Source organism: Aythya marila (assembly GCF_965140915.1).
Source record: "Aythya marila genome assembly, chromosome: 30".
In the NCBI taxonomy this organism is placed as follows: Eukaryota; Metazoa; Chordata; class Aves; order Anseriformes; family Anatidae; genus Aythya; species Aythya marila.
In genome coordinates this window covers 1,252,146-1,317,875 of record NC_139071.1, presented here as the reverse complement: position 1 = coordinate 1,317,875, position 65,730 = coordinate 1,252,146, and the positions used below count along the sequence as shown (strand labels likewise).

The following is a 65,730-nucleotide window of genomic DNA, read 5'->3' as shown; positions in this document are numbered from 1 at the left end:
GCCATGTTTGCAGAATTAATGCAAAATGGAAGTCCAATATTTTCTTCTCGGTACTGGCCATTTTAAAAAGGGCTCTATAGACCCGGGCTTTGAGGCAGCCAAAAGAAGGACCAAGCAGAACCTAAAAACCCGTCCAAAATAAGTACCTGCCAAGCAGAGAGTCAATACCACAAACAAACCAGCGAGCACAAATCTAATTCATCAGAGAGTGACTCAGAGCAGAGAAAAGCTCGGCAGCCACTGGGCTGCCTCAAACTCCAGCCAAGGGAGCGCTGTACTCGAGAGGAGATGTCCGAGACAGCCTCCGACAGCAGCCTGTGAATCGATGCCTCTTGTCTTTTGAGGAGCTTATTTAGCATAAACATAGACAGCAGCAAACGTGTCAGCATCCCAGCAGCTCCCACACAGTCGCCCTGTGTGTAGGGCAGCAAACACACGTCGTGGAGCTCCTCTGCAGGCTGGCGGCAGGTCCGACACGCTGGCAGATCTTCTTCCAGAGCTCTTCACCTGGGTTTCCCTTCCAGTACTGACCTGAGGCTTCCCTACCATGGCAGGAGAGATCGAGAGCGCTTTGGAGGAGAGGCAAAGTGGGGCAGGTGAGCCCAGTGGCCCCGATCTTCTCCGGTCATGTCCAAGAATGGGGGAAGAGGGGAGGTAGCCACGGGCAAAGCCACAGCGCAGCCAGCTCTGAGATGGTTTGATAGGATGTGACTCGAGCAGGGAACACAAGCAGGAGCAGCCAGCTGTGTCAGGGGGATGTCAAATGCCTTCTGGAAGCCTTCAGCAGAGGAAGAGGAGCCCCACTGCCAGCCCCATTCCTGCTTCTAGAACTGGAGAACAAGGAAAGCTCGCGGGTACTGCTCCATCTCCTCTGCCCAATGAAGCTGCCACCAGATTGGCCTAACTGACACCCCCTGGAAGAACAGAAGCAGAGTGGTTTTGGTTTTCCTCAAACACCTCTTGGCTAAGAGCTCTGCCTCTCTGAAGACATTTAGAAACTCTCCAAGACAACGCACAAAGCGTGCCCAGGTAACTGCCATGCTTTATCCCTTGCGGATATGAACGCCTTAAACCATTTCCCTTACTGGGAAGTACAGAAAGGGGGGGCTCAAGAGGGGCACCAACACAAAGTTTGGCTTGAGGGAGCCCAAGGAGACCCCGTTGGTGGGCTCAGGATGTTCCTCGGGGCCATAATGGAGCCCCCAGCACCGGCTGCTGCTGCCAGTAGGCGACATTCAGCTCTGTAGACACCCTTCGTTCATCTCAGTTACCAAAAGGACCAAGAAGATCTACAGAAACCATCTCCTTCGCATCTGGCATCTTCTTGGAACAGTTTGAGGACTCTTCTCGCTGCTGTGGCTGCGATCAGACAGCTTGGAAAGGAGAAGCAGAGGATTCGATGCTGCTGGCTCGAGCGGAGGGGTCAAGAGAGCACCTGGCATGGCAAGAGGCGGGTTTGGCCGGCAGCGCGTGGAGACGTGCCATGTCCCAGCAATCTGATCCACAAAGGCTTGGCTAAAAAGCATCTTGCCATTGGTAAACTCCAAAAAGAGATGGGAGAAGGGGGCGAAGCGACCTGCAGACAAGCCCAGAAGATGCGCGGTGCCGCCCCAGTGCCTATCAGGGGACATTCGGCATCGCAACTCCAAATAAGCCAAAGGAATAAAGAAAACTTCAGGCAAGGCAGAGAAAAGCTCCCCCAGACCTGGGCGACAGAGGACAGACAGTGACCTCTGAAGACTTGAAGCACCCAAGGACAGGCCCCTGCCAAATTTAACGCCACTGCTGTGAAACATGCGGGTCCTCGAGGGTCGGGGGCTGCTATCTGCTCAGCGACCCCGACTCTCCTGGGCTGCAGACCCCAAACACCCAGGGGCTGCTGAACGAGGCGCAAGAAACGGCAGCAGAACCACGCAGCAGGCTCTGAACACGGAGCCAGCCCCTTTCCAGCGATCGCATCTCTAGGAAACAGCCAGAAATAGGCTTTGCTGGGTGTTAAAGTGCCGAGGAAGGGAGCCTCCCTTCTGGCAATCCCCCGAGACCAGATCGGGTCCAGACAAGCGTTTTCTATCAGCCTTCATTAGCCGGACACACGCTCCGAGCCCAGTTTCCCAGCACAGGGGCTGCTGGCTGCCAGCAGCTGCTGTAATTGCTCTCGGGAAGCTCCCTGCTCGGCTGCTTTGACTCCGCTGCAGCTTGGACAAGACAACCTCAGCGGGGGGCAAATCCCACAACAGAGCAACTTCCATTGAGAGCGAGATGTCCCCGCATCTCCTCTCCAAAAAAATCCCTAACGGATGGAGGAGAAACTCCTCACAACTTGTCCAAACGAAGGCTGAGCTGACTGTCCGCACCGCGATACGAGCACGGTGCAAACAGCAATTAATTAACAGCCTCGTTTCAGCAGCCACGAACAAAAAGCCTGGCAATTACGGCCTGCCACAGAACCCACTCGAGTTCCCAGCTGAAAAAGGAGCAGTGCAGCACGGCCTGCTCCGCTTGCAGGTGGCAAACAGGGAGCGAAGCTGCGTGGATAAATAGAGGGATGCTTTGTAAAAGGAACAGGGACGAGCCACCACGCGATGCTGCAGCTCTGTGCACACGGAGAAGGGGTGGGTGCAAGCACAAGACCCAGTCTGGCAGCAGGAAGAAACCTGTGAGGTTTGAGCTGAGCTCCAGCATCTGCAGCTTTACCTGCAGCTAGCACAAGCCACAGCTCCAACACTGACAGGCACGCAGCAGCCAGGACTTTGAGTTCTCTAGAAGAGCAAGGAAAGAACTCGCTAGGCACAGCTCACGCCAGTCGTGACCAGGAGCAATCTCCAGCAATCTAGCGAGCACCACGTGCACGGTGTGAGAAATACAGTCCTGGTCCTGCCTAGGTGACACACTGAATGATTTTTTAAGGAGAAACGGGAAAAAAATGCCTTCACTTCCAACCGCGAGACAGCTTCAGGAGGTGGAACTTAATTGTGCCAGGCCAACTTTGTCAGGATCTCAAGAACAGAAGTTTGACACTGTTTTAAACATGATTACTTGCCAAATCAGAAACCCACATGCCTGACACCCCCCATCCAACACTGAGGGCTTTTAAATCTCATTTTCCTAAATCTGGAAGTGGATTTTTGCCCTCCGCAGCTCACACACACAGAAACCTGAGCAGGTGCCTCGAGGAACTGTTGAAACCAACAGCACACTGCTAAATGCCTGAGAGCCTTGAAGCAAAGGGCATGCGAAGGTAAGCACTTGGAGGGCTGCTGCGAGCAGCAGATAAGATTTCACAGGCACCATCAGCGTTGTGTGCCCCATCCCCTAAGCCTTCCTCCAGCCCTGGTCCACCAGAACCAAGCTTTTAGCAAACTGACAGGTTTATATCTGCTCCAAAACACACACCCAGTGGAGATGGGATGCCAAGCACCACGTTCGCAAGGAGAAACCCCCACAAAGCAGGGCCAATTTTCCTCAAAATCCTCTCCAGGTCTCCCAACCGAGCCGTGTGAAAGCCCAGACACTAAACAAAGCGCAGCAGCCAGGCCAGCTACCAGCCTACAAACATCTGCGGTCCCTGTCACGCCCAACGGCCATTGTATTTCATCAGATTCCCTCCTCGTAAGACGTGGGCTAATTACAGACACTCACCACCTTTAGGAAGCTCTAAAGATTGAAAGCATGAAAGGGTCACTAACCATGAATAGGACCTCCGTCCCTTCTTCCCGGTGTGATCCTCCCACTGCATTCAACCAATAAAAGCCTCCTAAAAGGAAACAGAGGGAAAACAATTATGTCCAGGGCAACAGTGACCTGAAATCCCGGGTCTCTACCACTCAGCCTGCACCTCGTGTCCTCTGGAGCTCTCTACAACCAACCTGGGGACCTGCTTCCTCATCCCAGACCCCTCAATGAGCTACGGACGGGACTCCTGGGTCCCCCGCTCACCTCCCAGGTGCTTCACCTCACCAGACGTCCCTGCTTTCTTCCTCGGAACCACAGAAATTCAGGCTGAAAGGAGCCGATTTCACCCAGACCATCCCTGCCCCAAGGCAGGCCAGCTCTGCTCACACCATCCTCCGAGAAACTTTGCACGCAGAGGCAGCACAAGCAACGCAGCGAAGCCGAGACAGCTCTGAGCCGTTTCTAAAGATGTCACACATTTCCTTTCCGTGTCCTCCCTTTCAACCGACACCACAGCACCGTGGAAAAGGGGAAAACGGCTCCTTGAGCAGTTATTTAAATCAGCCCAGCATGCACAGAGCACCTGAACTGGAAAAGGCGCTAAGCAGACTGGAAATGATTAAGCGGCATTTGTCTCCTGTCTGCCTTCATCATCGTTAACATTCCTCGACTGCATGAGTGGCACCGCGGCCGACGGCCTCAGCCTCGCGCCACGAGGCTCGGGATCAGGTTCCCAAAATCAGCGCCGGAGCAGAGCCGAGACGAGAAACAGAACCGAAGGACGACCCCGGGGTCAGCAACGCGGGCTCGCGACTGCGTCTCGTTAAGTCGCTCTGGAATCCGATCGGTATCAGCCCTACGTGACGAGGAGCTTTCGGGAAGAGGTGTTTCCTCCTCCTCCCCTGGGAGACGGGGCTCGTTTTTATCGCATTCCTGGAGCTCCTTCCAAACGTGGGACAAGAGAGCGTCAAGCTGGCTGGTTCTAGACAAGGCAGGCGTACTCATCTCTTCGACGTGAGGTCAGGAGGGCCTGCGGACAGCTCCACTCCCACAGCAAAGCTCAGGAGGGTGAAAGCAAAACTTCTCTGCGGCTTGAACCCAGGAAGAACGGCTTTCACCAGCTCCCTTTGGAGGCTCTGTGTGCCCTGCGAAGTCCTGGTGGAGCTCAGTATGAAGAGACCTGGGCAAAGCTTCATCCATGTCCTGATGCGACTCTCCCGCACCCTGCAGGTGCTCCCGTGCTCTCCAGAAACTCCTCCTGTTCCTCACCACAAACAGGAAAAGCCTTCGTGGCCAGGAGACGCCGCTCCTCCAAGCAGCTGCAGGACAATCAAGGGACCCCTGGTCCTCGGGGTCTGAGAGGCTGCTTTCCTTCCAAAGATGATGCCCAGCAAGGCTGGGAAAGCTCCAAGTCTTTAACAGAGCGGGTCTGAAACCTGCTTATACCTACGAAGGTAACACCAGCCTCACTACGGGATCCTCTGGGAGGAGGAGGCTGGACAGGACTCTCCTGCAGACCAAATTTGCACTGTGTGAGCAGTGGGTGGTGAAATAAAGCCAGGATGTTCCCCCGACTGCCCCTCTCGGGGCCCACGGAGGGGCTGGGCTGCTCCCACCACAGGGTTGTCGCTTTGCGACCAGAGCAGAGCAAGAAGCCGTCTGATTTTTGAAGGGGCACAGCTCAAACAAGCGTTACTCACAACAGGATCCTGCAGGCTTCGCTGTTTATTCCACCCATGGAGTCATAGTAGGTGATGGTTTTCTTCCTGAAGTCTACGACCTACACAAAGAGAGATTCGTTAGGGAGGCAGGAGGCAAGGAGCTCGTCTCCTCGCCCAGACGCACGCTCTGCCAAGCTCAGCCTTGCTAAAAGGCAGATCAGAGATTGCTGAGGGCTTCGACCTTCCTTGGCACACCACAGCCCTCCCAAACTCCCCTCCCTTGCTGCCGTGTTATTTAAGCACTCCAATCTCTACATCAGGCTCTCCTCAGAGCACCCCGGTGAAACACAAGAGCGCCGTTATCTGCATTGTTAAAGCCAGAGACGCAGGGATACGTTTACAGCAGGCTTTGCTCCACCTGACGTCTGCACCCTGGGCTGTTCTTTGGGGCCCCTCGCTCCCTTTTCACATCCTCGCCCACCTCTCTGCCTCGCTGGGCAGCTCACCAACGCTCCCAGGGCTGAACCAGAGCGGGCTGAAAGGCCACGCGGGATCTGGTCCTGCTCGGGGGCCAGGAGAAGGGACGCAGGAGGTGGAGAAAGCCGCGCGGTATCATTCGCCTGAATCTTTCTGAAACGATCCCGTGGCAGCGTCTCTAAAGGCGAGCTTGTGGGAATGTGGAAATGAGATCTTTCTCCAGAGAATAAGCTAGCCTAACGTGAACTTCACAGTTACCTGTTTTTTTTCTAAGACTGTTTAAAGACTGAAAGACACCAGAAAGCTACAGCTAGCTTTTCACTCACTTCAAATCTTGTTTTTAGCCACCAACGTGCATTTCTCCCCCCACGCACAAACACCTGACAGCTGCCTCTCTCAATAGCCAGGACATTTTTGATTCAATCACAGGTGAGTTTATAGCAAGGTCTGCTCCAGCTACGGGCTGTCAGGAATAACAAAAGCACTCACTGCGAGGCACCAGTGCACTCCCAGATGAATAGGCACCAGGAGGAGATCCACGGAGAAGATATCTACTTTCTTAGTCCACCTTTTCACGGCCTGGTACCCCGCTGTTTTTAATTTGGTAAAGAAGAAAGTATTGAACGCGTGAACTGTCGGCAAGCCCTTTTCTTTGCTCCGCTCCATCAGCAAATTCATGTAGAAGTTAATTATCTGGGAAAGAAAAAGCAAGAGTTGCTAAGAAATTACTTTTGCCTCCACCGTCACTCTGCAGACCTGTCTCTGGGGGGATTTACAATAGCTCAAAAGCCCTGAAACCTACAAAAAATCCAGAAATGTTTAAGTGCACAGACCCCAACTCTAAAATTTACATTTTATCCCCTGATCACATCCACTGGCAGTCCCATGCATCCCAATATTATTTTTTCAAGTGCCTGTTCCACACAGGGATTTCCTCCACAGATCAATAACTCCAGAGCATGAAGCACAGCCCACGTGTCCTGCTCTGACTTCCTCAGGCAAGGAGGAGGCAGACATTTGCTCTCTTGAACTTACTTCTAATTGCCAAAGGACAATGCCTCGATGGCACAGGACAGGCTCCTCACCTCGTCGTTGAGCCAGTTCAGATTATTGAGGGTCTGAATGTCCTTCCGAGTGATTGTTAACCGAAAAGCTTCGCTGAGGACCTCGTCCTGGTTCCCTCCTCGGAACACGTTCTTGATTTCCTTCTCCATTTCCTACAGGGAGGACACAAACAGCATTGGAAGGGAGAACTCCTGCTATTCCCATCACAAAGGCTACACGCAAACCCACATTTGCTCTTTGCTCCTTATAAACTGGCTAGAAAACACAGGAGAAAAGGGAACAGCCGTCTGTGCCTACACACAGACCTCAAGAAATGGTATTTGTATTAACAACTGTTACACACACAAGTGTCTGATTCCATCCACCAGACCCCTGCAGATTTACCTCGGTGATTTCAGGGAATTCCTCTTCGCCATCAGCTGATTTCGCATCCTCTTTCTCTTCTGGGACCACAGTGACGGGGATTTCCTTCTCGAGGGGTACTCGAAGGTTCAAATCCACCAGATCCTGCACCGAGTGTTCCTGCAGCCGCTGCGGATGAAACCTTCAGATTAGACAGCACCCAAGGGAGCCACCTCTCCGGGGCTTGTGAGGAAGCTATGGCAGCATTTATCCTGGCCACAGGACTACTGAGAGCCTTGCCACAGCAAGGAGAAGCAACAAAGACACCGGAGCTGCAGGAGCAGATTTTTGCCATTTTTCTCTTCTCAATCTGCCTTCTGCTCCGTGCTTTGACGCTCTGACTCAGGCTGTTTGTTCAGTAACTGTTTTCTTACCTGGCTCTGCAGCTGTAGGGCCAGTGCCTTCTGTTCTTCAATTTGCCGCCACCTCTCCCGAGCTCGTGAATCATAGACACTAGTCCTGAGAAGCAGAGTTTACGTGAGCAAATCGGTATTGATTTCTACACGTCCACACTCACGACAGAAAAAAAAAAGCAGAAAACATCTACTTACAATTCTTTGATCCACAGTTCTGCCTGGAAGAACGGGGGGCTAGAAAGGGGGAGAAGGACACGTGTAAGTGCTCTCCTGTACATGGAAAGCAATTACCTGAAAACTGATTTGTAATATCCCAGGATATCCTTATTCCAAGAGTGATAAGAGCTAGAGACAGATCTGACAGTCATCTGCAGCCAGGTTTCCAGAAGGAGGTTAAGGCATCACCCTACAGCTCCTCTATGGCAAACTGCTCTGTCTTGGTAAAACATCCAGTCACCTTCTTTCTACTCTGCAATCTCACCTCTCAGTGAAACCAAAAAATTTGGAGTGAATTCCCCCCCCTGCTTCCTCTGGATGCCATCTCCAGCCTCTTACCTTGGAGCTGGGGTTCTGGAATCCTTGACCTTGAGCAAAATGACAGAGTCTGACCCTAAAGAGAAAAAGATTAAGGAACGTTGTTATCCCCACAATCACTACCGCCTTCCCCAACTGCTGCAGAAGCCCAGACACGGAGAGGGAGGGAAAAAAAAAGTGATTTTGCCTTTTTTTTTTTTTTTGATTGCTCGTTTGCTGTTGTTGGTTTTTACCTTCAGACTGCGTGCTAGATGCTGGTACATTTTCTTGGTGCTGCTGGGCAGTGGAGTTTGGGGATTCAAAGATACTGGAGGAATAGCTGGGTGGGGAGTAGAGCGGAGCTTTGTGTGACGGCTGCTCCGGTGCTCCAAGAATGCTGGTTGAGGAACTGGCTGGTGCGATGCTGGGAGCTTCAAACAGCTTCGAGTTCTTGCTGGGAGTTTCTTTCACTATGGTTTTACTGGAATTTGAACACCTGGACCTAGGAACGGGAAAAAGTAAGTTCCCGTGGAATCCACGCGATGACACATGCTGGGGAAGAGCCTTTTGCATACTCACAGGTGGAAGGGGAATAGCGAAGAAGGCTTGGACGTGGAGAACTGTTTGCCCGTCACCACCTGAAGCAACTGCCTGTAGATCTCTCGCTCTTCCTCCCGAACAGTCTGCAGGGAAACAAGCAGAGCCCTGTAGCCAACACGATTCAAACAGCGACACCACGCACGCTGTGGAGGCACACACAGACACCCGTGGAAGTGGAAATTTGACTGGTGCAAGCACATCCAGACACCCTCAAGAGTTCACCCCTCAGCCACGATCCGATTGAGCACAACTCGAAGCCCAGAGCTGAAACTCTTGGCCTTTCCCTTTACCTCTTCTGCCGTGCTGATGAAGCGCCGCGGCGTCTTCTTGGGGCTGAGCAGGCTGCGGCGGCATGGGCCGCTCCAGGAAGGGCTGGGAGCGGGTTTGATGGGGAACGCCGAGGCATGGCAGTGGTGGTTCGACTTGCCTACGAAGCTGTTGGACGTCCCGCTGCGAGGGGAGAGGGAAAAGAGCTCCTTTCACCTCACCCTTGCTTTACTCTGTCGCCTCGCTCTCCTCCAGCCCCTCAATCAGTCAAGGCCCAGGCTACCCAGTTTTGATCAGGAACCAGCTTTAAGAAGGCAAATAAAACCTCACCTGGGAGCTGCAGCCCGGCTCTCAGCTCGGCCTGGAAGTGCTGCTGCCAGCGCTTGATGCCGGCAGGTGGCACTGCGAGGCCGGGGAAGCCCAGCCTGCAAACCCCGGGCGAGACCTTCCCGCCAGATCCCACAGCTCCCCTCTTCCAGCCGCGTCCACAAAATGGCTGAAACCCGTCTCCAGGCACAAAAATCATTCTTTTTTTTTTTCCCTTTTTTACACGAGGAGATGCCCTCCCTTCACCCTGCCTCTCCCCGCTCCCACAGCTCACCCGACAGCCCGTTAAAAATACAAGGGCTGTTGGGGAATTTCTCCCGTTTAATTTAATTTCAGACACTGCAACCAAACCTTCTCCATTACAGGGATTTTCCAGAGGAACAAGACTTGCCCTGGCCTGGAGGCACCACGCTATTGAAGGGGCTAACGGGCACATTTTCAGCACAAAACCACACACTTTGTGCCTCTCTCCTGACCTCCCATGGGTGTAACTGCTCCGTTCCCACCTGGGCGCTCCCAGAACTCCGAGGTTCCTCCCAAAACCACCCCTTCCCTCTTCCATCACACCCGCTGAGCCTCACAAAGAGGCTCACAACCTTCAGAGGGTCAAAACCTTCACGCTGCTCCTGCTTTTCTTATCACACCTCCAGCAGAGCGGCCAGGAGAGGTCCCCTTGGCTGGTCAAAGCCCAATCTGCTCTTTCTCCCCCCCCAAAATCGCAGCATCCCACCTTCCTCCATCCTAAACGGCCCCATCAGGGTGCCTGCAAGACACCTGGACTTCTGCACGGGCTCAGCAGCAGCCTCTCACGTTACCTTCCACGAGAGAGAGGTGACCCCACACCACGCACCGTTTCCGCTCTCAGAAACACCGCCTGCACCCTTTGGGAAGCCCCTTTATGGGGCGGGTTAAAAACAACCCAAAAGCTCCCAAATCAGCGGGCCAACCCCTCCCGCTGACACCAACTCACCACCAACTCCCACCCCGAACTCGCTCTGAGTACCCCCAGCAGGCTGAGAGGGGAAAATTCCGCCCCCCCATGGCCCCGCACGCACCTGGGGATTTTGCGAGCCTCGAGGTAGGAGCCGCGGCTCAGCCGGGGCTTCGGTGGTGCAGAGCCCAGGGTGGGCACCAAGCCCCTCCACTGCCCGTTGGCGCTGGACCCAAAGCCTCGAGGTTCTGCTGCTGGCCGGAAGGTCTCGGGGCACGGGACTTCTGCAGGGGAAGAAACAGAGGGGTAAGGAGTTTATGAGGAGCAAATCTTCCTCCCCACGCTGCTGTGGGGAAGGAATGGGTGAAAAAATGATGAAAAAAAACACTCTGAGGTTGAAAACTGTCTTACCTGGTCTGTAATTGAGAGCGCACGAGGCATTTCCAGCAGGGCACGCGAAGCCGCCGATCTTGTTCGGTAGAAACTGCGTGGAGAGATCACAGCTCTGCATCAGGAATAAAGCACAGCTCGGAAATTAAACTCCGGGGGCAAGAGGGCCACAGAGGGACATGACAACGAGGGGCTGCTCCTCTCCCTCCTCGGGTTCCAAACCGTTACAAGCTCTTACTAACGGTTAGAAACGTCCCTTCTGTCACCAGAGGAATAAAATGGTTGCATACAGTGGCTTAGCAGGGCAGCACCTCGCTGTCAGGGTGCTGCTCGCCCTCCCGTCCCCACTAAATCCCTCCCTGCCAGGAGGGATCACAGTTTTAACGAAGAGGAGAAAGATGAGCTTCGTTCCCATCTCATTAAAAGCCAAAACCTGGTTCTGTGGCCACGGTGGAGCTCCTGATTCCAGGAGCCAGCAGCTCAGGAAGCGCGGGGTGTTGCCACCACGGGGCCCTTTGCACGCCCACAGGGTTTGGAGTGGAACAGGGCGGCTCAGCTGGATGGGACCCCAAAAAATTGAGCCCCCCGGCCTCCTCCAGGCCAACCAGATGCTGAAGCAAACAGGCACAGGGCATCAACATCAATGGGGTCGCCTCCCGGCCCTGCTGGCCCTAGGCTGGACAACCCGAGGCTCCTGGCCTCTCCTCCAGCCTCTGTCCCAGCCTCTCCGCCCCTGTCCCGTCCCTACCACCCTTTTTTTATGTCTCAGAGCCCAGAATTGTGTGCGTGATGCTTGTGGTGAGGCCGAGCAGCACCTGAGGCACCCCAAAAGGACCCAAAAAGCAGCAGAATCCCCAAAGGGGGGAGCCCCCAAGGGTCTCGTGGTGGTGGTGGAGGGGAACGGGGATGAGGCGGGTGACAAACCTTGGTGTCAGGCTGGCCCAGCGTGTCCCGCAGGCCGGCCCGGGGCTGCGGGGGGAAGGCCTTGAAGAGCGAGCCGTGGTTGGGGTGCGCGGCGTCCCTGGCCTCCATCCTCATCGGGTCCGGGTCTGCTCGGGGGAATAAAAGGGAAAAGGAGGGGGGGAGAATCAGACCCTGAGAGATGTGCTCGGGGCTGCTTATGGGAATAAAAGGGAACAGAGGGGGGAATCGGACCCTAATAGATGGGCTCGGGTTTCTTTATGGAAATAAAAAGGAACGGGGGGGTGGGACAGGCCCTGGTGGATGTGCTCGGGAGAATAAAAGGGAAAGGGGGGGAAACGGATCGGATCCAAACGGCTGAGAGTGAGGGGGGAGAACGGGGGGGAGAACCGGGAAGGGGGGGAGCCAGGGGGTCAGGGGGGGACCAGAGAAAGGGAGCAGGGGTGGCTGGAACGGGAACCGGGAGAGAAAACGGGGGGGGAACCGGGAGGGGATGGGAGGAACGGGGGAGAACCGGGGAGGGACCGAGGGGGGAAGCGGGGAGGGGGCTCGGGAGGTCCGGGGGGGGCCAGGGAGGGAACCGGAGAGGGAACTGGGGGTTGGGGAGGGGAAACCTGAGGGGAGAAACCGGGGAGGGGGCCGTGGCGGGGGAAACCGGGGCCCTCCCGCCAGCCCCGGGCCGCTCCCCGCCGCCCAGCCCCGGGGGGGTCCTGGGTATAACGGGGGGGGCCCCGAGCGGGGCCCGGTCCCCGCCGCAGCCCCTCCCGGCCCCCCCTCCCCCCGCTCCGGGCCCTCCTCACCGGTCCCAGTCCCGGTTCCGGTTCCGGTCCCTTCCCGCTCTCACCGGAAGCGGAAGCGGCCCCGGGGCGCCCGCGCGCCCCTCCCGGGCTCGGCGGCGGCGGCGGCTGCCGGCAACGAGGCGGGCGGAAGCGGAAGTTGGCGCCGCCGGAAGTGACGGCGGATGCGGGAGGGGAGGGGGGAGAGGGAAGGCGATGGGGGGGGGGGCGCCCCCTGGTGGTGGGGAGGTCCCGGGGGGGGCCTGGGGGGGTTGAGGGGGGCTGGGGGGGGGCAGGGGGGGTTATTGGGAGAGGGGGGGCTCCTAGGGGGGGTGGGGTGAGGTTTTAGGGGGCCTGGGGGGGTCTGAGGGGGTCCATTGGGGGAGGGGGGGCCCTGAGAGGGGGCTGTGGGGGGCTGGGGAGGGGGCAGGGAGTTCTGGGGGGGGTCTTGGGGGGGTCTATGGGGGGCTCAGGGGGTTATTGGGGGTGGGGGGAGCAGGGGGGGTCTGGGGGGTGTCCTGGGGGGGGCTATGGGGGGTTATGGGGGGGCAGTGGTGGGCTGGGGGGGTCCTGGGGGGGGCTATGGGGACGGGGGGACCCGGGAGGTTATGGGGGGGGGGGGCAGTGGGGGGCCAGTGGGTTATGGGGGGGCGTGGGGGGGGGCAGTGGGGGGCTGGGTGGGGTCCTGGGGATGGCACAGGGGGGCCATATGGGGGCCAGTGGGGGTCTATGGGGGGGTCCTGGGGAGGGGGCTATGGGGGAGGCCAATGGGGGTCTGGGGGGGTCCATAGGGGGCAGCCAGTGGGGGTCTGGGGGGGGTCCTGGGGGGGGTGAGCACCCTATGGGGGAGCCCCCTGTGGAGCAGCGTCACCCTACGGGGTGGGGGGGTGGGAATCACACGGTCGATCCCGTTCCAAATTCCCCCCCGCGGGAGATCCCCTTGCAGCCGATCCCATTACAGCCGGTCCCATTATAACTGATCCCATTATAACTGATCCCGTTACAGCCGATCCCATTACAGGCGGTCCCCGTGGCCGATCCCCGTGGGCGATCCCGTTACAGCCGATCCCCGGGGGTGATCCCGTTACGGGTGATCCCGTTACCGCCGACCCCCCTGGGCCATGGGGGCTCTCCCCGAGCTCTCCCCCGAGGCCGCCCGGCTCCTGGCCTCGGCTGCGCTCGGCCTCGCTGCCCTCCTCGTCCTCCTCACCCTCCTGCCGCCAGGTCAGAGCCCTGGGACCAGTGAGGGACAGGGACTGGGACCAGTTAGGGACAGGGTGTGGGACCAGTGAGGGACAGGGACTGGGACCAGTTAGAGACAGGGAGTGGGACCAGTGAGGGACAGGGACTGGGACCAGTTAGAGACAGGGAGTGGGACCAGTGACGGACAGGGACTGGGACCAGTTAGAGGCAGGGAGTGGGACCAGTGAGGGACAGGGACTGGGACCAGTGAGGGACAGGGACTGGGACCAGTGAGGGAATAGAGCCCAGGACCAGTTAGGGAACAGGGACTGGGACCAGTTAGGGACAAGGACTGGGACCAGTTAGGGAACAGGGACTGGGACCAGTAGGGAACAGAGCCCAGGACCAGTGAGGGACAGCGACTGGGACCAGTGAGGGACAGCAACTGGGACCAGTAGGGGACAGGGACTGGGACCAGTAAAGGAACAGAGACTGGGACAATGAAGGAGGTCAAACTGGGGTCAGCAGGGAATAGAGACTGGGACCAGTAAGGAGGGCAGCCAGGGACCAGTAAAGGAACAGAGCCTGGGACCAGCAGGACCCCTCCCCTGGGACACAACGCCCCCCCCCCTGCCCCCAGACCCCCCCCCACGCCTCAGTTTCCCCCAAACCTCCCCATTTTTACACCAGGCTGCAGCAAAAAAAAAAAACACACCACCATTTTGCCATTTTGCATCAAAACAACCCCAGAGGTGGCCCTGGGGGGGCGGGGGGGGGGTGTTGGGGACAACCCAGGGCCATGTCCCCCCCCCTCAGTGCCACCCCCGGGGCCGCCCCTCCCTCCCGGTGCCCGATTTAGGGGCTGACGCGGGGCTCGCTGTCACTTCGCCGCGTGACACCGGGGCCGCGCTCGGTGCCTCTCCGCCGCCACCGAGCCCCCCTCCCAGCCCCCAAAAGTTTGTTTTTTTGCCCTATTTCCCTCTTTTTTCAGCCAAGAAGATGGCGCAGCCGCCGAAGGCCTGCGTGCACACGGAGAACCTGGGCACCGGCAAAGCCATCGCCGTCCTCACCTCCGGGGGGGACGCGCAGGGTAAGGAAGGGATGGGACCCCCCAAAACCCACCCTGGTTGGGCTGTTTGGGGATAAAACAGGCTAAAATGGGGCAAAACGGGCTAAAATGGGGCTTGCGTGCGCCTGGCTCTTGGGGCTCGTTGCTTGTTGTGTCCCCCGGGTGGTTTCTGGGGGGGTCTCCGTGGGCTGGTGGGGGACAGGAGGGTTTGGAGCTTGGGGGTGACGCGGTAACGACCACCAAGAATGGTCTGTGATGACAATTTCCAGTCCTGATTTGGTGTAAATTATAGGAATTTGCGCTAATTGCCCTGCACGGGGACACGATCACCCCAGAGCTGCCAGCAGCCCTGGCGGGGATGTCCCCGAGGTCCCCAAACCGGGGACACGCAGCGCGGGGTGGCCGAGGGAAGGAAGCCAAAACCTGGGGGTTTCAGGCAGCGGGATGGCCCAAAACCACTCAGATTGAGCCCAATTTTGCTGTCTGCCCTCGAAGGGGGCCTCATCGAGGCCAGGGGGCTCTGCTTTGCCTCAGCGCCACCGCGGCGTGCCACCAGCTGTCCCCAACACCGGCGTCACGCGGCCCCGGCGCCGCTAAATGTCAGCAGGGCAAAAATAACCCGCAGCTGCGGGGCCGGGGGGGGGGGGGAGGAAAACAAACAGGGAGCTTTGCGAGATGAGGGCTATGGGGGGGGGGGGACACACGGGGATGGCTTTAGGGCCCCCCCCCCCCACCCCAGCCCCGGATTTGGGGACTCTCCTCTCCCCGCAGGCATGAACGCGGCCGTCCGCGCCGTGGTGCGCGTGGGCATTTACACGGGTGCCAAAGTCTACTTCGTGCACGAGGTTGGTGCCCCCCCCGCCCCCCTTTTACCCCCCCAAACCCCCACGGGGACCCCAAATCACCGCCGCTTCCCCCCCCCCCCCAATATTTTGCAGGGCTACCAGGGGCTGGTGGACGGCGGGGACAACATCAAGGAGGCCACCTGGGAGAGCGTCTCCATGATGCTGCAGCTGGTGAGCCGGGAAGGGGGGGACACCGAGGGGGGGGGACACAACACGGTTTTGCCCCCCCCTTGACCTTCTCAGCTGTAACCCAACGCCACGGGGGCGAAGGGCCGAGCCCGAAAATAACCCGAAACCGGAGCCGCCCGCTGGCACCCGCGCGGCGGGGAGCACGGCGCCTGTTTTTGGGGTGCCGCTGCTTGTTTTTAACGACGATTTATCTTTTTTTGGGGGGGTGGGCGCCCCCCAGGGCGGCACGGTCATCGGCAGCGCCCGGTGCCAGGATTTTCGGATGCGTGAGGGGCGCCTGAAAGCCGCCCGCAACCTGGTGAAGCGCGGCATCACCAACCTCTGCGTCATCGGCGGTGATGGCAGCCTCACCGGCGCCGACACCTTCCGCGCCGAGTGGAGCAGCCTCCTGGCCGAGCTGCTGAAGACAGGTACGACCCCCCCCCCAAAAAAAAAATCCCCCTGGTTGTCTTCCAACACCTTCCTTTAAGCGCGTTTTGCACAAAAATGTGGTTTTCGCCACACCGGGATTTGGGCAGTTTTGCCCCAAACGGGTAGGGGGAGGCAGCGGGAAGGGGGGGTGTTGCCCCACACCCTCGCCACCCCGTTTTTTTAGGGGGGATCACGGCGGAGGAGGCGAAGAAGTCGAGCTACCTGAACATCGTGGGCATGGTGGGCTCCATCGACAACGACTTCTGCGGCACCGACATGACCATCGGCACCGACTCGGCGCTGCACCGCATCATGGAGATCGTGGACGCCATCACCACCACGGCCCAGAGGTGACACGGGGACGGCCCCGTCCCGTACCCAGGTCCCCCCTGCTCCTTCCCCGTGGTGTAACTTGGCCCCGCGTCTCTCGCAGCCACCAGCGGACGTTCGTGCTGGAAGTGATGGGTCGGCACTGCGGGTACGTCCCCACGCTGCCTCCGGGAGCTGGATGCCAATGAAAAATGGGGAAAAAGCCCCAAACGGCCTCTTTTTCTGCCCCCACAGCTACCTGGCTCTCATCACCTCCCTGGCCTGCGGCGCTGACTGGGTCTTCATCCCCGAGTCCCCTCCCGAGGATGACTGGGAGGACCACTTGTGCCGGAGGCTGACAGAGGTAGGGTGGGCTCCAGGGGGGTGCCACCTGCCTGTCCCTGTCCCCATCCCTGTCCTCGTCCCCATCCGTATCTCTATCCCCATCCCAGTCCCCATCCTTGATCCCATTCCATACCTTTTTCTGTCCTTGTCCCCATCCCCATCCCTGTTTTATCCTTGTCCCTATCTACAACCACTGTTTTGTCCCCATCTCCATCCCTGTCCCTGTTTGGTCCCCATCCTTGTCCCCATCCCATCCCCCTTTCTGTCCCCAACCCCACCTCCATCCCCATTCCTATTTTGTCCCTGTCCCCATCCCATCCCTGTTCCTGTCCCCATCCCCATCTCCACATCCCCACCCCCATCCCTATTTTGTCTCCATCCCATTCCCATCCCCATCCCTATCCCTATTCCTGTCCCCACCCCTCTCCCCATCCCATCCACATTCCTGTCCTTGCCCCCTCCCCATTCCCATCCCTATTTCATCCCCATCTCTGTCCCCACCCCGCTCCATGTCCCCGTCCCCCTTCCTGTCCCCCTCCTCACCTCCACCTCTCCCCCAGACCCGCCTGGGCGGCTCGAGGCTGAACATCATCATCGTGGCCGAGGGCGCCATCGACAAGCACGGCAAACCCATCACCTCCGACGACATCAAAAACGTAAGCGGGACGGCGGGAACCCCATTTCCACCCCCATTTTTGGTCCGGGGGAGGGTCAGGCACCCCATCCCTGAGCCAAACCCTCCATCTTGCAGCTGGTGGTGAAGCGTTTGGGCTATGACACCCGGGTCACCATCCTGGGCCACGTGCAGCGCGGCGGGACGCCCTCCGCCTTCGACCGTGTCCTGGTAGGTGGCTCCATCCCCCCGTCCTGTGCCGGTCACAGCTAAACGGGGCCATGGTGACGTCCCTGTCCCTGTCCCCAACCCCGTCCCTGTCCCCCTAGGGCAGCCGCATGGGCGTGGAAGCCGTCATGGCCCTGCTGGAGGCCACCCCCGAGACCCCCGCCTGCGTCGTCAGCCTCTCGGGCAACCAGGCCGTGCGCCTGCCCCTGATGGAGTGCGTGCAGGTGGTGAGTGCGGGGCAGGGACACGGAACAGCTCAGGCTGCTGCCATGCGAACCCACCCAGCACAGTGCAAACCCATCCACCACGATGTAAACCCATCCACCACGGTGCAAACCCACCCAGCACGGTGCAAACCCGTCCAGTGCATTGCAAACCCAGCCCATGCGGTGCAAATCCACGCAGTGTGCTTGCTACAAACCCCTCCAGTGTGATGTGAACCCGGCCAGCACGGTGCAAACCCACCACGTGCGGTGTGAAGTCGTGCAGTGTGCTGCAGACCTGGCTGGCGTGGTGCAAACCCGGCTGGGTGTGCTGCAAACTGGCTGGTGCAGTGCAAATCCGTCTGGTAACGGGGCAAAAACTGACCAGCACAGTGCAAAAGCATCTGGAATGGTGCAAAACAACCCCTGGCATGGTGTAAATCTGTTTGGTATGGGGTAAAAACATCCAGCACGGTGCAAACCCATTTGGCATGGTGCCAAAACATCCCTGGCACAGTGCAAACTCATCTGGTATGGGACAAAAACATCCAGCACGGTGCAAACCCATCTGGTATGGTACAAAACCGTCCCTGGCATGGTGCAAACCTCTGTGGTATGGGGCAAAACCCATCCCTGGCACAATGCAAACCCATCTGGCACAGCGCAAACACATCTGGCATGGTGCAAAACCCACCCCTGGCATGGTGCAAACCCATCTGGTATGGGGTAAAAACATCCAGCAGAGTGCAAACCCATCTGGTATGGTGCAAAACCATCCCTGGCACAGCACAAACCTGTCCCTGGCATGGTGCAAACCCAGCCAGTGCTGTGCAAATCTGCCCAGAGTGATGCAAAACCATCCCGCGTGGTGCAAACTCAGCCGGCACGATGCAAAACTCATCCACTGTGACACAAAACCCGGCCGGTGTGGCACAAACACATCGGCACGGCACAAACCAAGTGGGCACGGCACAAACCAGCCCGTCTCTGCTCCCCGCAGACCAAAGACGTGACAACGGCGATGAACGAGAAGCGCTTCGACGATGCCCTGAAGCTGCGGGGCCGGTGAGCACCCACAGCACCCACAGCACCCACAGCACGTCCCTCGTGGGGCTCTGCTCATCCCGAGCGCTCCCTCAACTCTCCCTCTTTCATTTCATTTCATTTCATTTCATTTCATTTCATTATTTCATTTCATTTCATTTATTTCATTTCATCTATTTCATTTCATCTATTTCATCTATTTCATGTCATTATTTCATTCTTTCCTTTTTCTTTTTCTTTTTGCAGGAGTTTCCAAAACAACTGGAACGTGTACAAGCTGCTGGCGCACATCCGCCCGCCCTCCACCAAGGTGAGGCGTTGAGGAGGGGGCAGCGGGGGGCACCCCGAACCCCCCCTAAAACCATCTCCTCGCCCCCCCCAGAGCGGCTACACGCTGGCCGTGCTCAACGTGGGCGCCCCGGCCGCCGGCATGAACGCGGCTGTGCGCTCCACCGTGAGGATCGGCCTCATCCACGGGCACCGCATGCTGGCGGTGCACGACGGCTTCGAGGGGCTCGCTTTTGGGAAGGTGGGTGAGGAAATGGGGGGGGGAAAGGGGGTGCACGGGGAAAGGGGGTGCACGGGGGAAGGGTGCAGCCCCCAAACCTGCAGCCCCCAGGGATGGGGCTCCCCTTGCAGCCTTGCTCGGGGGTACCCCAATATTGATGCCCGACCTGCACGGTGAGGTCGGTGCGCCCCAAAACTCTCCTCCTCCTGCTTCTTCTCTCCCCCCCAACCCCCCAATTTTTGTGTTTGGCTTCCCCCCTCCCACGCTGCCAGGTGGAAGAGATCAGCTGGGAGAGGGTCGGCGGCTGGACGGGGCTGGGTGGCTCCAAGCTGGGGACGAAGAGGTAACGCCGCCCCGCGCAAACCCGGGTGCGGGGGCCCGGGCAAAGCCCACCCCCGGAGGTTTTACTCCCCCCCAACACTTCGGCCAGGACCTTGCCCAAGAAATACTTTGAGGAAATCAGCGCCAACATCAGCAGCTTCGGCATCCACGGGCTGATCATCATCGGGGGCTTCGAGGTGAGCGGGGCAGCAGTGGGACAAGGGTGGGGGGCAGCTCCTGGTGCCCGTGCCTTCATTTTTGGCTGCCCCCCCCCTCCCCCAAACTCCTTCCCAAGGCCTTCACGGGCAGCCTGGAGATGATGGAGGGCAGGGCCAAGTTCGAGGAGCTCTGCATCCCGCTCTGCGTCATCCCCGCCACCGTCTCCAACAACGTCCCCGGCTCCGACTTCAGCATCGGCGCCGACACCGCCCTCAACACCATCACCACGGTGCGGCACCTAGCCCCCCTGCTCCCCCCCCGTTAATTAGTCGCCCCGTTAATTAGACGCCGCCCCCACCGTGGAAATGTTTTCTTGCTGCCCTGCAGACCTGCGACCGCATCAAGCAGTCGGCGGCGGGCACCAAGCGGCGCGTGTTCATCATCGAGACGATGGGCGGCTACTGCGGCTACCTGGCCACGCTGGCGGGGCTGGCGGGGGGCGCCGACGCCGCCTACATCTACGAGGAGCACTTCAACATCCGTGATCTGCAGGTGGGGGCCCCCCCCGACACGCAGCACTCCCCTCCCATCCCCAGGGCACCGCGGCGGGGCCAGGGCTGCGCTCGTCCTCTTGGTGTGCCCCAAACGGAGCCTGGTTGGAGGGGTGGGGGCTGCCTCCATCCCTGTGTACCCCAAAACGGAGCATCATTTTAGGGGTGGGGGGCTGCCTTTATCCCTGTGTCCCCCCCCCCAAATTGATTCCCATTTTAGGAGTGGGGGCTGCATTTATCCTTGCCCACATCGCCCCCAATTAGAGCCACATTTTAAGGATGGGGGCTGCCTTGATCCCTGGGTACCCCAAAACAGAGCATCATTTTAGGGGTGGGGGCTGTCTTTATCCTTGCCCACATCGCCCCCAATCTGAGCCCCATTTTAGGGGTGGGGGCTGCCTTTATCCCTGCCCGTGTCCCCCCCAGTCTGAGCCTCATTTTAGGGGTGTGGGTTGCATTTACCAATTCCTGTGTCTCCCAAAACTGAGCTTCCTTTTAGGGGTGGGGGCTGCCTTTATCCCTGTGTCCCCCCCAAATTGATTCCTATTTTAGGAGTGGGGGCTGCCTTTATCCTTGCTCACATCCCCCCCCAAAACTGAGCCTCATTTTAGGGCTGGGGGCTGCCTTCATCCCTGCTCACACCCCCCCCAGCCAAGCACCACCACAGGGACAGGGCCACCCCATTAATCCCCCCCCCGTGCTTCCAACACCCACCTCCCACCCGGCTTTTCCTCACCCCCCCAGATCAACGTGGAGCATTTAACCGAAAAAATGAAGACGACGGTGAAACGGGGGCTGGTGCTCAGGTAAGGACGAGGCCGGGGGGGGGCCCATGCCCTCGAGCTGCCCCCCCTGAGCCCGGCCCCATCTCCTCATGCAGGAACGAGCGCTGCAACGAGAACTACACCACCGACTTCATCTACAACCTCTACTCCGAGGAGGGGAAGGGCATCTTCGACTGCCGCAAGAACGTGCTGGGGCACATGCAGCAGGTACGGCTGTGCCCCAAACCACCCCGCGAGGGGCTGGAGCCCCCCCCCGGGACGCAGCTCTCCCTGCTCTGCCCCGTCACCCGGTGCCGTTTGTCCCGCAGGGCGGCACTCCGACCCCCTTCGACAGGAATTTCGGCACTAAAATGGGCGCCAAGGCGGTGGCTTGGATCACCGGGAAGATCAAGGAGTGCTCCCGGCACGGTGGGTCCTGAGGAGGGGGGGTCCCGGGCATCAGAAATAAACCAAAGCCCCCTGAACACATGCTCGGGGGTCTCGGGGAGGGGGGGCGAGGTGCTGAGGCTGCTGCTGCCCCTCCTCACAGGTCGCATCTTCGCCAACACGGCCGACTCGGCCTGCCTGCTGGGCATGCGCAAGCGCAGCCTCGTCTTCCAGCCCATCACCGAGCTCAAGGAGCAGACAGATTTCGAGTAGGTGCCCCCCCCGATCCCCCCCGGGGCTGGGGAGGAGGAGGAGGAGGAGGATGACGATGAGGAAGAAGGCTGCGGGCTGGGAGCGCAGCCGGGGCGCTTCACGCCGCCCTCTCCCCCCTGGCAGGCACCGCATCCCCAAGGAGCAGTGGTGGCTGAAGCTGCGCCCCATCCTGAAGATCCTGGCCAAGTACAACATCGAGCTGGACACCTCGGAGAAGGCGCACCTGGAGCACGTCAGGCAGAAGAGGATCTCCCTCGAATCCAACATCTGAGGGGCGACCGGGGGCCCTGTGCAGCTTTCCCGCAGCCGGGGGGGGGAGGGGGGCATCCTCGGGGTAAATTCGGGCTGGGTGAGACCCGGTCGTGTGTTTCGTGGGCTTTGTGAGCAGAGCGGCGCTTCCCCAGCGGCGGGGGGAGCGAGGGCTGTGCCCCACGGGGAGCTCTTTAGTTCTGAATTCCCAATTAAGACGCTTCAATAAAACCGGCACCGCTCACGGCGGCGGCAAACTCACCCACGGGCGGAGGGAAACGCGGCACCCTCGTGACTCCCACCCCTTGCTCGACCCCACAGCCGTGTTCCCAGCACAGCAGGAAGGAATTAAAGCCCTAAAATCTTCTTTTTTCCCCCCACGTTTCTCCCATTGCAGCCAGCACCCAGGTTTACCTTCCTCACCCCACCCCGGGTGCCCGTTGCAGCTCTCCCGGAGGATCCCCGGCCGCCGACGCGGTGCCAAAACCGTGCCCCACCCCGGGAAACCCCCCCGAGGAGAGCAGGGCACCCCCCTTACCCCCCCGGCCATCGACACAAACCTCCTCCAGGCCTTGCGAGGAGCCGTTTATTTCTGTACACACAAGCTGGGGACGCGGTGGGCTGGGGGCGGGCAGCGGCTCCGGGGGGGGTTTCGCCCCTCACCCACCGTCGGGAGCGAGAGGCAGCGACCCGGGGAGCTGCTGCCAGCGCCTCCGCACGCACGCGGTACAAACACACACAAATAAAACCAGGCACGAGGCGGGGAGGGGGCAGCGCAGAACCAAACCGAGAGCTCTGATGGCAGAGGGGAGCCAAAACCTCCTGCTCGGGAGCGTTTCGTGCCCGGAGCGGAGCCATCCTGGACGGCAGGGAAATGTTTTCTTCTTTTGCAGAAATTGTGGCCAAATTTCCGGGGGGAGAGCAGCGAGTGCTGGGCCCCAGTGACATGGGGACACCAGGCCCTGGTCGTGGGGGCCTCCTCCCCTCGCTGGCCTCGCGCCCCACGAAGGTTTCTCGCTCCTGCGGGTGCTGTGCTCCCTCCAGCTCCCCTCCTTCTGCCCCTAACGCGCCGTTACGTCTTAAAACTCAGGGGGACGGGGGTGAACGAAGCTGCCCCGGGTGCCCAGGGGGCGCCCCGGGTGCTGTGCGCGGTGAGGAGGGTGCTCGCCCCACGGGGCTGCGGGCTTGAGGTGTGTGATCACCCACCGGGCCTCTCCGTGCCCTGCAGCACCTCGAGTCCATCCCAAGGGGGAGACTGCGCCCGGAAAGCCTCGCTTTGCCCGCCACAGAACAAAAAAAACACACAAAAAAAAAAAAACACCAAAAGAAGGACCAGGTTAATCCAGCGGCCGCGACGGCTTTGCCATCTGTTAGAGGGAGGCTCGAGCTTCCTCGCCTGGCTGAAAACACAGCGCAGGAGCTCGCCAGGAGCAAGCGTGGCAGGCACAGAGAGGAGCACGGAGCCTTTCGGAGCGTCCCCGCTGCTCGCCCAGCACCCACGGGTGCTAAAAATCGCTGCTCCGGGCACCTAGCTGAGGAGCAGCACGTACTCCTTCAGGCAGGTGGGCAGGGGCAGCTGCTCCACGGCCTCGGGCAGGAAGCGCACGCCCAGGCTGCGGCGCACGGCGTAACGCGAGAGCGTCTGCAGCGTGCCGGGGGCCGAGCAGAGCAGGGTGAGCTTCTGGCAGAGCTGCTGGTCCCTGGTCACCTCCCAGGGCATGCTGCCGTTCTTGCGCAGCTCGAAGTGTCCGATGGCTCGGTGCAGGAGGTCGAAGCAGGAATCCTCGCGCTCCGTGCCCAGTCCCCGCACCAGCAGGGCCACCAGGCGCGAGATGGGCGTCTGCCCCTTCAGGTTGACCACCCGCACCTCGGCCCCGAAGTCGAGCAGGACGCTGACGCTCTCCAGGTTGCCCTTCATGGCCGCCCAGCTGAGCGGCGTGTCGTCGTTGTAGTCGCGGGCGTTCACCAGGGCGCCGTTCTCCAGCAGCGAGCGGGCGCACTCGGCCATGTTCTTGAAGGCGGCCCAGTGCAGCGGCGTGTCCTTGTTGCCATCCAGGGCGTTGGGGTCGGCCCCGTACTCCAGCAGGATCTCCACGCAGGTCTCGTCCTTCTCGGCCGCGTAGTGCAGCGCCGTGCGGTTGTAGCCGTCCAGGGCGTTGACCTGCGGGGAGGAAAGGGCGGGAGGGAAACGGGGTGGAAAAACAGCGGGGCAGGGGGTAGGGGCGGCGCGAGGTTCCCCCATAAAAACCAGGCGGCGTTTGGTGGCCCTTCAGGTCTCGCCCTTCCCATCCCAAACTGGCAAAATCTCAGCCAAAAACGTCTCCGAGGTGTTAAAAAATCCCTCCCTGCTCCCTCAGAGTGCCTTCATCCCGCCTGTTTTGCCCCAAAAAGTGGCAGAGCAGCCGGTACCGGGGCCGTTTTGCCCCAAAAAGGGGCAGAGCAGCCGGTACCGGAGCCGTTTTGCCCCAAAAAGGGGCAGAGCAGCCGGTACCGGAGCCGTTTTGCCCCAAAAAGGGGCAGAGCAGCTGGTACCGGGGCCGGCACCACCCCAAGGTGCTGTTACCTCTGCTCCCTTCTGCAGCAGCAGCTCCACGCAGTCGGCGTCGGCCACCATGCAGGCGCAGTGCAGCGGCTTCAGGGTGCCGTGCATCCCGTTCACGTCGGCGCCCTACAGGGACACGGAGTCGTTAATGGGGTGGTGATTAGTTACCAGTAATTAATGGGGCGCCCCCAGCCAATGTCTGGAATTAATGGGGTGCCCCTAAATTGGCACCCATCATTAATAGGGTGCCCTCAATCAGTGCCTGGAATTAACGGGGAACCTCTAGTCGGTGCCTGTCATTAACAAGGTGCCCCTAATTGGTGCCTGTCATTAATAGGATGCCCCTAATCAATGTCCATCATTAACAAGGCACCCCCAACCAGTGCCTGGAATTAACAGGGTGCCCCTAATCAGCACCCATCACTAATGGGGCACCCCCAACCGTTGCCTGTCATTAACGGGAGTCCCCAACCAGTGCCTGGAATTAACGGGGCACCCCCAATCAGTGCCCATCATTAACGGGGTGCCCCTAATTGGTGCTCATCATTAACAGGGCACTCCCAACCAGCGTCTAGTCACTAATGGGGCACCCCTAATTGGTGCTGTTAATTAACAGGGCGCCCCTAATGGGTGCCTGTCATTAGCAGGGTGCCCCTAAATTATTGCCTGTCATTAATGGGGCACCCCCAACAAGTGCCTAGAATTAATGGGGTGCTCCTAATCAGTGCTTGTCATTAATTGGACGCTCCCAACCAGCATCTGTGTTGGTTGAGAGCATCCCTAATTGGTGCTGTTAATTAACGAGGCGCCCCTAATGGGTGCCTGTCATTAACAGGGCGCCCCCAACCGGAGCCTGGAATTAACGGGGTGCCTGTAATCGGCACCGGTCGTTAACGGGGCGCCTCCAACCGGTGCCTGGAATTAACGGGGCGCCCCTAATCGGTGCCTGACACTAACGGGGTGTCCCTAATTAACACCTATCATTAACGGGGCACCCCCGGGGGACGGAGGCCCCGGTTCCGCCCCCCTCCCGGTGCTCACCCGCCCGATGAGGTCCTCCACGTTATCCCGGGGGAAGGAGCGGATGGCGGCGATGGTGCGGATGAGGCGCTCGGACAGCGAGTACTTGCTCTGCACGCTCTGCATGATGTACCACATCCTGCGGCACCGGGGGCACCGGCACCGGGACACCGGGACACCGGGACCCCGCCGCCGGGCCCGGCCGGGCCCCGAGGAGGGGGAGGAGGAGGAGGAGGCCGGAGGGGGGCGGGGCCCAGGCCCAGGCCCAGGCCCGGAACCGGCGCCGCCGCCGCCGCCGCCGCAGGCCCACCGGGAGGCGGAAGCGGCCGCCGCCACCCGGAAGTGGAAAGCGGCGGTGGTAGCGCATGCGCGGAGGACTCACCGGCATCGCCCCGCTCGCCTCTCCGCCAATCAGCGAGCGGCGCCCTCCCGGAAGCCCCGCCCTCTCAGCGGGCTCGTCCCCGCGCGGTGCTTTTAACCAATCGATAAGCTCGGCGGAGGGCAAGCCCCGCCCTCGTGGTGGCTCTCAGCCAATCCGCTGCCGCCGGGCTCGGCTCGGGGCGCCGGGGCCCCGGCTGGGGGGTTCGGGGGGGGCGGGGGCGCTGGGACGGGACCGGGCGGGGGGGGGCACGGGGGGGGGGGGCGGGAGGAGCCCCCCCACCCCGGGGCTGCGGGGCACTGGGATATACTGGGATTGACTGGGATTGACTGGGACGTACTGGGGGCACTGGGAGGCACTGGGATATACTGGGATGTACTGGGACATGCTGGGGGCACTGGGACGTACTGGGATGTGCTGAGGGCACTGGGATGTGCAGGGAGAACTGGGATGTACTGGGAGGCACTGGGATGTGCTGGGACATACTGGAGGCACTAGGATGTGCAGGGAGCACTGGGATATACTGGGATATGGTGGGGGCACTGGGACGTGCTGGGATATGCTGGGGGCACTGGGATGTGCTGGGGGCACTGGGACTCACTGGGTACACTGGGATGTACTGGGAAGCACTGGGTATACTGGGACACACTGGGTGCGCTGAGATGCACTAGGACACACTGGGATGTGCTGGGAGGCAATGGATATACTGGGGACGCTGGGAGACACTGGGACTTACTGGGAGGCACTGAGTATACTGGGATGCACTGGGACACACTGGATATACTGGGAGGCACTGGGTACACTGGGACACACTGGGAGCACTGAGTATATACAGGGATGCACTGGGACACGCTGGATGTACTGGAAAGCACTGGATGTACTGGAACACACTGGGACACACTGGATGTACTGGGAAGCACTGGGACACGCTGGATGTAGTGGGAGGCACTGGATGTACTGGGAGGCACTGGGTGCACTGGATGTACTGGAAAGCACTGGGACACGCTGGATGTAGTGGGAGGCACTGGATGTACTGGAACACACTGGGACACACTGGATGTACTGGAAAGCACTGGGTTCACTGGGACACACTGGGACACCCCCACCAGCCCCATCCAGCTGCAGACACGGGGGGGTGGGTGGGTGCAGACCCCCCCCCAGCACCCCCTGCACCCCCCCACATCCATCCCACCCGGGGGGGGGGTCCCCATCTCCCCCCATTCACCCCCCCATTGGGGTCCCCCCTTTGTCCCCGCCCCCCCCCCGGCTGGGGGGATCCCGTCCCCCGGTCCCCACGGCCGGGTGGGTTTGATTTGGGGGGGGGGCGATGTGAGGGAGGGGGGGGCAGGAGCTGCGCCATCGCGGGGGCCGAGCGGGAGGCCCCGCCGCTGCCGCCCCCCCCCCCACGCCAGGCCCCGGTGAGTCTTTATTTTTTTTTGGGGGGGGGGCAGCGATGGTTACGATGAGTTTGTATTTTGGGGGGGGGTCCGGTGGTCTCCCCCCCCCCGCGGCCACCCCATTTCTTTGCTTGTTTCCCCCCCCCCCCCAGCAGCGTTTCCCTATCGGAGCGTGATGGACGCCGAGGGGGGGCCGTCAGCCCGGGACCCCCCCCAGGACCCCGAGACCCCCGAGGGCACGGCCGCAGGTGAGCCCCCCCCCACCCGCCCCCCGACCCCAAAATCCCCCCCCCCCCGTAGCGTGGGGATGGTCCCGTATTGGGGGGGGGGGCACGGGTGAGCGGGGAGCGGGGGGGTTGGGGGGAGATGGGGGGGGGTTGGGAGGGGGATGCTGCGATCCTACAGCGTGGGGGTGTCGCCATCCCATAATATGGGGGCATTCTGATTCGTTGGGGGGGGGTAAAAGGAGGGCAGGGGTGCCCCCATCCCATAATATTGGGGTGGCTCAATCGAAGGGTGAGGGGGTGTCCTGGTTTGGGGGGGCACCCTCAGCCCATAATATGGGGGTGTCCTGTTTCAGGGGGGGGGGGGCAGGGGTGCCCCCATCCCATAATAGGGCGATGTCCCAGTCTCACAGCATGGGGGTGTCCCGATCCTAGGGTGTGGGGATGCCCCGTCCCCATTTAATTGGGATACCCCAAATGTGGGGTATGGGGGTGCCCCGATCCCAAGGTATGGGGGTGTCCCGGTCCCTTGGCACAGGGATACCCCAAATCTGGTGTATGGGGATGCCCTGTCCCCATTTCATGGGGATACCCCAAATGTGGGGTATGGGTGTGCCCCAATCTCAAAGTATTGGGGTGCCCTGATTCCTTGGCACAGGGATACCCCAAAACTGGGGTATGGGGGTGCCCCAGACCCAGGGTGTGGGGGTGTCCTGGTCCCTTGGCACAGGGATACCCTAAATCTGGGGTATGGGGGTGCCCTGATCCCAGGCAGTGGGGGTGCCCCAATTCCTTGGCACAGGGGTGCCCCAATCCCACTTTATGGGGGTGCTCTGATCTTAGGGTAAGGGGTTTCCTCGGTCCCTTGGCACAGGGATACCCCAAAATGGGGTATGGGGGTGCCCCAGACCCAGGGTGTGGGGATGCCCCGTCCCCATTTCGTGGGGATGCCCCAAATCTGGGGTATGGGGGTGTCCCGGTCTCTTTGCACAGGGATACCCCAAATCTGGGATGTGGGGAAGCCCTGATTCCTTGGCACAGGGATACCCCAAATCTGGGGTGCCCTGATCCCAGGGTATGGGGGTGTCCCAATTCTGGGGTGCAGGGGATGCCCCAGCCCATCAGAACAGGGGTGCCCCATCCCTACGGCACGGGGGTGCCCTAACCCCGCAGCACAGGGCGCCCCGATTTTGGGGTGCAGCGGAGCCCTGCTCCTGCCCCATGGGGTTTCCTGGGACCCCAACTCCAGGAATTTGGGCTCCGGGGTCCCCCTCGGCGGTGCCACCCCCACGCCTGTCCCCACCTGGGGACACGCTGTCCCCGTCCCACACCCCAGGCCTGTCCGGGGGGGGGCACCCTCTGCACCCCAATTCCAGCCTCAGGGGGCTGGTGGGGGTGTCCAGTGGGGTGCCAGCACTGTCCCCAAAGTGGGGAGGGGGCAGAGGGGCCAGGGAAGGGGGGACGGAGGGGGTGGGGAAGGGGAAAGAAGGGTGGAGAAGGTGGGAAGGGGGATGGAGGGGCCAGGCCAAAGGGGTGAAGACAGTGGAAATAGGATGGGGAAGGGGCTGAGAGGATGGGAAAGGGGTCAAGGGGATGGGGAAGGGGATGAGGGGATGGGAAAGGAGTCAAGAAAATGGGGAAGGGGTCAAGGAGATGGGGAGAGGGTCAAGGGGAGGGGAAAGGGGATGGGGAAGGGGTCAGGGGATGGGGAAGGTGCAAAGGGGTGGAGAAGGTTGGAAAGGGGCTGGGGAATGAAGGGACCGAAGGGGTGAAGAAGGTGGAAATGGGATGGGGAAGGGACCGAGGGGATGGGAAGGGCCCAAAGGGATGGGAGAGGGGTCAAGGGGATGGGAAGGGGCCAAGGGGGTGGAGAAGGTGGAAAAGGGACGGGGCAGATGGAAAAGGTCTGGGGTAGGGACAGGGGCTGGGGAAGAGGTCGGGGAGATGAAGGAGGTGGAAGAGGGACAGAGAAGGGGAAGAGGGGATGGAGAAGGTGGGAGAGGGCTGGGGAGGGGATGGAGAGGATGAAGAGGGGGTGAAGAAGAGGATGGGGAAGGGGCCGGTGGCTGGAGAAGGTACAAAAGGACGGAGAAGGTGGGAGAGGGCTGGAGCAGATGGAGAAACAGGAGGGTGCAAAAGGGATGGGGAAGGGGCAGAGGGGTCGTGGTGCCCCCCGCCTGCCCCGCGCCCCCACTGGTGCCCAGCTCCGCTCTCCCTGCAGCCCTCCCCGGCAGCGAGACCCCCGGGTGCCCGGCGGCGAGGCGGCGGCGGAAGGCACCCGCCCGGCCCCGGGGCAAGGCATCGGGGGGCTCGCGGGGTTTGGGACCCCTGGAGGAGCTGCTGGGGCTGCGGGGGGGCCGCCTGCGCCCCACCATCTGCGGCGAGTGCGGCAAGGGCTTCAGCCGCAGCTCGGACCTGGCGCGGCACCAGGTGACGCACACGGGCGAGAAGCCCTACACCTGCGGCGCCTGCGGGAAGGGTTTCAGCCAGAACTCCAACCTGGCCACCCACCGGCGCATCCACACCGGCGAGAAGCCCTACGGCTGCGGGGCCTGCGGCAAACGCTTCAGCGAGAGCTCGGCGCTCGTCCAGCACCAGCGCACGCACACCGGGGAGAAGCCCTACCGCTGCGGGGAGTGCGGCAAGCGCTTCAGCGTCTCCTCCAACCTCATCCGCCACCGGCGCACCCACACCGGCGAGAAGCCCCACGGCTGCCCCGATTGCGGCGAGGGGTTTCGCCATAAATCCCAGCTCCGCCGGCACCAGAAGCTCCACGCCGCGTGACGGGGACCCTGGCGCGCGGGGACGAGGAGCGGTGGCGCTACCGGTGCCGATGCTCGGCCAGGATGGGGACCATAAGGGATGGGATGGGGGTTGGGGATGTGTGGCACCCATGCGCCCAGCCCTGGTGCACCCAAAATCCCCAGGACTGGCCTCAAAAGCCAGGCTGAGGAGGCGCTGTGGGGCCGCAACCTGGATCAATAAAAGGTCCCGGTGCCGAATCACTCGCCCAACGTCTTCCCCAAGTGCCCCCGGGCAGTGCGGGCTGGGTTTTGGGGCCCCCACCGCTGCCACCCCGCTTTGTGCAGCCCCCACCACCATAACACTAAATAGGACCCTAAGGAACACGAACGTTGCCAGGTTCTCCCATTAAGAATGCTCCCAATGGAAGCCTTTGGGTACACCTTAACTCCCCAGGGGAGCCTTTACACAACCCCACACTCAACAGGACTCTGCGCCTTCTCTCCTTCCAAACAACCCTAAACATAAATGTGACTATAACACTCGACCTTAACTAGGATCCTAAAAAATGCCTACGTCGCCACTTTCTCCCATCAAAAAGTGCTCCCATCAGAAGCCTTTGGGTAGACCTGAATTCCCTTTGGGAGCCTTTATGCAACCTCCCACACGACAGGACTCTGCTTTCTCTCTTTCCAAACAATCCTAAACGTAACACTAAACCTTACCCTAATTAGGACCCTACAAAAACTGACGTTTCCAGTTTCTCCCATCAAAAAGTGCTCCCAATGGAAGCCTTTGGGAAGACCTGAACTCCCTTAGGGAGCCTTTATGCAACCCCACACACAACAGGACTCTGCACATTCCCTCTTTCCAAAGAACCACGCCATGCCACTCGGCATCCTGCAGGCCCCCTGGCCCCCCAGGCACCCCCCAGAGGAACACACACCAGGCACAGCCTGACCCTGCCCTGGTGGTAACTGAGCCACCAGGGCCGGGGCACTCTCCTGGTGGGTCTGACGGTGACAGATACGTTTTTAATGAGTGGTGGAAGTGAATCAATGTCGTAACAGCCTTGGGGAGGCATAGGGGGCATGGCAGAGTGCAGCAGGAAGGGAAGTTTGGGGCTGCCGTATTCCCTAGAGCACGAAGAGGGGGCTCCAGGGGTCTTCTCTGGGAAAGGAATGGGAAGAGGGCAGCTCCTGGAGCTGCAGGACCCCAACCCTGATCCGAGCAGTCCCAGGGAAGATGCCTGCTTACTGCAGAGTCCACGGTACACAGGGCAGGAAGGGGCAACGGCAGCTGAGCTACCTGTGCCCGGTTTGGGGTGGGGGGGGGGATCAGGCTCAAGGAGGGGTGGGGAAGATGCGGTCGAAGTGTGCCAGCAGCAGCTCCACGGCCTGGTTCTGCTGGGACATGCCCACGGCCAGGCTGCCGGGCTCCCGCTCTGGGCGCAGCAGCGTTGGCCCGAACACGATGCCGATGTTCTGGCGCGTCATGAGGTTGACGTCTGCCCGCTCCATCACCCTGGGAACGCACGAAATTCAGGGAGAGGTGCCTCATGCAGCCCACCTAGCCCCCCCCATTCTCCCTCTGTTGTCCTTGGGGTCTTGTCCACCACGGCTCCATCGCTCTGATGGCATGCCCTAATCCCTCATCCCACCCCATGGGGACCACCCCGTCCCTCCCCAGCTCAGCCCCTGTGATCCTCATAATGCAAACCTTCAGACACCCCATACCCTGAACCCTCTGTGGGGAATCCCCAAGCCCACCCCCAGCCCGGCAGCAGCCCCCTTACCGGCAGAGGTGGGCCACGAGGTAGCGCAGGGTGGCATAGTTGGGGGGGGGCAGGCTCTGCACCAGCTCAGCCACCCGCTGCACCTGCTCCTGGGGGTCCGGCAGCTCTGGGGGAGACACAGGGGTCAGACATCATGCCCCCCCCCCGAGATCTCACAGCCTTGGGACCCTGTGGGGAGGCACTTACTGATGGCTTCAATGAAGGGGTTGAAGAGCTCGTAAGGCACGAGGGGTTCGGGTAGCTCGCGAAAGAAAAGCTTGAGGGCACCGGTCACCACGTGGATGTCGCTCCACTCAGGGTCCTCCAGGCTGAACCGCTCCTCTGGGGGGGAAATGGGGAGGCTCAGCCTGCGTCTGGGCCACCACGGGCTTGGCAACCACCAGGGCAACCTCGGCACAGCCACCCCGGCTCACCTTGGCACAGCTGCTCGGGGAAGACGTAGCGCCCATCCGAGGTCACAGCTCGTTCTGCAGAGATCAAAGGGTATTTGGGGTGTGGGGGGGACAGGGATGGACGGTCACCTCCCCCCTGTCTGTGTGTGTGTTCTCCAGCACAGCCCCCTTGCCCCCGCCCAGCTGGTGCCCCCTCATCCCCTCACCCTGGTCGACGGCAAAGCGCAGCTTCTGGATCACGGACAGGTTCCCGTTGATCCGGTAAATCCCATCGACGTCAAGGCCTGGGGACAACGATGGGGTGAGACAAAGCAGGTGGCCCTGTGCTAACTGGGGGGGGAGCTGTGCCCCCCCGGGGTACCGACCTCGCTCCTCAACAGCCTCCACGCAGAGCCGGACGAAGCGGGGCACCGTGGTGTTCTCCCGCTGGCACAGGGCTTCCAGGCGGCACCCGAACACCTGGTCTGGGACAAGGCAGTGCTGGGGCAAACTGGGAGCGGAGGGAATGGGGTTTGGGGACTGGGGCCGGGGGGGGGGAAGCAGGGAATTAGGGAGAAGCAAGGGCAGGGAGGGGCACCAGGAATGGGGTAAGTCACTGGGGTCAGAAAGCGGCGCTGGGATGGGAGACACTGAGTCCAGTTGGGACTGACGGGGGCAGGGGGACTTGGGGTGGGGATGGGGACAGTGGGACAACTGGGAACCAGCATCCAAATCTCACTCTTACAACCTCGCCTCCCGCTTTCGAGTGCAAAGGGGGTATGTGGAAGGGTTTGGGGGGTTCCAAGGGTGCAGTGGGATTTAGGGGAGGTCCCAGAGCTGGGGATCCCCACCTCGAATGAGCCCCTTCTCCTGCAGGCTCTGGAGCGGGGGCCGTTTGATGATGAAGCGCCTCAGCCTGCTCTTCACCCGTTTCTTCTCCGAGCTGTCAGGAGCAGGGGGAGTACCTGGAGGCAGAGCAGGCCTGGGGGGGTCACCACAGCCCCGAGCCCTAACCCTAAGCCTTCCACCCTCAATCCCCAGCCCTACCTGGGGACCTGGTCCCCTCGGTGACCCAGGGCGCCTCATCCTCGTCCCCGCTGAGCTCCCCCAGGTCCCTGCTGGGTATGTGGCGCAGCCACCCGAAAGGCACATCCATGGGGTTCTCCAGGTCCTGGTGGTGATGGGGAGGGTCAGCAGCGAAAGGCAGAGCTGTGGGCGACCACCGGGCAGCCCCCGTCCCCCAAGGCACTCACCAGCCGGTGGATTACGTCCCGTATAGCCCGGGCCCACTCGTGGATCGTGGCCTCGTGGTCTGACTGCAGCAGGAACTCATTACCTGTCACCGTGCGGAGCTGGGGAGGTAGCAGGACGTGGGAGAGGGGCAACGAACCCAGGGGACCCCAGACCCTCCCACCCTGCCCTAAACAGGGGCTCCTGGGGTGCCCCCAACCCAATTGGGGGTCTCCGTGGCCCCGGCTGAAGTGGCAACCCGTGGCCCATTCTAGGGCATGTTTTAGGGGTCCCCTTGTCCGAGAGGGCATCGCTGCAAGGTCTGGATGCTTTTGGGGAGCCTGTTGTGCATTTAGGGTCCCGCTGCACTCACGTGGATGACGTTCTTCTTGCTGGAGAGGTGGCGGGCCCAGTCCAGCGCAGCCCCTCGCAAATCCACGCTGCTCTCGGGACGGCTGCTGGCAGGGCACTGCGGGGCAGGGGGGGTCAGGGGTACCCCGTGTCTCCACAGCCCCCACCCCTGCTGTCCCCACTGTCCCCCCGTGCCTCCCATTGCCTTGGCAGCCCCCCAGCTACCCCCCCCAGCTCCTCCGTGCCCCCAACTCACCCAGGTGGCGGGTGCCGGGCCCTTGGGCTCCTTGTAGAAGACGAGGCTGTTCCTGGCCAGCACCACCCAGCAGACCCCCCAGCTCTTCCTGGGGGCAGTGGGCGAGGGGCACCTCACCAGGGCTGGGGGCAGGCTCGGTGCCCCCTGCCCCAGTAGAGGGCCTCCGGCGCTCTTTGATCACTCTTGCCCCAGATTCTCCCCCCCCCCATCCTGGCACAGCCAAAATCACCCTTTTTTAGCCCAGGACATTGCGTGCCTGAAGCTGTAGAGCCCTCCCCTCACCCCCCAGGTATGGCACAGCCCCTCCAGCCTGGCATAAACTCCCCACCCCAGCTCGCACAGTCCAAAATGGGGATCCCTTCTCCCCCCCAAATCCGGCATGGACCCACAGCCTGACACAGCCCCCCCATCTTAATACAGACCTCTGCAAGCCTGCACAGTCCCTTCTGCTTTACCAGAGGACCTCTCTGCCCTGGCAAAGCCCCCCCATGCCCTGACACCTCCCCTTAATTAATGAGAGCCCCCCCGCCCTGTGGTGAACCCCACCTTAACCCCTGATTAAGCACCCCATGAGCTCCCCAACCCCAGTCCCCCTTCCAGCAGGACCCCCCCATCCTGGGGCAACATCCCACCTACCCCAGCCCTCACCTGAGCTTCCTGCCCCCCTCAGCGATCTTGGTCCTGTTGAGCTGCCCGGCCTTCTGCACCTCCTGCGGGAGCACAGCCCCACGCAGTCAGCGCTGCCCCCGCTGCCCCCGCTGCCCCCAGCCCCCCCGGCCCCAGGGTAACTCACGGTGGGTAATTCAGGGCTGCAAGGAGGGGGCTTGGCGGGGGCCTGGGGGGGCAGCGAGGTGGCTGCGCAATCCTCCTGGGTATGCTGGGGTCGGGGCTGGCCATGGATCACCTGCGGGGAGATGGTGAGAGCCCCGGATACCTGCCAGGCGCTCGGTGCTGCTCCTGTTTCCCATCCACGCTGCCTCAACGCCCCCCCTGCCCAGCCCGGTGCCCCCCGTCCTCCTCCTTCCCCTCCCACCCCGTCCCCGTGCCCGCACCCCGTGGCTCACGGTGCCGCCGCTGTCCGGGGAGCTCTGGTGTGCCGGGCTCCTGGGGCGCTCCGCAGCAGGGCTCTGGTCCTGTGCACGATGGAGGGGACACGGCTCAGCCTCGGGGAACGGCACGGCTGGAGACCCACGAGCTGGGGCTCCCCACGGCAATTAACACGAGTGTTAATTGCCAGCAGCACGGTGGGGCCATGCCAGGGATGTGGGTGGGTACAGAGAGGGTTTGGGGAGGCATCGGGAGAGGTGCGGGGGGCAGTGGTGGGGCCACAGGGGAAGGGTGGGAATGAAGATATAGGATTTAGGATATAAGATATAGGATATAGGATGTAGGATATAGGATATAGGATATAGGATAATGGGAGAGCATCAGGGGGTCACAGGAACCATTGTGGGGGAGAGATGGAAGAGGATGGGTGGGCATTGGTGGAGGCACAGAGGGCACGGGGAAGGATGCTGGTAGGGAAATGGAGCACGTAGGGGTGCACGGAGGGGTGGGGGCGTGTAAACCCAGCCATTTGGGGTGCTGCCCCCCATGCCCACCGCCTCCCGGTGCCGCCGGGGGGGTTTCCAGGAGGTCACGCCCGTCTGGGGGTTGTAGAAGAAGCAGCGACCGGTGCTGGGGTCCTGGTGACGTTCCCAGGCCCCCAAAACCTGGAGGGGGGCCCCAGCTGGCACGGGGGGCTCTGCTTGGCCCCCTGCCCGCTGCAGCTCCTCGAAGTTGCAGTAGATGGGGGGGGTCACCATGCCAGCTCCGGGCAGGGGCACCTGTGCAGAACAGACCCTCACCTTGACACTTGCCCTGTCCTGGGGGCTTAACCCTTGCACCCCAACCCTCTACAACACCCCCAGCCCCAGGAGCCCCCCCCCGCAGCAGCAGCACCCCCTCGCCTTGCCCTTCTGCCGTGCCCCCAGCCCCACGCTGTGCCCCCCACATCACACCCCAAAACCTGCACCATGCCCAGCGCAGGTCAGGGTTTTGCAATCACCTCCCCGCAGACATTTCCCCTGCTGTGTCCCCCCCCCCTGGCATCTGTGCCCTGTGTCCCCCCCCCCCCAGGCCTGATGCCTCTCTCCCACCTGATGCCCGCAGCAGCGCAGCCCCGGCCCTTGAGCCCTGCTGTGGGCAGCACGGCCCCCCCCGGACACCCCCCCCCCCACTGCACTTCCTCCGCTGCCCCCACCAAGATGAGGAAGCGGTGGCAGCGGGGGCGGGGTTGGAGGGTGCTGGGGTGCAGGGGGGGGGATGCGTAGGGTGCGGTCCAGCAAGGTTCAGGGTGCAGGCAGGAGGTGCAGGGGTGTGGAAGGTGGGTGCATGGATTTTTTTTTTATTTTTTTTTTGGGGGAGGGGGGGGGGCAGCAACAAGGGGGGCAGGTGCTCCGAGAGGGACAGGGCTGGGGGCTGCCCTCGGAGAGCCCCCCTCACTCCCCACTTACCCCAGTGCCCTGGGCCAGCAGCTCCTGCTGGGATTGGGATGGTGGCGGGGCTGGGGGGCCAGGCAGGGCCCCCCCTGCCAGCTGGCTGGTGCTGACGCTGCGGCCCACGGGGCGCAGGGGTCCGCTGGCCTCCCGGGGAGGGGCAGAGGGGGGGCCACACAGGTTCTCCACTGAGTGGTACTTGGACAGCAAGCCTGGAGGAAGAGAGCGGGGCACCCACCAACCTAAAAGGATGCTCGGGGGGGGGGGCAAAGTCCCCAGCCCCATGACCTTTGTCTCCCCCAGTGCTGTACCCTCTGCTCCCAGTGTCCCCAAACGCCCCCAGCCCTTTGCTCCCTGTGCCCCCCCCATCCCCACCTCACTCACCCGTGTACGCCGGCAGGCTCGGGGGCTGCACGTCCCATCTCCCAGCCTCACCGGGCTCCAGCTCGGCCACGTAGGTGGCAGGGACGAAGAAGGGCCGAGCCCACCGGGGCTCGCCGGCCCGCCTCACCTGCCACCAGTCCTCGTTGGCCTTGCGGAGCAGCAGGAATTGCTCGCCCGCGGCCATGGCCACGCGCCGCCCGTCCTCGGCACAGTAGGCGTAGTCGTAGAGGGCGCGCAGCACCACGGCCGGCTCAGCACGCCGCCACCGCCGCCCCTCCAGCCGCCACCTCCCCGCCAGCATCCTGGCTCAGGACGCCGGAGCCCCGGCCATCTGTAGGGCGCGACGTCGGGGGGTCAGATGTGCCCCGCACCCCCATAGCCGGCGCGGCTCCGCGTTGTGGTGCAAAAGGGATTGGCGGTGGGGCAGCAGCGGGGACCCTGTCTGTAGGGTCTGGGGTCTCCGGGGAACACCGAGCCCCGAGGCCAGGCTGTACCCTGCCACCACCGCGATGGCACACGTGCACCCCGTACCCCACTATCGTGGATTTCCCCCCCCCCAGTCACAGCAGTGCCCCGTGGCAGGCCCAGCCGTGAGCAGTGCAGGGATCTGTGCGCTGCCCCGGTTCCTGATGCCGAGGGAGCCGGCGTCTGAACCTCGGTGTGGGGGGCAGCGAGGGGAAGCGAGGGGGCTGTGGTGTGGGGTTGGCTGGGGGTGCGGGGGGTGCTGGGGGTATGGGGTTGGCTGGCGCTCGGGGACCTGACGGAAACGCAGCAGTTTCTGCAGCAGGAAGCAGCGAGGCTGCGGCTTCCTCGCACCGCACGCTATGGGGTTGGGGGGCATTTCCCGGGGTGGTCTCGGCCCCAGGTTCCCCAGCGCCCATCTCCCACGGTCCCACGGCCCCAAAACTCCCCACGCGTCCCCCGTTCCTCATCCCACAGCCCCACAGTGTCACGGCCCCCGCTCCTCACCCACGGCCCTGCCGCTTTCCCGGTTCCCCGCTCCCCATCCCAAAGACCCTCCAACCCCACAGCCGTGCTTCCGGACCCCCAACCCCACAGTTCAGCAGCTCCCGGCCCTGTTGGGGTCCCACTCACCATCTTTGGGGTTCTGCCATGGAGCCAGCGGGCAGGACCCGACGCCGGGTCACGGGGGTGCCGGGGACGGACGCGGGGCACGGGCAGAGGAACCGGGCGTCCCCCCACCCGCCCCCCCCCAGCCCCACTCGACCCCAAAAGCCTTTCGGCTCTGCCCACCCGTTAAGCAGAGGGGGCGACACCCGTGGGGCCGAGCCCCGGTGGCAACCAGCCCCGGGGTGCTCGCACCGCCCCGGTGGCAAAACCGGCCCTGTTCCGGGGGAGGACCCCAGCCCGATCCCCGCCGCCCGCCCCCGCTTCCCTTCGCTCCCCCCCCTGCACGGCGGCGGCCCGGGGACCGGGACCGGGACCGGCACCGGGATTGGGACCGGGATTGGGACCGGGGGGGGGTGAAGCCGGGCTGCATTTGCACGGAGCCCCCGGTGCGGCCCCCCCGACGGCTCCCCCCGGGATCTGCACCTGCCGGGGGGGGGGGGGCAGCGGCGGTGACGCGGGGCGTGCTGCGAGGCGGGGCGGGACGGGACGGGTGGGACGGGGCTGGAGGGGGCTGGACGGGGCTGGATGGAGCGGAACAGGACCGAACGGGACGGGACCGGACGGGACGGGGCTGGAGGGGACGGGTCGGGACAGGACGGGACAGGACGGGACAGGACGGGGCTGGACGGGACTGGACGGGACTGGACGGGTGGGACGGGGCCGGACGGGACCCGACGAGGAGGGACGGGACAGGATGGGACGGGACGGGGCTGGACGGGACGGGACGAGACTGTACGGAACCAGACGGAACCAAACGGGACGGGACCGGGCTTGACGGGACCAAACGGGACGGGGCTGGACGGGACAAGACGGGACGGGACAGGACCAAACGGGGCTGGACGGGACGGGACGGGACCGGGCTGGACGGACGGGACCAGACGGGACTGGGCTGGACGGATCCAGACGGGACCGGACGGGACTAGACGGGACCAGACGGGGCGGGACGGGGCACTCTGACGCCCGCGGGCCGTTCTCGGTCCGAGGTCAGGGCTCCGGCTGCGCTCCCGGGAACGCGCCCGGTGCCGGCGGCTGCCCCCCGTGGGAGGGGGGGGGGGGGGGGGGGCGGCCCGCAGCTCCTCTCCGTGACGTCACCGCCCCGTGCCCCGACGGCAGCGGAGCCGCAGCGGCCGCGCTCGGTTGCCATGGCAACGCCGGCCGGCGGGCTGCGCCGCGAGGAGGCTCTCGCGAGAGCTTGGGCGAGCCCGCGCGGAGCATTGTGGGAGTTGTAGTTCTACTAAACGGGGACTGCCTATGTCGGAAGCTCCCCGCGCGGAGCATTATGGGAGTTGTAGTTCTAATAAACCAGGACGCCCCGTGTCGGAAGCTCCTCGCGCGGGGCATTATGGGAGTTGTAGTTCCGGGCCGAACCGGACGCCCCGTCCCGGAAGCCGTCGCCCTCCCGCCCCGGTTGCATCAGCGGCGATGCGGTTGCAGGTGGCGGCGGGCGGCCCCGCGGCGCTGAAGGTGGTGGCGGCCGCCGAGTTCGCCGCCGCCCCGGTGCGGCTGTGCTGGACCCCCCCGGCAGGTCAGGCCTTTGCTGTGAGGGTTGGGGGGGGACCGGCAGCACCGGGAGGGGGGGACCCGGGGCACCGGGAGCCCCCCCCGTGCCCCCCCCACGCCTCACGGCCTGTCCGCCCCCCCCCCACCCCCCCAGAGCAGCCCCTGTCGCCGCTGTGCTCGCCGTGGGTGCCCGCCCTGCAGCTGGACAGCGGCGCCGTCCTCTTCTCCCCCAACGCCATCTGCCAGTGAGTACCGGAGGGGCTGCGGGGCACCGGGACACCGAGTGGGGACCGGGGACGGAGCCGCAGCGCTGCCCCTGCCCCTCCTCTCCCCCCTCTTGCAGGTATTTGTTCCTGGCCGGCGGGCAGGAGCCGACCGACCTCACCAACCAGTGGCTGGAGTGGGAGGCCACGGAGCTGCAGGTGGGTGGCTGAGGCGCTGCTGGGACACGGTGAAGGGGTCGGGGTCGTGGCCTCGCCTGCCTGACCCCCGCCCTGTCCTGTTCCGCCCTCTGCTCCTTCCAGCCGGTGGTGGCGGCGGCCCTGTACGCGCAGCTGGTCCATGGCAAGAAGGGGCTGGAGGCGGCAGGGCAGCTGGGAAAGCTGCTGGCTTACATCGAGCAGAGTTTGTCCGGGAGAGGCACTGCCTACCTCGCCGGGGTAAGTGGGACCCCAGCGTGGGGGAATCCTGCTCTCAGGGTGGGATTTGGAGGGCAGCCCTTTCCCCAGGGAGCTGTGTGCCCTCCTGTGTTCCCTGAGGCAGAGCCCCGTGCCTGGGCTGGGGCTGTCTCAAGGCTTGACGCTGCTTTTCTGGCCCAGGATACGCAGTCGGTAGCTGATGTGGTTGTGTGGGGAGCCCTGTTCCCTGTGCTCCAGGATGAGGCCAGCCTGTCAAGTAAGAGGGAAATCAGTGTGTCAGGAGGGGGATATTTCCTGTGTCCCCACAACTATAAGAACCGCCTACTGTCTCCTCCCCAAGACGAGCTGCAAGCGCTGAGAACCTGGTTCCAGACCATGACGCTCTCGGAGGCCTGCAGGAAAGCTGCTGACTCCGTGCTGATGCCCAAGGGGCTCCTGGAGTTCAAGTCCTACCTGCAGAAGCAGCCTCCACCTTGCCTGGCCATGGAGAGAGCCACCAGCAACGAGCCTGAGGTACAACCCTGCCCGCCTTGCTCAGCCACGACACAGGAACAGGTTTCCCCTTGAGACTGATGGCAATAATCACGCAGCCCCCCGCTGGGACCTGCTGACCCCTCGCTGTTTTCCCCACAGGAGGAAGAAGCTTCCGAGCGGGCCCTGACAGAGGAGGAAATCACAGCTGCTGCAGACGCCTGGGCCCGTGGTGCTGCGGCACTGCCCAAGCCCTGGCAGCCACAGAAACCTGTGTGAGTCCCAAACTGATGCAAGGTTTGGGCTGTTGCGGACACCTGGGCGAGCTGGAAGGGGGTTGCAGGCTGATGCTGTGTTGCTGCGAGGTGAGCTGGCCTCGTTGCCCTTTGTGTTTGCAATAACTGCTCCTGTCTGTGCCAGGTTGCCTGTGGAGGGCATGAGGAACGTCCTGATCACCAGCGCCCTGCCCTACGTGAACAATGTGCCTCACCTCGGGAATATCATCGGCTGCGTTCTCAGCGCTGACACCTTCGCTAGGTGAGTTCTGGGCACCACAGCACGAGAAGGACGTGAAACTGGTGGAGAGTTCCAGAGGAGGGAGACAAAAATGGTGAAGGGCCTAGAGGGGAAGAGGTATGAGGAGCGGCTGAGGGCACTGGGCCTGTTCAGCCTGGAGAAGAGGAGGCTGAGGGGGGACCTCATCACGGTCTACAACTTCCTTGCGAGGGGGAGTGGATGATGCAGGCGACCTGTTCTCTGTAAGACCAGTGGTAGGACCCACGGGAATGGCATTAAGCTGAGGCAGGGGAGGTTCAGGCTGAACATCAGGAAGAGGTTCTTCACCGAGAGGGTGGTTGCACACTGGAACAGGCTCCCCAGTGAAGCAGTCACTGCACCGAGCCTGTCTGAATTTAAGAAGCGATTGGACTGTGCGCTTAGTCACCGGGTCTAAACTTTTGGGTAGACCTGTGCGGTGCCAGGAGTTGGACTTGATGATCCTTACGGGTCCCTTCCAACTCGGGATATTCTATGATCAGATTCTGGCCGGTGGAAGCTCCCTGGTGCCAGAGGTTCATTGGGGGAGGTGGAGGGGGCAGCCCCCAGCACCTGCACAGGTGTCAAAGCCCTCTGCCCGCAGGTACTGTCGCCTGCGGAACTGGAACACGCTGTACGTGTGCGGCACGGACGAGTACGGCACGGCCACGGAGACCAAGGCGGTGGAAGAGGGGCTGACTCCTCGGGAGATCTGTGACAAGTACAACGCCATCCACGCTGACATCTACCGCTGGTTCCACATCTCCTTCGACTACTTTGGCCGCACCACCACGCCTCACCAGACCACGTGAGCCGCTGCGTGGCCCAGGGCTTCGTGGGAGGGTGGTTTTGGTGCTGTGGATTTTGGGGGAACCCCAGTGAGCCTGGCTGAGGGTGTTCTCGGGCTCTTGCGTGTCTTCTGGCTGATTTGTGACTGCTCTGTTCCTTTTTCTGGACTTTTGTAGGATTGCCCAGGACATCTTTCAGCGCCTGCTGGCCCGTGGCTTCCTGCTGCAAGACACCGTGGAGCAGCTGCAGTGCGAGGGCTGCCAGCGCTTCCTGGCTGACCGCTTTGTGGAGGGCATCTGCCCCTTCTGCAGCTACGAGGAGGCGCGGGGGGACCAGTGTGATAAATGTGGCAAACTCATCAACGCCGTGGAACTGAAGGTGGGATGGGATCCCTCTGGGAGGCCCGTTGCTTTGCCTGGGACCCCAGCTGTGTCCTGGGCTCTATCCAAGCCGCGTTTTTCTGTTTTTCTTCCCAACAGAGGCCCCAGTGCAAGCTTTGCAGGGGCGTCCCTGTGGTAAAGCCCACCCAGCACCTCTTCCTAGACCTTCCCAAGGTAAGCTTCCCTCTCCCTGGGGGGCTGGGGAGGGGACAGGACCCCCCCTGGCACCGCTTCCCATCCCGGTGTGCTGCCAACAGCTGGAGGAGCAGCTGGAACCGTGGCTGGAGCACTCCTGGAGCACCGGGGACTGGACAGCCAACGCTCGCTACATCACTCGCTCCTGGATCCGGGACGGGCTCAAGCCCCGCTGCATCACCCGTGACCTGAAGTGGGGCACGCCCGTGCCTCTCAATGGTTTCCGTGACAAGGTGGGGGGCTCCTCAGCCACAGGGTGTCCTCCAGTGGCCAGCCGGGGCGTTCCTTGCTCAGATATTGCTTCCCCCCCAGGTGTTCTACGTGTGGTTTGATGCTCCCATCGGCTACTTGTCCATCACGGCCAACTACACGGACCAGTGGGAGAGGTGGTGGAAGAACCCGCAGCAGGTAAGAGCTGGGGCAGGTGCAGGGTTGGGCTTGGGGCAGAACTGGGCTGCTGGGGTCTGCTCACGTCCCCCCCCTGCTTCGCAGGTTGAGCTGTACAACTTCATGGCCAAGGACAACGTCCCCTTCCACAGCGTCATCTTTCCCTGCTCGCTCCTGGGCGCTGATGACAACTACACCCTGGTGAACCACCTCATTGCTACAGGTACCGGGGGGCTCTCCGGGGATTTTGGGGGGGTCTCTGCTTTCCCTCAGTCCTGGGAGCAGTCCCGTCAGCCCCACGCGGGCACAAAACAAAAACATTTCCCTACTTTGATTTGGAAAACCCCCGTGAGCAGAGCGTGGAGCTACGACTATATGGCCGTGCCCTCTGTGTTGTGGGACCGTTCCCTGCCTGAGTCCCACGGTGATGTCTCTGCCCTCCCCAGAGTACCTGAACTACGAGGATGGGAAATTCTCCAAGAGCAGAGGCGTGGGGGTGTTCGGGGACATGGCCAAGGACACGGGCATCCCAGCCGACATCTGGCGCTTCTACCTGCTGTACCTGCGGCCCGAGGGGCAGGACAGCGCCTTCTCCTGGAGCGACCTCATGCTCAAGAACAACTCAGAGCTGCTCAACAACCTGGGGAACTTCATCAACAGGCGAGGCACAGTGGGGAGGGTGGAGCACCTCCAGCTCCAGTCTCTGCTCACGCCTGCCCCTCCGTCCCCAGAGCTGGAATGTTTGTCTGCAAGTTCTTTGGTGGCGTCGTCCCCGACATGATCCTGACAGCAGATGACAAGAGGCTGCTGGCTCGGGTCACCCTGGAGCTGCGCCAGTACCACCAGCTGCTGGAGAAAGTCCGGTGCGTGGCTGAAATCTCAGGGCCGGGCAGTTCAGGGAGGTGGGGGTGAAATCTGAGCAGGCACTCAACCCCTCTCTGCCCTCCCCCCCCCCAAGAATTCGCGACGCCCTGCGCTGCATCCTCAGCATCTCCCGCCACGGCAATCAGTACATCCAGGTCAACGAGCCCTGGAAGAGGATTAAGGGCAACGAGGAAGACAGGTAGGAAGAGGTTAGGAGCAGGGGGGCTGCCAGGGCTCAGGAATTAGTGCTGACAGAGGGGTTTCTGCCTGGCAGGCAGCGCGCAGGCACCGTGACCGGCGTGGCAGTGAACATGGCCTCGCTGCTGGCCGTCATGGTGCAGCCCTACATGCCCAGCGTCAGCCTGGCCATCCAGGGGCAGCTCTGCATCCCCCCAGAGTGCTTTGTCCTCAGCCACATCTTCACCTGCACCTTGCCCCCTGGGCACCGTGTGGGCACGGTAGGCGGCCGGCTGCGCTCCTTGGGCAAGGGATGAGTGGGGTGGGGGGGGGTTAACCAGAGCCCCGCAGGGCTAAACCCTCTTTTTCCCCGGTTCCAGGTGAGTCCCCTTTTCCAGAAGCTGGAGAATGACCAGATTGAAGCCCTCCGCAAACGATTTGGGGGAGGGCAGGTGAGTGGGGGCCCTAACGCTCCTCTGACTTGGGCAGCTCCTATTTGCTCCATCTCTCCTGCTTCTTTCCTCACTGTCTCTCCTTTCCCAGCCTGAAGACCTCACTGTAGTATGTCAGGTAACTCCCTGGTGCTGCTGTAACTCTTCCCCAGCATGCAGGGGGTGCATGGATGCATAGCTCTGTTTCTGGACCCTACACCACCCCCTTCTGTCCTTCCACAGGCTAAGCCAACCCCTCCAGCCTCAGCCCCTGTTCCAGCTCCAGCCTCTGGGCCTGTTGTGGCTCCAGGTGACCCCCAGCTGATCCAGGAGCTGACAGAACAGGTAGCCAAGCAGGTGAGTGCATAGAAGCTGCCCCATCTCAACCCTTTTCCCCTCTCCCTGGCCTCACAGCCCTCACCCCCGGCCTTCCCCAGGGCAACCACGTGCGGCAGCTGAAGGCCAACAAGGCAGAGAAGGCAGAGATTGATGCTGAGGTGGCCAAACTGCTGGAACTGAAGAAACAGCTGGCACTAGCAGAGGGCAAAAGTCCCGAAGTGCTTGTACCGAAGGGGAAACGGAAGAAATAGCACCTGGCTTCCCTGTATCACGGGACAGCTGCAGCCCTGGAGCTACAAAGAGACCAGACTGAACTGTGCTGATGGTTACATGCGTGTAATAAAATGCAAGAACTGTACAGTGTCTGGAAGCTATGCCTTCCCCATGGCATCAGTCTGTGCCAGGTGGGCAGCGCCCCTCCAGTTCATGGCTGCCCCCCAAGTCCATCGGGGACAGCAGAGTCCTGGTCCCGGTGCCTACAAGGCCGTGTCAGCAGCTAGGTCTGGCGGAGGTTCACTATGCGGTTGATGAGCGCTCTCCGGGTGTTCTCCACCTCAGCACTGAGCCGCCGGATCTCCTCCCGGAGCTGCTCGTTGCGGGCTGTCAGCTCCAGCACCCGCTGCTCGTTGCTCAGCTCCCGGTTCTTGGCCAGCGCCTTGTTTGCTGTCACACCACTGCCCCTCTTCCTCTTCGCCTTGTGCCCCGCCTGCTCATCCTCGGTGCCCACGGGAGTGGGGGAGCTCCTGCAGAGAGCAGGGTCCGGTGGCTGCACTGCCTCAGTGCCCGCTGCACTGTGTGGTCCCAGCAGCTCCTGCAGCTCTGCAGTCAGGGCAGCATCCAGCTCACAACTCTCTAGAACGCTGCCAGTCCCCTCCGGGCCCCACAGGGGGGCTGTCTCTGATGGCCCTTCCTACAGGGAAAAAAGAAGGAGCCAGTCCCAGATGACAGACACCCCCTGACCCATCTCTCCCCCCAGAGCATCCCCAGCCCCTCTGCTCACCTGTTCAGCCCCCCACGGTGCTGGAAGGCCCGTGGGCTCCGCTGCTGCCAGCATCTCCTGCAGGTCCTGGTACCAGGCCTCAAGCTCCCAGCCAGGCAGGCCACCAGTGGGCCCTGCCACAGGCAGCCCCTCAGCTGCCATCGTCACCTGCAGGCCAGCCTGGGGCTGCAGGGAAAGGGAAATAAGTGCAGTCAGGACCCCTGACACCACAAAACCGCTCCTGGGGAGCAGGGCTTCTCCCCCAGCCCCCCCCGCACGCAGGGTGAGGCTCCCCCTTACCTGCTCTCAGGTGTGGTGATCCACCAGGATGCACTTTCTCCGTGATGCCTGAGGAGCAAGAGGAGCGGGATCAGACGCGCTGTGCCCCCCTCCCACGGCTTTGGGGACAATCCCGGAGCCCCCAGCCCACCCCCCAGCTCCCCGGGGGTGTACACGGAGCCCCCCCTCCCCCCCGGTACCACAGCCGGGCCTCCCTCCCGCCTCACCCCGGGGGCAAGGCCTAGGCCCCGGCCCCCCGCCCCCCAAAGCCACCGGTGCTTCGGGACCGGACCCCTCGGGACCGAACCACACCGGACGGGACCGGGCAGCCCCGCGGGGTTCCCCCGCACCTTCCTGCGCGGCCCCGGCTCCCCACGGCTCCGTCCCGCGCGCTGCCCCCGGCCCATCCTCATCCGCATCTTCCCCGCTCCCGCAGTGCCGCCGCCCGCCCCCGCCGCTCCTTTTAAGCCCTCGCATGACGCAAGGCTTGCGTCAGCCCCGTCCAATGGGCGCCCGCGGCGGCCGGAGGGGCGGGAAGAGCGAGCCAATGGGAGAGGGAGGAGGGGGGCGCGCGGCCCCCTCGCCCGGCGGTCACGCGCCCCGCGGTGGGTCACGTGGGGGGGTGATGCAACGGCTGGAAACAGGGCGCGCTCTGCCCCGCCCCGCCTTAAAGGGCCCGCAGCGAGGCCGTGCGCATGCGCAGAGGCGCTGCTCCGCCTCTGATGGGGCTGGGGGTTTGTTTAATCGCGTGAATGATTTATAAATAAAATAATCATTATTAGGGAAGCCAGGAAGGGGAGAACTCTTAATCTCGTTTGAATGGATGTTGCTGAGTGTCTTTGCTTAGTACCGTGCAAATGAGGAGCCTCGGGGCCCCTCGCAGAGGGTGTTTCCTGGCAAGAATGGGGAATCTGCCTCAAAAACAAACAAAAAAACCCAAAGCTGTCTGTAAAGACCGACTGTGTGGGTCGGACAAGAGCCAAGGAGCAGCTGAGTCTGTACAAAGGCAGGGGGTGATGACGAGGAGTCGTCAGCCTTCATCCCCACGGCCCCCAGCAGCAGGCACTGCGCAGGCAATTGGGAGGAGTTTATGCAAAGGACTCCTTGGAGCTCATTTTAATACAAAGCGGGGACTGGTTATGCAAATGTGTAGGCGTACTGGGAAACTTCATGCATATGTAACCCTTTGCTGCATATAACGAAGGCAAGTTGCCGTGTTGGGGTGCGCATGCCTTTGGGAGCTATCCCAGCGCCAAAATAAACCACGTATCTATTTTATATCTCATTTGCTTTGAGCTGTAGAGTTCTTCCATGGATCACACAAGCAGAGAGCTAGGAGCAGGGCTGAGCATGATGGAGAGGCCGAGCCCTGCAGCTGCTGCTTGCAGACCGTCTCATGCTCAGGAGCACCGGGATCAGATGGGAGCACCTCACGAAGGTCCCACACCAGCACACACAGCCTGGTCAGAGAGGTGACAGATGCAGAAGGGGTTCTGAGAGCAAGCCCATTCCCCCGTATCCCAATCATGGGGAGAGGAGAGCCGCACGAAGGGAGACACAGCGCTGGGCTGGGGTATGAGCCCCCCGTCAGGCTCTTTCCCACCTGCACCTTGCCATAAGTCTTTGCAAAGACTTTGCGAGTCTTTGAGTCTTTTCAAAATGAGGGGGGTTGATTAAGGAGGCATTGGGGAGGCAAGGACAATCCCCAGACAAGGACTGTATATCTCGAAACAAGACACTGGAACTCATGATAAGGAAGTGGCAGATGGACAGAGAAACAAACGTAAGGACTATAAATCTCAAAACTGGACATTGGAATTCATGATAAAGATACAACAAACGGAAGAATTAGCAACAACCAGCTCTTGCAATTAAGAAACCTGCCAACTCAGCAGATTCCTGACCAAAGGTGAAAAGTACACTGTGAGGAAGACTCGGGGTCTTCCTCCCAAAGACCCCTGCCCACGTCCCAAAGACCCCTGCCCACAAGTCTTGGGAGGCTTGACGCAGGCGCAAGGTGCCAAAAGGCTAATTAGCATGAGAAGCGAGGGAAGGCGGGGATAGGTAATGAATATGTATAGGCGCTTGTAGAATATTGATAGATTGATTGTAGAAATTCAAGACTGCTTTCCGCTTTGGGTATGCACGATAGGTGGAGAGATCCCCCGTGCATCCAGCGCTGCAATAAAGAATGTACCACTTAAAGGAATTTCGTCTTCGATCTTTGAATCAGGGTGTAGCTGCTTCTCCCTCAGGCTGTGATGGCTTCTCCCATTCTCTTGCTTGTCAGAGGCATCCTGGGGTGACCTGCCCCACAGAGTACCCGTGGGATGAGTGGTAAGTGATGAGAATAGCCCCAAAGGCCTCCAGACGTGGCCCCTGTACTGTGTCTGGCTGGGATAGAGTTAATGTTCATAATAGCAGCTTGTAAGGTGCTGTGTTTTAGAGCTGTGGCCAAAACAATGCTGGTAGTGCTCTAAAGTTGTTAGCTTTTGCTGACCAGTGTTTGCACAGCGTGGAGGCCTTCTCTATTTCTGTTACACCTATTTTTACAGCTATTTACACTCTATTTTTCTATTACACCCGCCCCTCAAGTGAATGGCCTTGGGGTGAGCCAGAGGTTGGGAGGAGACATAACCAGGCAGAGCAACCAAACTAACCAACAAGACGTTCCATGCCATAAAACGTCAGGCTCAGAAATAAAAAGGTAAAGAGGGGGTTCAGAGAGTTGTGACACATCCTTTCCAGGATTGGTCCCATCACTGCGGACTGGCCATTTTAGAGTAGAATTGCTAGGTTGGAAGGGATCTTCAAAGATCATCCAGTCCAACAACTTAACCGCTCCAGAGTTAACTAAAAGTTAAAGCTTATTATTGAGGACATCATCCAAATGCCTCTCGAACACTGACAGGCATGGGGAGCTGTCACCTCACCAGGAAGCCTGTACCAAGGTTTGCCACCCTCATGGTAAGGCAATTTTTCCTCATGTACAGTCTGAACCTCCCCTCGTGCATCTTTGTGCCATTCCCACACATCCTTTCATCATTTACCAGGGAGACGAGATCGACACCCACCTCTGCGTTTCTCCTCCTCAGGAGGTTGTAGAAAGCAATGAGGTGGCCTCTTGGCCTTCTCTTCTCCAGCCTCGACAACCCAGGTGCCCTCAGCCTCTCCTCACAGGACAAAGCTTTCACCAGCTTTGTTGCCCTCCTCTGGATGCTTTCAAGGACGTTCACATCCCTTTTATATCGTGGAGCCCAGAAGTGCACACAACACTCAAGGTGAGGCTGCACACATAGTAAATACAGCAAGATAATTAGTTATTAACTAATTAATTAATTAAATGCAGCAAGATAATTAACAGCTGGCTTTACTGGGTTGAACGCACTCCAGAACAACGTAAGGGGCAAGGAAGGGGGATGCTGGGGACAGTGGCGTGGCCTGACAAGGGAGGTCCTGAGGTCTGGGGGCCCTCCTGTGCTGAGTTTTCGCCTCCTTCCCAGCCACACAGTTTGGGCAGGTCCTTGTGCACCTGGACACCACACAGCAGGATTTAGCTGGTGTTCTCAAGGACAACACCGTGCTGCTGGCAGAGGCGAGTCTCAGCAGCATGTGCTGGGGTGGGAGGGGTCCCCATCCTGTCCCCCCTGCTCACTCCCTTCCCCACTGACCCCCCTGCAGGTCCAGAAGACGATGAAGGAAAACCTGGCCATTGCAGGGGACAACCTTGCTGACACAGAAGCCCGCATCAAGCGGCTGCAAAAGTGAGAGCACCCTGGAGCACCTCCCTGAGCATCTGCATCCCCCCCCAGCGTCATGGTCCCCTGGGAATCTCTCCCTCTGCCTGCAAGTAGCTGTCCCTGTTTGTGTGTACCTGGCCGTGCTCCCCTGCACAGAACGGGGCTGTGGAGGGGCCCTTCCCAGCCCTCCATTAGCACCCAGGGGTGGGTCACTGCCCACTGCCCCCCATACCTGTGGTCACGCTGAGGTCTGTTTGATGCCCTCTGCTAGCCCCACACACTGGTAAGCTGCCAAGCAGACATTCAGCAGGCGTATTTGGCTTTGCTCCATCACTGTTTTCAGCAACAAATATATTGCTGCTTCTCTCTTACAAGGGAAGTGCATGATTCCTTTTGCAACACAGGGAGAAGCACAGATTTCTGAGCTGGGATTCTTCTTGTTGTTTCATATTGCTCACTGTGGGGTGCATCAAACACCCAGCAGGCCACCAACTGCTCGGCAGCATCATGCAGTCAGCACCGGCCATGCAGAATGTCTGCCCTGCCCTTCCCCGCTAATAAAAGACTGCGGATTATTGGTAGGGTTATTGATAAAGGGCTGTGGTTTATTGGTAGGGTTAGAAGAGAAAGGGTCGTGGTGGATGGCTTCCAAGGGCAGATGCCAGCCCTGGAGGAAGGACCCAGTGGAGGATGTCCCTCTTCAGCAGGACCAGGATGAGGAAGGCGAGCTGCAGGCCGGCAAAGGACACCAGAAATCTCCTGCAGAACAGAAGAAGGTTCAGACAGAGCCAGCGATAAATTTGTCCCAGCTCTTCCCAGCCATCCTCTTTAAGCGCTGCCATGGGACCCTGTGCCGTGCTGGGAGCAACAGATACTGCTCAGGAGTGGGGTGAGGAACCTGCCTATCCCTCTTGGCTCTGTGGTACTTTGAGGGCCAGGGGAGGCTGAAATCCACACCCCGCCTGCTTCCCCAACCCAGGAAACAAAGAAATGCTGAAGCAGTTCATCCTGGAGAAGTCAAAAGCTGCCTAACGCCTTGGGAGCCACGACCTCCGAGAGCAACTCACCGCAGCCAAGTAGTGATTCTGTGCCTCCTTGATGCCAACTGTTCATCCTACAGGACAAGGCAAAGCAGGGCCACGTGTTGGGGCACGCAAAACAGGGAAGGCATTGGGGGCGCTCAGACCCCCTCCCTCGTTCCCACTGAGGTGAATGGCCCCATGTCCTCTGGGGCCGAGTCCAGACCGCCCCCCCCCAGCCCCACAGCAGGGGTATCTCTCCTACCAGCTGCGCAGCCACGATCTCCTGCGTCGAAGTCTTGGGCAGCTTGGCCGCCTGCATCCTCTTCCCCCTGTTACAGACACCACAGAGTTTCTGGGCTGCGAGAAGAGACCTCGGCCAGCATTAGGACTTCCCCCTTGACTGAGGTGGCCAGGAGGGGCTCAGGGTGCTGCCCAGCCTCTGCTGGAGCAGGGACGAGGCATCTCATCGTCCCAGCACCGCATAAACCTACACTCCCTCCCTGCATCCTCTGCCTCCTCCCTGCCCCAGGCCTTGGGGCTTGGGGGGTCTCTGACAAGAGGCTGGGAGCTGCTCACAGTCGTGCAGCATTGCTAAAAGGAGTCGAGAGTTGCTCAGAGATGCTTGGAGCTGCTTAGGAGAAGGCAAAAGGCTCCCCAGAGCAGCTGTGAGGAGCTGAAAGGAGCCCCCAAACTGTGACACAGGTGCCTGGATGCTGTGCAGATCCTCCCCGCTGTCTACCCCTGGTCGGGGTCAGGGCCCTGTCCCCACTCACATGGCAATTTGTGTTTCAAGAACCTCCTTTCTCTCCCGGAGGTGCTTAATCTCCTCCCTCAGCGCCTGGAGAAACAAAGGACCAGGTTGTGAGTCCACCCTACACCTGCTTGGAGGGGGCTTCCCCCCCACAAACACGTTGATCTCCCCTCCCTCCTGCCCTCATGACCTTGTTGATCCCGGCGCTTTCAGCAACAGCCTTTTCCAGCTCTGCACGCCTCCGTTCGCACTGCAAAGCAACCGGGACACATGGCATGGAGTCACGGTGGGAAAGGGAATCCCCAGCCTATCCCCAGGGCTCTGCAAGGCCAGGCCAGAACCAGGGCGGCAAGCGCTAAGGCGTTCTGGGGATCGCAGCACTCCCCAGCAGCTCTGCCGTGCCCCTGTTGGATTTCTGCCGTTGGGTTACAGACCTTGAAGAACTCCTCCAGCGCCGCTTCCAAACCAGCCCTTGCCTGACGGAGCTGTGCCAACACCTCTGCCATGTTCTGGCCGCACTCCTGCGCACGCTCCAGGGACCCCTTCACACCCTCTGCCTCCATGGCTTCACCTGCACGTCACAAGCCAGCACAGCGTGAGGAGCATGGCCATGGGCTCAGACTGCAGCACCAGCAGCTCCCTATCCTTCGAGTCCTGCATCTCCGTCAGCTCTTAATTGCGGGCCTACATGTGCTCCAAGACCCCTTCATGACCCCCCCCCAGTGCCTGCACCTGCACAGCGTGCACAGGGCTCCTCGACCCGTGGGCCTCCGTGAGGCCACCTCCAGTGTCAGCATCCCACCCTGTGACGTTACCAGTGCCCACAGCCCCTGGGACCCCTTTCCTTTGCCCCCCTGCCAGCCTCAGCTGCCCCACACAGCTCTCCCTCGTGGCCCCAAGACAGCTGGGGGGGCTCCTGCCCGCCCCTCACTGCTTGCAGCCTCACACACAGCCCTGTTCACCCCCTCGCCTGCCTGCGGGCTGTACGGGCTCCGGGGAGGTCACTCTGCCCTCACCCTCTTCTCCCAGTTTGGTGGCCTCACCCTGCGTGGCAGCCCTGGTGTGGCTTGTCAGAAGCACCCCCAAAAGCCAGACACAGCAGATAACCGCACCAAGCAGCCCTCCCTATGCTCTCTGAGGCAGCCGTATCACAATGACACACCATGGTGACACAATGGTGACATAGCCACTGCTGCCCACTGGGACATGGCTGGCACTGAGACCATGGGGGACAATGGGACATGGCGGTCACAGAGATCACGGGGGACAGTGCAAGTGCTTTGCACAAGTCCATGAAGATGATGTCCGTTGCTCTTTCCCCACCCACCAAAGCTGTAACCCCATCATAGACGGCCACCAGATTTGTCAGGCACGATCTGCCCCGAGTGAAGCCATGTTGTCTGTCACCAACCACCTCCTTATTTCCTATGGCCCTTAGCAACAGCTTCTCAGGTATGACGGCCAGCGGGTGGTGAAGGCTCTGCAGCCCCACAAAGGGAGGAAGGCCGTGGAGGGAGCTTTGTTCCCCTTTAACAGGGAGGAGGACAACTCCTCCGTTGACACTCGTGTGTGCCCCCACACCTATACGACCTCATTTCCCCTCACCAGTTCCACTCCTATGTCCATTATACCCCCACTGTCACTCACATGTGCCCCCCAACATGCAGCCCCATGTCCTCCACCCTGAGCTGCTCCCCCCGCATCTCCCCCCACACTTTGCAGAATCACACAGTTGTAGGGGTTGGAAGGGACCTCGAGAGCTCATTGGGACCAACCCCCCTGCCAAAGCAGCTCCCTACAGCAGGCTGCCCACGTAGGCCTCCAGACGGGCCTTGAATATCTCCAGAGAAGGAGACCCCACAGCCTCCCTGGGCAGCCTGTCCCAGCGCTCCGGCACCCTCTCTGTGAAGAATTTCTTTCGCCTGTTGGTGCGGAACTGCCTGGGCTCCATTTTGTGGCCGTTGCCTCTTGTCCTGTCCCCACAGGCCTCTGAGAAGAGGTTGGCCAAATCCCTGTCTCCCACGCTTCACATATTTAAGCACATTGATGAGATCCCCCCTCAGTCTTCTCTTCCCAAGGCTGAACAGCCCCAGGTCTCTCAGCCTCTCCTCCTAGGGAAGATGCTCCAGGCCCCGTATCACCTTCGTGGGCTCCGCTGGACCCTTCCCAGGAGATCCCGGTCTCTTTTGTACCGGGGAGCCCAGAGCTGGACCCAGGACTCACGAACTGCATTCAGTCCTCAGCACGGGATACACTACAGTTCTCCCTGACTGTGTGCTCCAGGTGCCCCCAGCCCCATGTGTCCCCTTAGCTCTGTGTTGTTCCCCCCCAGCACCCCCCACATCATGCCCCCAGCACAGAACCTTCCAGAGCGGCCCTGCACACCCAGCCCTGCCCTGCCTCAGCTCTTCCTTGCACCTCAGGGTGATGAAGGCTCTGCACCCCCACGAAGGGAGGAAGGCTTGTAGCTCCCGGGCCTTCCTCTTTCCCTTTTTCAAAACTGGGGCTAGATTTTCCCTCCTGCAGTCAGTGGGAACTCCTTAAACGCACTTCCACAACTTCTCAGGTATGAGGGACAGTGGCTTAGCAAGTCCACCGGTTCCCTCAGGACCCGTGGATGTACGTTGAAGACATCATCGTGTGGGGCAACCCAGGAGAGGATGCTTTTGAGAAAGGGGAGAAAATAATAAAAAATTGGATGGCTGCTTTTTTCACGTTAAACACAGTAAGGTGAAAGGATGTGCGCTGGAAATGCATTTATTTAGGAATAAATTGGCAAGATGGAGGTCATCGGCTCCCTACGGATGTGGTCAGTAAAAGAGCAGCTATGCCCATGCCTGAGGCCTCGCCGACAGATTCTCGTTGTGCGCCTGCGCGGGGGCTCCGTCTTCACTGGTTCCCAAGCCCTCACCTCCCTCCTCTGCACCCCTTGTGCTGAGGCTGTTGGGGCGTATTTGGGGCTAGCACATGCCATATAAGGGCATATGACGTCATCCCTCCTTTATGACATCACACACCATATAAGGTCATGTGACGTCACCCCTCCTTTATGACGTCACAGCCAGACCCAGTATATAAGGCCCCGCTCGTGCCCACAGGGCCAGCAGTAGAGATTGCCTCTGCTGCTGTGCGGTGCTGGTGTTTGCCAAGGGCTCAGAGCCTGCTGTCCCTCTCAGGCCCAGGCCGTGCGATTGCTGGTAGCTTTTGCTAGCAGCGTTTGGTGACTGTTCACCAATTTGTAATTCTTTGTTCACCAATTTGCAATTCTTTCAACGATGAGCCGGGGTGGTGTTGGCCAGGGACCCATGGTGTCTGGTCACTCCTCATCCCGTCGGGGCCCAGCGCGACGCCCCAGGAGCCCTGTGCAGCAGAAGGAGCACGGGCAGGAGCTGGACGAACTGCGGGTCCAGCTGGAGGCCGAGCGTCTCCAGACCCAGGAGCTGCAGCGCCGCTTTGCTGATGAAGCCTGTGACATAAAGAAGCGGGCAGAGCAGGAGCGGCAGCTTCTGGCTGAGAAGCTACGCTCCAAATGGGAGCAGGAGCGGGTGCGGGAGCTGCAGCGGTTCAAGGAGCAGAGCCAGACGCAGCGGGTGGCGGAGATCCGTCAACTGCTGCGCGAGAAGGATGCCGAGCGGTGCCAGGCGCACGAGCTGCTCCAGCAGCAGCGGGACGATTCCGTCCGCCAGGCACGGGAGCTGCAGTGGCAGCTGGCTGAGGAGCTGGTGAGGAGAGGCTGGAGAGGAAGCAGCGAGGTCCGCAGCAAGCTGCAGGAGGTCCACAGGCAGCTTAGCGGGCGGGCAAATAGCAAGCAGGCCACCCAGATCCTGAGCCTCCAAAATGAACTGCAAGTGCAGAGGAGACTCTACCTGCAGTACATCCTGGAGCAGGGTAAGGGTGGGTCGCCTGCCTCCCACAAAGGGGACAAGGCCTGGCACCGCCTGCAGACTCTCCTGGGCATAGGAGCCACCGGGCCCTGCATTTCAAAGCACCCTGGTGCATCTGGTGCATCTGGTGCTGCTGGTGGAGGACGGCAGCAGACAACCCCCTCCAGCTTAAAAGACGCTCACCTCCAGGGAGATGGGAAGAGCAGCGGGCGCTCCGTTGCAGACGTGGGTGTTCAGGTCGCAGCGCAAGAAGAGGCCTGTCCACCTGGCAGCGGAGACAGCCAGCTCCTGGAGCTGAAAGTTCAGCTGCAGCATGCTGTGGAGGACCTGCGGAGGCAATGCAGTGCCCTTCAGCAGGAGACCCGCTGCCTCATAAAGAAAAGCTCTCTGGAAGTGACGGAGGAGGTGGAGTGGCTCAAGAAGAACACTAGTACGCTAGGCCTCCTTACCAAGCTTCTGCAAGAAAGAGCCAGGCAACTGAAAGAGGTTGCAAAGACAGAGCAGGTCGACCAGCAGCAGAGAGGGCAATTGGAAAGCGAGGCTGGGAAAAAGCTTAGGCCTCACATGAACCTGGATGAGGAACGCACAAGACTGCGGAAAAGGTACGAGGACCTGAAAGTGTGTCTAGCAGAGATGACAAATGAAAATGCCAGACGCGCAGAAGAAAATTCTCAGCTCCGCGGGCAGAAGGATTGGATAGAGGAGGTCCAATCTGAAAACGCTGTTCTGAAGGCAAAACTCGTGCAAGTGACAGAGCAGCGAAATTCTGCCATTGCAGAGGTCAAACATCTTCAAACGCAACTGAAAGGTCTGGGTTGTGAACTGAATGCCATGCGTCAACTGGCAGAAAAAAGGCAACAACAGGAGAAAGACCTCGAGGAAACAAAGCGACTGCTGCAGAACAAAGCAGAGGAAGTTGAGCATTTCCAGAGGGCTTGGGCAGAGCAAAGAAGGACACATGAGGAAGACTTGCAAGTGGCTCAGGCGCAGCTGAGGGAATTAGAGAAGCAGTATCAGCAGCAAAGTCAACAATGTGAGCTGCTCTCTCAGCAACTTGAGCAAGAAAAAAGAAAAAAATCCAACCATATCACCTCAGAACTACTCCAGGTGACATCTCCTCCCACAGCACAGGCCTCTGCAGAGCAGTGCCATGACCTTTGCAACCAGGAAGACTGCTACGATGCTTCTGAGAAGGCAACCGAAGTGTTGGCATCCCACACAAATACCTCAACATCGGATGCCGCACACGACAGTCCTGGTTGCAGCCTTCTTTCAGACGAGGGCCCTGTGGGTGAGACCGGAGACTCAGGAATTGAGCATGTGTCCTTCGAACTGCCGTCCCTGGGACAAGGATTGCTAAAACTTCGAAGATTTATAGCTCGCTATAGCTACAATCCTTTTGAGGGTCCTAATGAGCACCCCGAAGCAGAGCTTCCTCTGACTGCAGGAGAATACGTTTATGTACTTGGAGACATGGATGAGGACAGCTGGTTTGTGGGAGAGCTGACGGATGGCAAACGAGGATTTATCCCCTCTAATTTTGTAGAAGAAGTTTCAGACGATGAGCCAGTGACAAATGTACCTCCAGAGCTACGTGATCTCCTGCAGGATAGTGATGATGAAGTGAGGTTCTGCAGCAGAAGTAGAAGGAAGAAACAAAAAAAAAATAAAAAGTCTTAATCAAAGAATCTGTGTCTCTTTTTTGGGATGCGAGGGAAAAGCAGTGTGGGATCCTAAAGGGCTGACACAATGTTTAGGGGAGGAGCAGCTGCGGGGAAATTAAGGGGCAGCTGGCACCTTGAGCTGATGGGGGTTTGCCTGCATGTGCACGAGTGGAGAGCAAGTCCGGTGAGCAAGCAGCACGAGTGTTCTCCAAGGGATGCCAGTTCTGCGCGTGCATGCGCCGGTGAATCTCTAGGGGTGAGAGCACAGCATGGCCAGCTCCACACCTCGGTTTGGAGCACCCTTTTTCCTTCATTCTTGGTCACAATGGTGACCATGACTCTGCTTTACCTGGCTTGTGGAAAGGCTGCTCAGCCTGTAACTTGCCATGGTTGTGCTCCCTGCTACGAGTTGGTTGGAAAGCTCCAGCTCTTTCAGAACCCAATTTCCCCTTTGGACCAATGGCTCAGGTGTGCTCGTGGTGGCGGTGTGTGGTGGTTTTACCGTGCTGGGCAGCTAAACCCCACAACCGCTCTCTCACTCCCCCTCCTTTAGATAAGGAGGGGGAGAAGTAAAGCAAAGAACAACTCACGGGTTGAGATAAAGATAATTTAATTAAAGGGAAATAATTATAATAATTAAATAAAGACTACCATGAACTAAACAACTTAACTAGGGGAAAATAAAAGGGAAAGGGGAAAAAGGGAGGAAAACAAACAAACAAAATAAATGAAAGCTATATGGAAGTGCAGAGGAAAGAAATTACTCTCTACTTCCCACAAATGAGCGATGATTGACCACGTCCTTGAAGCAAGGCCTCAACGCACGCAGCCGGTGTTCGAGAGGAGGACCGACGTCTTCTCAACGAGAGCCCACCCCTCCCCTCTTCTTCCTGTTTCCACCTTTTATTGCTGAGTGTGACACCACATGGTATGGAATATCCCTTTGATTGGTTTAGGTCAGCTGCCCTAGTGATGTTTCTCTCCTCACTTTTTTGCCCACCCCCTAGGAGGGTTAGAGAAAGGCCCAATGCTGTGCCACTGCTGCTCAGCAGTAGACACAACACTGGTGTGATAACACTGCTGTTCCAGCTACAAGTACAGAGTACGGCACTGTATGGGCTGCTGCCGGGAAAGTTAACATTCCAGCCAGACCCAGTACAACCTCCACCCCTTATTCCATAACATTTGTGTCACACTCAGATCCCCATACTTTAGCATACAAGCATTCTCATCATTATCCCTTGTCCTTTAACAGGACAAGGATTTAACAGGATTAATAGGCAGGTGTATCTTTTCATTCCATAGGTCTTTCTTGGAAAATGTCCATAAGAACTGTTGATGATTAGGTCTTCATCTGCCAAAGTGGCCACTCAAGGCAGGCGGAGTTGGATGTCTGGACACCAGCACCAGCTTAGCTCAAGTCCTTGTTGCACTGCCCGGCTCCTTGCAAAGTTGACCTGTCGTTGATCCTACAGCATCTTCCTACAACATATAACTTAGATTATAGATTAGTTTTCTCTCAATGTCAAATCTCCTTGAGGCACACACTTGATATCCCCATTCTTTTGCATGACCCACCAGGTATACCCTGGTCCTTGGGCGAAGACAATCCCACGAGTGGGTTTGCCTTTTCCCGAGGCAGGAGCAACCCACACTGCCTTCCCCATCCACCTTCCTATATGCACTACGGGAACCTTAGCTCCTTTCACAGTGTGTAGGGGTTTTGTTTCGGCAGGACCAGCACGGCTGTCAGACCCCCTATTGTTAACTAGCCAAGTGGCTTCTGGTAGATTTGTGTCCCATTGTTTCCACGTCCCAGCACCTAATGCTCGTAACATAGTCTTTAACCTTCCCCGTAACATAGTCTTTAACCTTCCCCTTCCATGGCTTCCGCAACTCGTCGTATGGGATTCCACACAGCAGCTTTCCATTTCCGATGGCTCCCTATCACACGGCAGGATCCGTCAGTAAACAACGCATACTGCTTTCTGTCTTCTGGCAACTCATTGTATGGTGGTGCCTCTTCAGCACGGGTTACCTCTTCTGTTGGCACTCCGAAATCTCTGCCTTCCGGCCAGTCCATAATCTCTTCCAGGATTCCTGGGCGATTGGGTTTTCCCATTCGAGCCCGCTGTGTAATTAACGCTATCCACTTACTCCATGTAGCATCAGTTGCATGGCGTGTAGTGGGAATTTTCTCTTTGAACATCCAATGTAACACAGGTAGCCGCGGTGCCAAGAGGAGCTGTGCCTCTGTACCCACAACTTCTGAAGCAGCTCGAACACCCTCATATGCTGTGAGTATTTCCTTTTCAGTTGGGGTGTAATTGGCTTCTGATCCTCGATAGCCCCGACTCCAGAAGCCCAGAGGTCGACCTCGAGTTTCTTCTGGGGTTTTCTGCCAAAGGCTCCAGGTGAGCCCATGCTCCCCAGCTGCAGTGTACAGTATATTTTGCACAGCTGGTCCAGTACGGACAGGCCCAAGGGCTACTGCACGAGCTATTTCTTGTTTGATTTGTTCAAATGCCTGTTGTTGCTCAGGGCCCCACTCAAAATAGTTTCTCTTTCGAGTCACTCGATATAGAGGACTCACAAGCTGACTATAGCCTGGCACATGCATTCTCCAGAATCCCACGAGGCCTAGGAAAGCTTGCGTTTCCTTTTTGCTAGTTGGCGGAGACATTGCTGTTATTTTATTGATCACATCCATTGGAATATGGCGACGTCCATCCTGCCATTTTACCCCCAAGAACTGGATTTCCTGTGTAGGCCCCTTGACCTTGCTCTTTTTAATGGCAAAACCAGCTTTCAGGAGAATTTGGATTATTTTCTTCCCTTTCTCAAAAACTTCTTCTGCTGTGTTGCCCCACACGAGGATGTCGTCAATGTACTGAAGATGCTCAGGAGCTCCCCCTTGCTCCAGTGCAGACTGGATCAGTCCATGGCAAATGGTAGGGCTGTGTTTCCACCCCTGGGGCAGCCGATTCCAGGTGTATTGGATGCCCCTCCAAGTGAAAGCAAACTGCGGCCTGCATGCTGCTGCTAAAGGGATGGAGAAAAATGCATTAGCAATATCAATTGTGGCATACCACTTGGCTGCCTTTGACTCTAGTTCGTACTGAAGTTCTAGCATGTCCGGCACTGCAGCACTCAGTGGTGGCGTGACTTCATTCAGGCCTCGATAGTCCACTGTTAGCCTCCACTCACCATTAGACTTTCGTACTGGCCATATAGGACTATTAAAGGGTGAGCGAGTCTTGCTGATTACTCCCTGACTCTCCAGTCGGTGAACCAACTCATGGATGGGAATCAGGGAGTCTCGGTTGGTGCGATATTGCCGTCGGTGCACCGTTGTGGTAGCAATTGGTACCTGTTGTTCTTCAACCTTCAGCAATCCTACAACAGAAGGGTCTTCTGAAAGGCCAGGCAGGGTAGACAGCTGCCTAATCTTCTCTGTGCTCAAAGCAGCTATGCCAAAAGCCCACCGGTATCCTTTGGGATCCTTGAAGTACCCTCTCTTGAGATAGTCTATGCCAAGGATGCACGGAGCCTCTGGGCCAGTCACAATGGGATGCTTTTGCCACTCATTCCCAGTTAGACTCACTTCAGCTTCCAGTACAGATAGTTGTTGGGATCCTCCTGTCACTCCAGAGATACAGGTGAGTTCTGTCCCTTGGTAGCCTGATGGCATTATGGTACATTGTGCGCCAGTGTCCACTAAAGCTTTGTATTCCTGTGGTTCTGATGTTCCAGGCCATCGGATCCACACAGTCCAATAAATACGGTTATCCCTCTCCTCTACCTGGCCAGAGGCAGGGCCCCTCTAGTCCTGGCTGGAGCGTCTGCCACTTAATTCTTGCAAATGCACAAATTCTGGCAAATGAGAGGTAGAGGTCCCTTCATCGTGGTCAAGAATAACATCAGCTCTTCTACTGCCTCTGGGGTACTGCCCAATAGAAACTGGAGCAGCATTTCTCTTAGGAGCCCCTCTTCTTGCTGCTGTATTTCCTTTCAGTTCACGTACCCGAGCAGCTAGGGTTGAAGTAGGTACACCATCCCATTTCCTCATATCTTCCCCATGATCACGCAGATAAAACCACAAGGTGCCACGTGGTGTACGTCTTGGGTACTCTCTCTCTTGAGCAGGCGAATGCTGATTCTTAGTGGCTGAAGTATCACTCTGTCTAGATGAGGGGGAATATACTTTCTCCACAAGCTTGTCAAGTCCTTTAGACAATTTCTCCACAGCTGAGACACAGGACTGTAGCGGAGCAGAGAGATTGTCTTCATATTTTTGAAGTTGGCAGGAGACATCATACATTGTTGGTCCCATCCCCTCATCCCAGTGAATTGCTGCCAGGGTACTGGCATGTGCTGCTGGTGCACTCCGCACAAATTTACGCCACATGGATGTTGTGCACTGGACTTCATCGGGGTCTTGAGGTGTCTGGGCATTGTCCAAATCACTATAAATCATCTCCCGCACAGCTAATTCCCGCAGGTGTTGGAGACCTTTATCCACAGTGGTCCACTTGCCTATGTGATATACAATATCTTCCTTATGGGGATATCTTTCTTTGATAGCTGCCAGGAGTCGTCTCCAGAGGCTGAGGGCCTGTGCTCCTCTCCCGATTACTTTGTCGATTACCCTTTCTCTAGAGAGGGATCCCAGCTGCTTGGCTTCATTGCCTTCTAATTGTAGGCTACTGGCCCCAGCATCCCAGCATCGGAGCAGCCAAGTGAGGATGTGTTCACCTGGGCGTCGACCATAATCCTTTCGTATTTCTCGCATCTCACTCAGGGATAAGGATCGAGTGATTTCTGATTCCTTTATGATTTCCGTCTCGTCTTCCTGCTGTTTTTGTGATGGCTCTGCTTTAGAGGTACCTGCCAATTCCCCTTCTCCCTCCTTCTTAGGAGAGCCTTCTTCCCTTACTAAACGAGCTGACCTCCGTTTCCATTGTTTTGACTTGACTATGGGGGCGACTGATACCATAGTTGGTTGGTCCTCTGGGTCAGCCACAGCATGTGTTACTTGGTCATCAGACTCAGAGACTTCCTCCCTCTCTTCAAGTTGCTGGATGATGTTAAACAGTGTTTGATAGGAATAAACCAGGACCCAGCACAATGCTGCAAGCTGTTGTTCTCCGGCATTATCAGGATCAGGACATACAACTCTCAAACATTCTACCAAGTTTTTAGGATTTAGCACTTGCTCAGGGGTGAAGTTCAAAACTATTGGAGGAGACACTCGTGACAGGTATCTGCTAACATCATCCCACACACCGTGCCACTCACCACGAGACTGTTTCGGGACAGATTCCCAAATAAGTTTTCTAAACAATCGACTAATCTTAGAGAGAAAATGAAACCTGTTATTCAGAATTAGAAATAGCAATACATGGGTTACAGATGGATCTTCAAAATACTCCCAAACTGTTGTAATTAGCCCACTGTGAAAGAAGGGAAAGGTACCATTCCTGATATTATTAATAAACTGGTGTCCAGATGAGAGAAGGAAGGCAGTGTAATTCTGAATATTCTCTGAAAGATAGTTTCCATGGGACCCAAATGATAACAGCGCAGAGCCTGAATTCCAGAGTAAAACCAAGGTCAGTGCTTGGCAGCACAACGAATTAAAAAAAGTGAACACAGATTGTAGCACTTGGTCGGATCGGATATATAGGAGAAAGGAGAATATGACACGAATTGCATGACATATGAACAAAGCCATTATTATTAACAGGGCAAGGAACATGGTTACTAGCAAGCAAGTGTGTTAGTTGTATGCGTTTAATCAATTCTATTGTTATCTCAACCCTTCGAGCCCCACGTTGGGCGCCAAAAAGGACTGTGGTGGTTTTACCGTGCTGGGCAGCTAAACCCCACAACCGCTCTCTCACTCCCCCTCCTTTAGATAAGGAGGGGGAGAAGTAAAGCAAAGAACAACTCACGGGTTGAGATAAGGATAATTTAATTAAAGGGAAATAATTATAATAATTAAATAAAGACTACCATGAACTAAACAACTTAACTAAGGGGAAAATAAAAGGGAAAGGGGAAAAAGGGAGGAAAACAAACAAACAAAATAAATGAAAGCTATATGGAAGTGCAGAGGAAAGAAATTACTCTCTACTTCCCACAAATGAGCGATGATTGACCACGTCCTTGAAGCAAGGCCTCAACGCACGCAGCCGGTGTTCGAGAGGAGGACCGACGTCTTCTCAACGAGAGCCCACCCCTCCCCTCTTCTTCCTGTTTCCACCTTTTATTGCTGAGTGTGACACCACATGGTATGGAATATCCCTTTGATTGGTTTAGGTCAGCTGCCCTAGTGATGTTTCTCTCCTCACTTTTTTGCCCACCCCCTAGGAGGGTTAGAGAAAGGCCCAATGCTGTGCCACTGCTGCTCAGCAGTAGACACAACACTGGTGTGATAACACTGCTGTTCCAGCTACAAGTACAGAGTACGGCACTGTATGGGCTGCTGCCGGGAAAGTTAACATTCCAGCCAGACCCAGTACACGGTGTGTGCCAGCTGAGATGGATTTCACATCATTGCTGCTTCTGGAAGCCTGCTGCAGGCCCACCAAGCCAGCTATCTCATGCTGTGTGGTGTCCATGTGCACAAGGACCTGCCCAAATTCTGTGGCTGGGAAGGAGGCGAAAACTCAGCACGGGAGGGCCCCCAGACCCCAGGATCTCCCTTGTCAGGCCACGCCACTGTCCCCAGCATCCCCCTTCCTTGCCCCTCACCTTGCTCGTGCAGCTCCCTGAGGGTCAGCAGTCGCTACAACTTCCTCGTAAGGGGGTGTCGAGAGGCAGGAGACCTTTTCTCCATTAACACCAGTGACAGGACCCGCGGGAACGGGGTTAAGCTGAGGCAGGGGAAATTTAGGCTTGACATCAGGAGGGGGTTCTTCACAGAGAGGGTGGTTGCACACTGGAACAGGCTCCCCAGGAAAGTGGTCACTGCACCGAGCCTGTCTGAATTTAAGAAGAGATTGGACTGTGCACTTAGTCACATGGTCTGAACTTTTGGGTAGACCTGTGCGGTGTCAAGAGTTGGACTTGATGATCCTTAAGGGTCCCTTCCAACTCAGGATATTCTATGATTCTATGATTCTATGATCTGCACGGTCTCCTGGGGAAGGAGAAAAGGGTGGTTGGGGGCAAGCATTGCCCAAGTGCCATGGGCAGGGGAGGAGAAAAGTGTCCCCACTCCATGGCCAACTGTCCCTGGAGTGCAGTCAGCACAACAGAGCTAACCGGTCAAAAGAAGTGACATTCCCAATCCATATTGGCTCCCCAGTGTGAGAAGGAGATTAAAAATACCAGCATGGGCCCAAAGGAGGGCAGCTCCCTGTCCTTGTGCTGTGTTTCCCAGCTGTCCACGGTTGGATCCTGTGCCAGCTTTTGGCCAGCCCAGCCAGCCATGTCCCAGTGGGCAGCAGTGGCCATGTCACCATGGTGTCACCGTGGTGTGTCATTGTGATACAGCGGCCTCAAAGGGTAGAGGGAGGGCTGCTTGGTGAGGTTATCTGCTGGGAGGTGGGTGTCTGTCTGTGCACGGGGAATCTGATGGACCCTCATTCCTGCAGGCGGCAGAGATTCTCATGGCAATCCAGGGAGCCAAGAAATGCTGGACAGGCCCTGCGAACTCCAGGAGCACCTGACGGAGCTCAGCAGAGAGGTTGGTGTCCCCTCCTTTGTCCGTGTCCCTCAGCTGTGACAGCTAGGGCAGTGTCAGGGGCTAAGTGCCTCTCTGCCGCTCCTCTTTGCAGAAACGTTGCATGGCCCAGCTGCAGGAGTTGATGGCACCTGTGAAGGTGAGTTCACAGACCCTCAGACTCACAGAGTCACAGAAGGCTTGAGGTAGGAAGAGGTGGCTGGTGGCGATGATCTTATTAATCACAAATTCAAGGCGAATGGCAAGGATATCTTGCCAGGTGGAGAGCTCACAGGAGTGCCTCAGTGCCCTGATGGCTACTCCTCTTCCCCTTCCCTCTCACAGAAGCACATGCTGGAGCAGGGAAAAAAGACAGTCGCAAAGACCAAGATATAAGGAACAATGTGGCTCATCCTAACAGAGAAGGGGGGAGAGGGAAGGGGGGCAGTGCTGGGTCCATGCACCCCCTGTGGCATATGGCAGCTCTACTCTGCTCTCCTGAGACCCCATCTGGAGCACTGTGTTCAGCTTTGGGGCCCCCAGAAGCAGAAGGACATGGAAATATTAGAACGAGTCCGGCAGAGCACCACAAAGATGATCAAGGGGCTGGAGCACCTCTGCTACAAAGACAGGCTGAGAGAATTGGGACTCTTCAGCCTGGGGAGGAGAAAGCTCCACAGAGACCTTTAATAACCTTCCAATACCTAAAGCTGAAGAAAGCTGGGGAGCG

General features: G+C 59.6%; 7 protein-coding genes across 15 annotated transcripts in view; 3 read left to right on the top strand and 4 right to left on the bottom strand.

Annotated features, from left to right (window-relative positions):
- Window positions 1-12,501, bottom strand: part of SENP1 (SUMO specific peptidase 1) — a 15,542-nt gene extending 3,041 nt beyond the window's left edge. The window contains exons 1-15 of one of the 3 annotated variants that reach the window (XR_014319172.1): window positions 12,383-12,495; window positions 11,586-11,710; window positions 10,683-10,755; window positions 10,396-10,555; window positions 9,037-9,196; window positions 8,726-8,829; window positions 8,401-8,648; window positions 8,189-8,243; window positions 7,829-7,867; window positions 7,652-7,736; window positions 7,260-7,406; window positions 6,896-7,027; window positions 6,300-6,503; window positions 5,373-5,452; window positions 3,687-3,754 (exon numbers count right to left, since the gene is read on the bottom strand). Coding sequence is in view for 2 of the 3 variants with exons in the window: in XM_082781395.1 (XP_082637521.1) it covers window positions 5,373-5,452; window positions 6,300-6,503; window positions 6,896-7,027; window positions 7,260-7,406; window positions 7,652-7,736; window positions 7,829-7,867; window positions 8,189-8,243; window positions 8,401-8,648; window positions 8,726-8,829; window positions 9,037-9,196; window positions 10,396-10,555; window positions 10,683-10,755; window positions 11,586-11,699 (1,601 nt within the window). In the remaining variant the exon portion in view is untranslated. Of the gene's footprint in view, window positions 1-3,686; window positions 3,755-5,372; window positions 5,453-6,299; window positions 6,504-6,895; window positions 7,028-7,259; window positions 7,407-7,651; window positions 7,737-7,828; window positions 7,868-8,188; window positions 8,244-8,400; window positions 8,649-8,725; window positions 8,830-9,036; window positions 9,197-10,395; window positions 10,556-10,682; window positions 10,756-11,585; window positions 11,711-12,382 lie in introns of all 3 variants that reach the window. The other 2 variants (XM_082781395.1, XM_082781394.1) reach the window with 2 other exon arrangements.
- Window positions 12,502-14,420: 1,919 nt separating this feature from the next.
- On the top strand, window positions 14,421-22,252 carry PFKM (phosphofructokinase, muscle). The gene is made up of 22 exons (XM_082781388.1): window positions 14,421-14,630; window positions 15,381-15,454; window positions 15,548-15,625; window positions 15,864-16,053; window positions 16,239-16,404; window positions 16,488-16,532; window positions 16,619-16,727; window positions 17,269-17,364; window positions 17,460-17,552; window positions 17,651-17,776; window positions 18,753-18,817; window positions 19,043-19,106; window positions 19,179-19,325; window positions 19,577-19,647; window positions 19,735-19,822; window positions 19,921-20,073; window positions 20,172-20,336; window positions 21,080-21,141; window positions 21,216-21,327; window positions 21,429-21,528; window positions 21,650-21,755; window positions 21,883-22,252. The coding sequence occupies exons 1-22, from the start codon at window positions 14,540-14,542 to the stop codon at window positions 22,028-22,030; spliced, it is 2,349 nt and encodes a 782-aa protein (XP_082637514.1). The 5' UTR covers window positions 14,421-14,539; the 3' UTR covers window positions 22,031-22,252.
- A 1,072-nt stretch (window positions 22,253-23,324) lies between these two features.
- ASB8 (ankyrin repeat and SOCS box containing 8) lies at window positions 23,325-25,917 on the bottom strand. The gene is made up of 3 exons (XM_082781415.1): window positions 25,592-25,917; window positions 24,572-24,676; window positions 23,325-24,169 (listed from the first exon to the last, which is right to left on the bottom strand). The coding sequence occupies exons 1-3, from the start codon at window positions 25,706-25,708 to the stop codon at window positions 23,537-23,539; spliced, it is 855 nt and encodes a 284-aa protein (XP_082637541.1). The 5' UTR covers window positions 25,709-25,917; the 3' UTR covers window positions 23,325-23,536.
- A 1,020-nt stretch (window positions 25,918-26,937) lies between these two features.
- LOC309888822 (uncharacterized protein) lies at window positions 26,938-30,970 on the top strand. Of its 5 annotated transcripts, none has more exons than XM_082781420.1 (3): window positions 26,938-27,084; window positions 27,499-27,594; window positions 29,792-30,970. In XM_082781420.1, the coding sequence occupies exons 2-3, from the start codon at window positions 27,522-27,524 to the stop codon at window positions 30,352-30,354; spliced, it is 636 nt and encodes a 211-aa protein (XP_082637546.1). In that variant the 5' UTR covers window positions 26,938-27,084; window positions 27,499-27,521; the 3' UTR covers window positions 30,355-30,970. The 5 variants fall into 5 exon arrangements, with proteins under 5 accessions (XP_082637546.1, XP_082637543.1, XP_082637542.1 ...); XM_082781417.1 differs by having other exon boundaries at window positions 26,938-27,088; window positions 27,502-27,594; XM_082781416.1 differs by having other exon boundaries at window positions 26,938-27,088.
- Window positions 30,971-31,332: 362 nt separating this feature from the next.
- On the bottom strand, window positions 31,333-38,482 carry ARHGAP9 (Rho GTPase activating protein 9). Its single transcript, XM_082781392.1, has 18 exons — window positions 38,272-38,482; window positions 37,177-37,507; window positions 36,811-37,004; window positions 35,917-36,141; window positions 35,368-35,448; window positions 35,109-35,219; window positions 34,964-35,025; window positions 34,316-34,403; window positions 34,082-34,177; window positions 33,732-33,830; window positions 33,526-33,649; window positions 33,330-33,443; window positions 32,865-32,963; window positions 32,706-32,783; window positions 32,521-32,574; window positions 32,294-32,428; window positions 32,108-32,213; window positions 31,333-31,836 (listed from the first exon to the last, which is right to left on the bottom strand). Exons 2-18 carry the CDS (start codon window positions 37,475-37,477, stop codon window positions 31,656-31,658), a joined length of 2,148 nt encoding a protein of 715 aa, XP_082637518.1. The 5' UTR covers window positions 37,478-37,507; window positions 38,272-38,482; the 3' UTR covers window positions 31,333-31,655.
- Window positions 38,483-39,675: 1,193 nt separating this feature from the next.
- On the top strand, window positions 39,676-45,263 carry MARS1 (methionyl-tRNA synthetase 1; the record flags this gene model as incomplete). Of its 3 annotated transcripts, XM_082781385.1 has the most annotated exons (22): window positions 39,676-39,832; window positions 39,962-40,052; window positions 40,151-40,229; window positions 40,332-40,466; window positions 40,626-40,701; window positions 40,786-40,958; window positions 41,079-41,191; window positions 41,337-41,453; window positions 42,055-42,258; window positions 42,416-42,617; window positions 42,719-42,793; window positions 42,877-43,047; window positions 43,127-43,222; window positions 43,307-43,424; window positions 43,648-43,861; window positions 43,933-44,064; window positions 44,160-44,264; window positions 44,340-44,523; window positions 44,623-44,694; window positions 44,786-44,812; window positions 44,917-45,030; window positions 45,111-45,263. In XM_082781385.1, the coding sequence occupies exons 1-22, from the start codon at window positions 39,730-39,732 to the stop codon at window positions 45,261-45,263; spliced, it is 2,754 nt and encodes a 917-aa protein (XP_082637511.1). In that variant the 5' UTR covers window positions 39,676-39,729. The 3 variants fall into 3 exon arrangements, with proteins under 3 accessions (XP_082637511.1, XP_082637509.1, XP_082637510.1); XM_082781383.1 differs by having other exon boundaries at window positions 39,681-40,052; XM_082781384.1 differs by lacking the exon at window positions 44,786-44,812 and having other exon boundaries at window positions 39,683-40,052.
- A 245-nt stretch (window positions 45,264-45,508) lies between these two features.
- DDIT3 (DNA damage inducible transcript 3) lies at window positions 45,509-46,699 on the bottom strand (the record flags this gene model as incomplete). Its single annotated transcript, XM_082781424.1, has 4 exons — window positions 46,621-46,699; window positions 46,292-46,339; window positions 46,013-46,177; window positions 45,509-45,922 (listed from the first exon to the last, which is right to left on the bottom strand). The coding sequence occupies exons 3-4, from the start codon at window positions 46,151-46,153 to the stop codon at window positions 45,509-45,511; spliced, it is 555 nt and encodes a 184-aa protein (XP_082637550.1). The 5' UTR covers window positions 46,154-46,177; window positions 46,292-46,339; window positions 46,621-46,699.
- Window positions 46,700-65,730: the final 19,031 nt, after the last annotated feature.

Bases quoted from the DNA above. Each gene is read 5' to 3' on its own strand.
- PFKM (XM_082781388.1), top strand. From the start codon at position 14,540: ATGGCGCAGCCGCCGAAGGCCTGCGTGCACACGGAGAACCTGGGCACC. The intron at 16,054-16,238 runs GTACGACCCCCC...CCGTTTTTTTAG, and splicing joins GGCCGAGCTGCTGAAGACAG to GGGGGATCACGGCGGAGGAG. The intron at 21,529-21,649 runs GTGGGTCCTGAG...CCCTCCTCACAG, and splicing joins CAAGGAGTGCTCCCGGCACG to GTCGCATCTTCGCCAACACG.
- ASB8 (XM_082781415.1), bottom strand. From the start codon at position 25,708: ATGTGGTACATCATGCAGAGCGTGCAGAGCAAGTACTCGCTGTCCGAG. The intron at 24,677-25,591 runs GTGAGCACCGGG...GTGTCCCTGTAG, and splicing joins TGGAGGACCTCATCGGGCGG to GGCGCCGACGTGAACGGGAT. The intron at 24,170-24,571 runs GTAACAGCACCT...TCCTCCCCGCAG, and splicing joins TGCTGCAGAAGGGAGCAGAG to GTCAACGCCCTGGACGGCTA.
- LOC309888822 (XM_082781416.1), top strand. From the start codon at position 27,007: ATGTACTGGAAAGCACTGGGTTCACTGGGACACACTGGGACACCCCCA. The intron at 27,089-27,498 runs GTGGGTGCAGAC...CCCCCCCCCCAG, and splicing joins CTGCAGACACGGGGGGGTGG to CAGCGTTTCCCTATCGGAGC. The intron at 27,595-29,791 runs GTGAGCCCCCCC...CTCTCCCTGCAG, and splicing joins CCCCGAGGGCACGGCCGCAG to CCCTCCCCGGCAGCGAGACC.
- ARHGAP9 (XM_082781392.1), bottom strand. From the start codon at position 37,477: ATGCTGGCGGGGAGGTGGCGGCTGGAGGGGCGGCGGTGGCGGCGTGCT. The intron at 33,831-34,081 runs GTGAGTGCAGCG...CTACCTCCCCAG, and splicing joins GCAAGAAGAACGTCATCCAC to CTCCGCACGGTGACAGGTAA. The intron at 32,429-32,520 runs GTGAGCCGGGGT...TTTCCCCCCCAG, and splicing joins CCCCGAGCAGCTGTGCCAAG to AGGAGCGGTTCAGCCTGGAG.